The sequence below is a fragment of the Pogona vitticeps genome, chromosome 10 (genome assembly GCF_051106095.1).
Source record: "Pogona vitticeps strain Pit_001003342236 chromosome 10, PviZW2.1, whole genome shotgun sequence".
In the NCBI taxonomy this organism is placed as follows: domain Eukaryota; kingdom Metazoa; phylum Chordata; class Lepidosauria; order Squamata; family Agamidae; genus Pogona; species Pogona vitticeps.
In genome coordinates this window covers 6797894-6869982 of record NC_135792.1, presented here as the reverse complement: position 1 = coordinate 6869982, position 72089 = coordinate 6797894, and the positions used below count along the sequence as shown (strand labels likewise).

Below are 72089 nucleotides of genomic sequence, written 5' to 3'. Positions count from 1 at the left end.
AAAGAGAAATTTGATCACAATGAAGATAAGAGCCTTTTAAGTGTGCAGCTGGCCACTCCAAATTCCTCTGTCTGGAGAGATCCTAAGCCACGTGAATCTGTGCTTTCTGGTCTCAAGATGTCAGGATTTACATTGGGCTGTCATGGTGTAGGGCTAACTTTGTGACAGTGTAGTTGGGATCCGGGCTGAGGATGGTTTTGTGTATCCAGCACACCTTAGCTCCTCTCTGCTCCACTCCTTCTCTGTCCATCTTTAGGCTCTTCTGCCAGCTGATCCCAGCCAACACACCAGTTTTGCCAGTAGACTGTTCTGCTGGTGGATTTCTGAGACCAGCCAATGCAATAGGGTTGCACCTAATTTGGATTTTTTTTGCTTAAGCAATATGCAGCACAGTTTTAGGATAAAGAAGAAAAGTTGTGAGGAGTGGGGTGGGTTTCTTGACACCTGCCCTGATTTTTTTTTTTTTTTTTTTGCCAAGGACCATCTACATTCCCCTTTTTTTGCATTTGAAAACCAAGGTAAGGGGATTTGATGACCTAGATTTAGCATAGTTCAAAGACTCAGCCAGCATTTTGAGTGTAGAACTACCTATGCTGAAACCACTGAAAGATGACCTTTGAAACATGGCATGGAGAAATATTAATGTTTTTACAAAAAGCTCATGGTCCTCTGATGGGTGACAAAGAGGGGAAGGAGATGAAATGCAGGAATACATTGGGCAGGGGGAATGTTCTAAACTCCTTGTGAAGATGAAGCTATGTTGAAACCTTTCACAGAGAAGGAGAAATAGTTCTGACATTGACATATTCACAGCACATTTATACTGAAAAGGCATCTGGCTTTGAAATGTCAGGATCTCGGAGACTAACAATATTTATGTGCCTATTATTGCATCAGATTCTAGTGCATGTCAAAGACTGCATGTCGTAGCAAGAGGCTTCTCAGTTTTTTAATGCTTTCTCAGGTTGTCTGTCCATGTGAACTACTGCCAAAAAAATACCAAACCACCCCAGCTGGTTCAATAGCTCAGTGGTTTAGGTGGACAGAGGCTGGGAGTTTGACTCCCTATTGTGTCTCCTGCAAGTACAGCCAGCCTGCGTAGCCTTGGGCAAACTGCACAGTTCCAAGGCGCCCCCAGAAGAAGGGAATGGTAAACCCCTTCTGAGTATTCTCTACTTGGAAAATTGACTTGATGGCACGTTTATACATATTAAGGAACAAAAATAATTGGGACAAGACTTCGTTGGACTATTATGGCAATAAACAAATACTTTAAGAAAAAATAAAAACCCACCTCTAGCCAAACAACATTTTAGAAACCATGAATAAATAGAGGAGTGGGAACACTTACCATATTTATTTCTCATTTTGTGGCTAGAAATCTATTGGTTACACCCACTGGCATAGTTAGTAGCTAAACAAGAGTCCGAGCTAAGAAAATCCTGCCATATGTTAGAACATCAGCAATTCATTTTCCTAGAGGGTCAGGAACAGTGAGCAGTCTCCCTGCTGAAGACAGCCAATGGCTAACCTTGATTGGTGAATCTTTTTTAATATCTGGGATCCATTCATTGGAAAACGCAGGGCAGCAGTTTTCGGAGGTGAGCATTTCCAGTTCCAGATTTATCCTTGTTACCCAAACAACAGAATTTCGATTGGTGGCTAATTCAACAATGGATAACCTATGCAATGGTAAACAAATGCTAAGTTCAAATTACCATTGAAATATCTCCTTCCACAACTGACTGCTTTAAAAAGGGGGTGGTGGGGAGAAAACTTTGATGTCCAGGAGTATTTTCTCTTGAGTTCAAGAGATGGAGCTTACTAATCCTGAGTCACATCATTAGCTTGTTCAAGCAAGTTATTTCTACTCTAAGTCACAGTTATTGGTCTGAAGGGAGAGGGAAAAAAATCTTTGCACACATGCTGTCTGGTTCTTTAGCTTGGAGATGCTAGGGTTGAACCTGGGAATTCAACGTTCTGATGTTTTGCAAAGTTCATGATGCACCAGAGGCACCAACCCATTAATGCAAGGTGACTCTTCTAGAAGTGGCATGCCTGATTGATGAAACAGAAAAGGAGATCTGGGTCCCTCTGCTCTTCAAAGTGTAATTTTCAAGATGGCTTAAACAACTGCTGTGATAGTGTCCAGAGTCAATGGTGACGGTGGTGATGATGATGACTACGATTCCTTCCCCTTTTTATATATATCTATATATCTATTAATAAACCAGAAGTGAAGGCAAAGTTCAACGAGGAAGAAGAGATCCCAGGCTATTATGGAATGTTCATTAGCATGTGAATCGGAGCAAATTCATTAGCCTTGCAACGGATGCTCCAGGAAAGTGGTAAAAGTCTGCCTGAGTAAATCAGGCCGTGCTAATGAGCCCATTAATGAAGCTTTTGTAAGATATTCCCCCCCCCCTCCTCTATGGGCCAGTGTGACAAACTACCCTGTCGACATTACACCTCTTTGCACACAGCCATCCCAAGGAGAGGCCCTCCCATTTTCTTTGCTACCTCGGGTGGATTGAGAAGACGTACGAGTATGGACACGCAGAAGGAGTCAAGAGATATTGCGATGTTCCCTCATCGGCAGGAAAAAAAGACTGTGGCTTCAAAATGTGCAGGCAGCACAGCTGCGTACACATGTACTGTATTTCCTCACAAGGAAAGGAAAAACGGGATGGAGATTTAAAACAAGTAAAGGCCTGAAACCACAAAAAAGCTCTACACATTGTTTTTCACCTGATGCCTCTGTGCTGCTGCCTTTGTTTCTGTTGCGATCGGTGATGAAGCCACCACTGTAAAGGAGGAAGACCTAGAAGGAAAATAAGAATCTCTTAGGGATGTGAAGAGTATGTATGTGGAGAATGCGTGGAACATCCATTGTTCTTGGCAGTTTTCTATATCAAAACATGCTGAGACTTCTCCTCAGTATTTGCTAGTCCATTTGTGTGGGAAAAACTGTCAAACTCAATGTAGCTCAAGCCCCTTCCTGGGGAATCTTGTGTTACAGCAAAAATACCATTTTGGGAAGGAATTGTGATAATATTACAGGAAAAGATACTTCTTCTGGAGAACAATGGCCATGAAACTAGCTGAGAAATGTCACCACATCCCTCAAAACAAACTAACACATTGCTCAGACAAGAAAAGAAAGTTCCTTGTTTTTTCACTGATAGCGGAAGGCTGTGAGGTTTTCCTCTCTAAACGAAAAGATACTAGGGGAAAAAAATTGGAAATCTTGAGGAGACAAGCTGTCTTGCTAATGAACTGCTGCACCCTCTAAATTTCTCAGCACCAGCATGAGCGCAAGACAATGCGTATATTCCCCCCGACATGAAAATTCAAAAATTTGTGCAAAATGTCTGCAGGATATTAGTGTCTTTTTTTCCTTTGTGAAGCACAAATACACAGATATCATGCACAAAAGGATGGGCAGATTGAGCAAAAAAATGCAGAAATAACTTGTTTGTGCATGTGTCTACGCATCTCTGTATGTGTGTACCTGCCCAAGAGAGAAGAAAGGAGAAAACAAGGAAAGTTATCTTCATCCAGTATGTATTTTGGAGGCAGTGTAGTAATCTGGAAAAGTTAATATTCCAGGTTAGAGCTCCCACAGACAGAATAGTCCATAAGGGACTCTGGAAGCTATAGACCCAAAAAAGGAGCCTTTTCAAGCTCTAGAACTATAAAAACCATGTGTCACCAAATCAATTCTGACTTATGACGATCCTTTTCAGGGTTTTCCAGGTAGAGCGTACTCAGAAATGGTTTCCCATTCTCTTCTTCTGGGGCGTGCCCTGGGATGACTGTGCAGCTTGCCCAAGGCCACCCAGGCTGGCTGGACTTACAAGAGGCAGAGTGGAGAATCGAACCCCCAACCTCTGGCTCTGCCACTAGCCATCCAAAACACAGAGCTACCCAGCCACTTCTCGGATGAAACGCTTGTCTGTTTCTTGAGAGCCAGTCCCCCTAGGAGGCAGGAGGAAACAACTGCTTCAAGCTTCAGATGTGTGTAGGTATAAGTGGGTTTTTTAAATTTTGCTTTGTTTTGGGTTGTTGGTTTTTTGGGGGGGTTTTTTTGGGCAGTAATAGAGAAATCTTGCTGTGTCCATCCAGGCCATGCTACATCTGCCCCCTCCAAAAAAAAAAAAAAAAAAAAAAACCTTTCTTTTCTGCAGCTGCAACTGGTCCTGGGGAACTGGCCATCTTTTGCATCCAGTTGCCCTGTTTAGCAGCAGAAAGTTAATAAGTGATGAGTATGCCGTGCAGCACAGTGGGAATTGATGCTGCTTTCTTTAATTAATGAAAGAACAACGGCATGGTTATTAATGCCTGGCATCGGGAACAAGATGTAGGAGAGAACATGTCACTACTATTAAGATTGTATTACTTTCTTAGACAAGGAAAGGCTCTGGGATGAGGAGGTTCTACATTACATGCTGCCTCTATTGTGGTCTGTAATCTTGGCAAATCAGAGATGGATATGCAGGGAAACTACAAGGCTGGAACAGACAAAGCAATAGCTAGCATTTAAGTAAGCCAATAAAGATGGCCTTGAACTATTGATATTATATGTACTGTGTCGTGTCAGGTCAGAACCAACTGATAATGACTCAAACAGGGCTTTCAAGGTGAGATATTTCAGGAGTGGTTTTAGCAGTACCGTTCCCTACCCCGCTTGAGTTGACATGGCCAAGTGGGGATTTGAACTCAGGTTTCCAGAGTCCTAGTCCATTCCTCTGTCTGCTATACCACACTGGATAGCAACTGACGGCAACCCGACATTCAGCAGATGAAATAGCTTTTCCGTCATGGAGAAGCTATGATGAATGGAGGTGCTCACGACAGCCTCATCCTTGCAGGAGGGATCAAAATTGGAGGCATCTGTATTGGTCCTTATCAATAAACCAACTCTAGCAGCTGAGAACACCCCCAAGAGCTAGCCTTTTGTGGAACTAACAGATCTTAATTGTCCATTCAAGATTAAATGTCAATATACAACCCTTAGACACTGCCCTCACGCCCCCCCACCCCACCCTGGCAATGACATCCATTGGTGATGTTATCTGAGGACGTTTGGTGATTGGAGTCTAAAAAGAAGAATATTCCTACCATGGCTTGTTGTTTCTAAGAAAAGCTGGTTCAGTGGGGGTTGCAGCTAATGGGAACAAATGAAGCTGGGGGGTGGCAGATGATGTTATTACCCCTGTCAGTAAAAAAAAATCCTGTTTCTGCTATACCATTGATGATTTAAAAAAAAAAGTCTGCATATTAGCATGTGCCTGTTGAAAGTGCATACGCTTTAATGGGAGTGGAAAAGAAAATCTTCAGCCCCATGTGATGATTTTCTTCGTCCTCCAGAAGGAAGGTGGTTTTCTTTCCCACAAAAGTTCAATGGGGCTCTCTTAGAAAGTGAGCCTCCATCCTTTTGCTGAATGGGGTGCTTGACCTCCGTTAACATTCGCAGGGCAAAAGAAATACATCAAAGAGAGAACAAAGTTTATACTTTGGATTGAGGATTTAGCCGGGGATTAGTGCAAAGCTACTTCTTCGGAGCTCAGAACTCAAGAGTTGTAATAATCTTCAGATGTCAAGGGATGTAGCAGGCTACTAATGCAGCAAAGAGTTAACCTTCCCTTGCCAGACCCAGGATCATCATATATTCACTCCTGTCCACACTGTTCCATTTAAAATGAGCCAATTCCAATATGCAATTCCTACCTCTCTCCCTCTCTTAATGTCAATGAAACGTAGATTGAAAAGTCCATGGATGTTTGTGGTGGACGAACCTGTACCGTGACACAAAGACCTCAAAATATGGAATGAAAAAAAAAAAGAATTCATTCCAGAAGTTCCATGGATTTAAATGGGCCCGTTGCCACTTTTTCTGTTTTTGTTGACCCTGCTAATGCACTTTTAACAGCAGCTTGATAGCAAGCCACCGTTGGTGATAATTCACATAATATCCATGCTGTGAAAGCCTTTGGTGTCTTCCTCTCCCCATTACCATTAACTCTACTGCCGAAAGCACATGACCGGGCTGAGATCCTTTGCGGTCTTTTTCCAGTCTGTTGGCAACATAACTCATAAGTGGAGGAGTGGGAATCTACAGCCCCTAGCAACAGAGCTGATTCCCTATAGACTTAAAGCCAGATTTTAAAATCCATTCTATATATTGAGGTGGAAGGAACATATATATATATACAAGCAGTTTAAATTGGCTCAGCCAGCAAAACTAGGTAGAAACAGCCCTATATAGGACCCAGAGCATGAGAAAACATGCCGGCTGAAATCCCGTTGCGTTATGAAGTAAGATAAATGAGAGTGGACCCACTGAATCAGTGGGGATTGGGTAAGGCAGTTATTCCACAAATTGCATGGATTCAAATGGGCCTACTTGAGTGGGAACAGCAATGGAACGTACAAGAGTTGACTCACCAAAGCCCCACTGATACAAAGGGTCTACTCACTATGCCACACAACAGGATTTCAGCGAGTGTTTCTATTGCCCATCGGTCCAACACTGCCAATTCTTCCTAAAGTCTTTGTTCTTTTAAAGCAAGGAGAGAAATTAATATGTGGCCCACCAAGGCAGTTTGAGTGAACACTATAGCTCCCCCACACCTATTTCCCCCCCCCAAACAAAAAATCCCAGGAGAAATGTGGTTGTAAGAGGTGTTATGGAATGCACCTTGTTTTGGCAAAATATGCATTCAGCTACTGCTGGATAGTTTGGTGGTTTAGGTCTCTGCCTTCAGAGGCTGGGAGTTTAATAACTCACTGTACCTCCTTGACAGAGGCTGGGCTTGATGGATCCTTGTGGGGCAGTCGTTAAACTGCAGAACTGCAGTCAAGACTCTGCTTGCAACCTGAGTTCAGTCCGAACAAGTGCAGGCGGTCAAGCTCGAAGTAGACTCGGTCTTCATCCTTCTGAGGTTGGTAAATTAAGTACCCAGTTTGCTGTGGTGGAAGGGTGGCATTGTGTAGCCTGTGCAATTAAATTGCAAAGCACCAGAGGATGCTTGAAGTGCTGTGGGGTGGTATATAAGCAGCACACTTTGCTTTTTCGCCTTTGCTTTGATCCATAGCTCTGCAATTCTGCGACTACTATCATCATTATAGTTTTGATACCTTTTAAAAAGGGAAAGCAAAATGTGACTTTTCGTCCTTCGAAGGGAAAATGTCTATGGCTTTTCCTTGGAAGTAGCTTTTTTAAACAACAGGCATTACCTCCTGGTCATTTACAGCTTTATTTGGAAATGGTGGCACAGTCCTAGGGCCAGAAAATGACCCCCAAACTGAGCGATTTCCACCTCCATTCTATAGACCAATATCGGTGGAGTTACCCCAGGAGTAAATTTGACCACGAGGGAAGAAACGCAGCGCTGGACAAGAGAACATTGTATTTCCCAGGCCGGCTGAAATTAGAGCTTCCACCCAGCACTAGATTATTTTCTTCTGGCTTGCTGTGAAAATTTATAGTGCTCAATAGCCCTCCGCAGCTTCCCATTTCATCCCCGTGGAGTTCTGCACTCACAAACACATGTCAGACGCCGTGGTAGTAAACATATATACTCCACTTATTTAAGATCCTTTTAAAAGCTTTTAACTGTGCTTAGAATTTGTGCATATTTGTATGGCTGTTTTGGGAGTGTCTCCCTTTTTTCTTTTGGCTGTTCTTCTCCTTAATCTTTTTTTTTTTCTCTCTCTCTCCCTTCTGAAGGAGATGCACAGAGTCAGGTGGGCTTCAGCTGAGGGAGACCAGCAGTCTCGTAAAAACTGGTTCTTCCTGCAAAGAGGTTTAAGCAGAGGTGCTCAGGCCCGTTAATTGGTGGAAGGAGAGAAATGGTAGGAGTGCTGCCCTCATATTGTAACAGAGGATGACCCGGGTAGCATTGTGTGCTTTGCTCTGTTTTGTTTTTCCCATCTGGATAAAATAATAATAATACAGATCTTGAGAGGTATGGACCCAGTGCAATCTCTAGCTGGTGCAACCTGGAAGTGGAGAGCCATGATCAATAGAACTGACTTATCCACAATGATGTGCAAGAGTTCAGCTGGAATAACTCAAAGCAAATATTTGGATTGTTCCCAGAATTCTACATTCCGTCATTCAAATTTTAGAATTATGATTTGAAAACTGGACTGACTTTAAAGCTTTAAGTATTTTTGCCCAGATATTATACCTACACATTGATGCTTTGTGGAGTCTACTAACTACGTGACTGAAGATTTTATATTTTAAAATATTTCAATGCTCTTTTCCTTTCTTTTCCATGACAGGGGAATGAATTTATCTTCTCATGATTGCTTAGGTCATAAAGAGTCCTACGTTCTATCCGTCTTTGGATTTCGGATGGTGATAGGCATAGTATGGCATGCTTGGTTTTGAAGAGACCTTCAAGATACGACAGAGCTCAGCTCTTGCTACAGGGATCAGCATTCCCAAGCAATATTCAACATGGAATAGGGTTGGGTTGATTTTTATCATGTTAATTATGACGGCGGGGAATCAGGCCTTTGCTTTGGTTCTTTGAGAAACAATACAGAGAGCTTTCTAAGATCAGTTTAAAGTTGATAATCTTGATGGTCGTAATGTTTCAACCGAACAGTAAAGATAATGGGGCATGAAAAGAGCCCTCCATTTCTGAAACCGGGCTGAATGTCTTTAATCAAGCTTTGTTAATTTCTGTAATAACAAACGTAATGCCTCCTTCTCATTTAAGCTGTTTCCACACCGCTTCGGGTCAGTGTTGTTGAAGCTCATACCATTGCTTGTGTGTTTAGTAATCAAAAGGTGTGCAAATACTACACATCTAGCATCTCCTGGATCAACACAGGACTGTAAATAAGTATTATACTAAAACATTTAGATTAAGCCTTCTCTGAATGCCTGCCCAGGACTCGAGAATGGCGGCGATTAGGCTCAGAAAACCTCTATGGATATGCTGGTCAAGGGATAATTCAGACTGCAGTATAGTTCCGTGCAGCCCTCAGTACAATCTTTTTTCCATGACACTTCAGTACCATTCTTACTCTTTGTACAACCCTTCTGGGATTACTTAACCATGCTCCAGACGGTTGCCAGAGCTGCCTCTCAACCCCTCTGGTGTTGGGTTTACCAAAAATCCACCCTAATGTTGCCATTTGCCTTGCAGTGAGCTGTCCAAGGTACTGGCTCAATACAAACTGCTAGGAATCACACATTAAAAGACATATTTCCTCATCTTATAACATTGACCCAATCCTTGATATTTCTGGATATTCGTGTTCTTTTATATAATATCCCTGTCCTTTAAGACCTAACAAAGGGATAGCAAAAAGTTGACTTTATGGGCCTTTATGGTGGCTAAGAGGCTTATAGCCTGGAAGGACTACTGTCCACTACACAATGGCCGGAGGATCTGTTGGCACTACCAAGTATCATATAGACACCAATTTGATGAGGACATTTACCTAGACATCTGGAATGGCTGTATGGATTTATTTGCATGACACAAGATGTATGTTGTCAAACTACGTTATACATATATAATGCTGGTTTATAGTGAATATTAACAGGGTTGTATTTACTTCTTTGCTCTTTTTGTTTCATTTTTTTTCTTTGTTATTTCAAGTTAATATGGTCACTTTTATGTTAAATTTGCAAAAACACAAATATGCATGCAAACCTGTCACTGCTGCATGCCTAAGAGATGAGACAGGCACATAAAGCCATGCTATCTTCCAAATGACCAATTGCAAAATAAAAGCAGATTCATTTGCTGCATATAGACTGAGCTAAACACATGCTAGAATAATTAGACAGTACATTTCTTTCAGGAGGTCTCCTAAAAATGTTTTAACTACAGTATATTGTCTAATTCGGTAAACCCAGGTTATAGAGATAGGGATAGGGATAGGGATAGGGATAGGGATAGGGATAGAGATAGAGATAGAGATAGAGATAGAGATAGAGATAGAGATAGAGATAGAGATAGAGATAGAGATAGAGAGAATAATTGAGTTGGAAGGTGCCTATAAGGCCATCAACTCCAACCCTCTGCTCAAAGCAGTTCTGACAGATGATTCTCCAATTTTCTCTTGAATGCCTCCAGTGTTGGAAGTGCGTATCACCTCCCGAGGTTATTGGCTCCATTGTCATACTGCTTTAACAGCTAAGAAGCTTTTCCTGATATTCAACCAAAATCTGGCTCCCTGTAACTTGAGCCCATTGTTGTGTGTCCTGCACTCTGAGGTGATTGAGAACAGATCCTGCCCCTCCTCTGTAGGACTGCCTTTCAAGTCTTTGAAAAGTGATATCCTATCTCCACTCAGTCTTCTTTCCTCAAGGCTAAACATGCCCAATTCTCTCAGCCTTTTCTCATAAGGGTTGGTTTCCATGTATAGGTGTGGCTAAGTACAGGCAAAGGTGAAAATATACACACTCAAAAGGAAAATGCTTATATCCTGTTACAGCTAAGCAGTTCACGCCACAGCAACTGCATGTATCCATACATACATGTATGCTTACTTTAACCAGAATTTTCAAATATCACTAAAGACTTTTGCCTTCATGTTGTGGTATTGGTTTTCAAAATTAAAAAAAAAACTTTTTTTTAAATGGCTGGATCATTCTGGGAAAAGGAGATTAAATTAGACTGAGGCCAATCTAATCCACTTAAATTCTTGCCGAAATAGTATCCTAGAAGAAGAGAATGTTTGGGATGAAATTTTAAGAGCTTAAAAAAATGAATACATTGAAAAAGAAAGATTTTTTAAAAAACCACCCTACAATAGTCCATAATTAAATGCACCTGAGGGGAAACTACATTCAATCAACTTAATCAAGCCTTTCACAAAATTTCATTAAAAAAAAAAAGAAATCATATTATTAAAATATATTGCCCCACAGTTCTCCAGACATTTTCAGAGGGTTTCTCCTCTCACCATATTTGCTAATTAAATTAATAAATACACTTTATATTTTTATAAGTAACTGCTTCCTTCAGTTGTCTCCTGCATTGAAATCTGTCTAGTCATTTTTTCTGCTGTGACTTAACTTAACCATGAATTATTCTACAACACATCCCCCCAAAAAGCATGTAGCAAAGCCTTTGTTCTGAAATTTCAAGGGCTTTCCAATTGGAGGTTGTTCTGGTGGAAGCCATCTCCACCCTGACTTATCTCTCCTGTTGTCATTGTCACTAGGGATAGTACTGTCATATGACTGCCCTCTTATTTCCCGCTTCACTCCATTTATTTGGTGGCCCTTTGTTTAAGAATTTGGGAAATTCAATAGCAAACAGGGTCAGAGTTCGAAATCTCATCCCCATTGCTGTTTGGCAGTCATACCTTTGGAATTCACCATTAAGAACCAGATGGGGAAAGACAACTTTCAGGAATTTTTGAGATTCTCAGACATGTGCAGTGTCCATAATATTTTGGAGCACATCCTGATGAAGATGGATTCACGTTGAAAGCTAGCTGCTTGTTCAGTTTTTAAGCGGTTCAGTAAACGTATCACCTGACCTCGCCTACTGAAGAAGTTCTGCTCAATATGGGAGCAGCAGCAACATCGGCGAAAGGCATGATAGAGCTTCTGAGACAGGGTAAAACACATGAATGTCATCACATGCACTTTGTTCCTATAAATATCACTTGGTTAGAGGTTTCATTTGTACAGCATCCAAAGCAGCTCACAAAAAAAATGATCAAACCTCTGGACTGAGAAGCCATTGACGTTCAATAAAGGAATCATAAAAGGGTAGAGGAGAAAATGAAGTTAAAATCAGAACTGCAAAATAAAAGAGGCGACAGAATAAACAACAAGCTTGGTGGTCAATGTTTGTGTGAATCACTTGCTGGCAACACAACAACAACATTACATTGGATCTGGTGCCCTTTGGCAGTGTGTAAATGGAAGGCAGATGGCAGGCTGGAGAATGGGCAGAAGCGATGTTAAGACATTAAGAACTTTGGTCTAAATCCAGTCATTAGTTCCAACTGTATCAGACCTCCTTTAATCAGAGGGATCTAAGTAAGTGATAATTTAACGAGACTCATTCATTCAGTGAGTCTATTGTTGGGACAAAGACATGGATTTCGGCTTCTGGTTCTGGACACAAAAGCAACAGATAGTAAGACGCAATACCCCAGACCAGTGGTTACCAACCTTGGCTCTCCGGATGTTCTTGGACTAAAACTTCCAGAAACCTTCACCACTAGCAGCGCTGGTCAGGATTCCTGGGAATTGCAGTCCAAGAACATCTGGGGACCCAGGGTTGGGAACCACTGTCCTAGAATAAAACTGAGTGCTTTGTGGGGGGAACCAAAATGGAGATTAGGCTACCATTACTGCCATTTGCAGCAGCAGTACAAAAAATCGACACACTCTTCAAGTGAAACAGAACAAAGCTAAGAAAAAAACACTGCTTGAGTGAGCCCCGTGTCGGGCACATTGTTGGAGAAATTCTCTGTTCCCTGGAAATATGAGGTGAAATTGATCCTCAAGTGTCTCTAACCACAAATGAGGGGATGATTTCAAACAGCCACAGGTACATAGCCATAGATGCTGGACATACAGCCAGGTATACAACCTTGAATTTTTTTTGAAGATTTGTTTTAAAAAAATGTAACTTGGGTTGACCTCACAGGCCAATATAATTCCCAAAGAAAGGGGAAGGGTTTATGAGAAGTAAAGAAGGCAGATTAAATGGATAGCTGCCTTCATATAAAGGTGTTTTTTCTGGAAACTCTGCCTACACATGGACCCTAAAGCTTCCCCTGCAGCATATTTCGATTTAATGGAAACATTTTGCAGACCAGAACCCTTTTGCTATTTATTCTAAATTCCCCTGTACCATTTACGAATGATGTTTTCCTTTGTACCTTTATCTGCTGCAAACAATCAGGAAATCTCTTTCAGATCCAATAGGTAAACACTGCTCTATCTGAAGTCTGAATGTATGTTTAGTGTGCCAGAGACTTTCACAGGCAGAAGAAATTGGTGTCTTTGCCATGGATGGATAAACTGGTGTCGCAGAGGCTCGTTGAGTTAACCACACCCTGTAGGCATTGGCATCACAGTAGGTGTTCTAATCCATGGTCTTTTTCCTGATCGTTTCCTAGGGTGAGAAACAAACAAAGGGGTTATTTGAGGAATAATGAAAATAAACTGTTCAATTGTCCTAAAGGCAGGAGCACAAAACTCTGCAATACAGACAGCGATGCTTTGTACTCATAGAGATCTTTGGTAAATTTAGGCCAATATTTTCTACTTGACGGTCACTTTTCTCTTTCTGGACCAGCTTGGTTGCCTTGAAATCCTTTGAAACCAAAGATTCGAGACTAGGAACAAGAGGAGGGGATGAGAAATTATCCATATGCTGATAATCATAGCTGTCACACCTACAGAGAAACATCGAGTGCCAATGTCTTCTAATTCTCCCCAGCCAAATCTGCTGTTCTTCCTATTATTTATTTATTTATTTATTTATTTATTTATTTATTTATTTATTTATTTATTTATTTATTTATTTATTTATAACCAGAAACCATAATCAAGGTCCACATATGATGGCTTCTGGGAGTTCAGTCCAAAACATCACGAAGGTTAAAGGTTCAGAACCAGTGATCTAAACCATGGTAAACCAACCAGGGTATGAAACCATGGCATGAACTTGGTCTTTTCAGAAGGCCTTAAGTAAGCCATAAAGGCAGTAGCATTACCCTGCTGATACCTACCTCCATGCCAGCAATGAGGCTTATGACCTCTTAATTTGAAGGTTTATGTAGCTTTGAAGAGCAACAATTCTTAAAACTGCTAGATACCTCAGCCTTAGGCAGCTGGCTGTGGAGCCAAGAGAAGTTGGATTCTCCCCCCTTGTGCCTCCTTCACAGTGGTTAGAGTCAATGATCCATAAAGTCCATTTCCAGCTCTTCAGTGCTTACACAATGGTGATGATGATAATGATATGGCTGTCCTCTTCCTTGGGTTTGCCTAAGCAGTCCTCTAGAGCAGTGGTCCCCAACCTTGGGCCTTCCAGATGTTCTTGGACTTCAACTCCCAGAAAGCCTGGCCAGAAGAGGTGGTGGTGAGGGCTTCTGGGAGTTGTAGTCCAAGAACACCTGGAGGCCCAAAGTTGGGGACCACTGCTCTAGACCAGTGGCTCCCAACCTTGGGTCCCCAGATGTTCTTCGACTGTAACCCCCAGAAATCCTGGCTTGCACAGCTAGTGGCGAAGGCTTCTGGGGATTTTAGTCTCTAGATATACAGAACTACAAGACCTACTATCCTTACTCAGCATAGACATGAGCTGGGGGTGGTAAGATTTGTTACTCAATCCATCTGGAGGCTGATGGGTTGCCAAACACTGGCCCAAGCCCTTTTAAACAGTATGAGCCTCCATCAACCAGCCTAAGATTCAGGATACAGTGGTGCCCCGTATAGCGAGGTTAATCCGTTCCGGATTAACCTTCGCTATACGAAAACATCGCTGTGCGGGGCAGGAAAACCTATTGGAACGCATTAAACTTAGTTTAATGTGTTCCAATAAGTGTGTAAACTTACCCCTCCAGCGATGTTTTCGCTCCGGCGGCCATTTTGGAGCTGCCGATCAGCTGATCGGCGGCTCCAAAATGGCCGCCGCATGACCCGAAATGGCCCCTATCAGCGTTTTCGCGCCCTCCCCTTGCTTACGGAGGTCGCGAAAACGCTGCGGGGGGGCATTTCGGGCCATCCGCGGCCATAATGTTCGGCGGCTCCAAAATGGCCGCCGGAGCCCCAATCGTCGCAAAGCGAGTGCGGCGATTGGGGCTGATCCGTATAGCGATCCCCAAAAAGGGATCGCTATACGGATTTTTCGTTAAACGGTGCACTCGTTAAGCGAGGCACCGCTGTAATTGAATGTGGTAGAACTTCAGCCAAAGTAAACATGTACAAACACTGTGAAGCCAGCAGGAGTTGCTTCTCTTCATGCTCACATGCAGTGAATTCCATAAATCACCTGTGTTTTAATTGAGGTTTCAGAATCCCTTCAGAGTGGAATAACACCTTAAAATAGCATGCTGTAGCTGCCCACAATCTTCTCTTTTTATGCTTAGATTCTCACTCTGGCATCTTTTGACGTTTTGGACTTTTCTTTCAACTTTAACAAGATCCATCATTTTCCACGAAGAACTGGGCAACTCCCCTGTCTCTACCCTTCAACGTTGCTCCCAGACAACGATGTTGATGAACCCTAAATGGGCACATATGTACCAACGTCAAAAACTGTTGTGAAAGAACACAGCGATGAATGCTTTTAAGTTGTGGTGAGGAAGGGAGGGGGGGTTGCCTTTGCCTGACTTAACAGTGACATCCAGTGGTCATTGGTGTTGCTCTAAAAAGATTATTCTATCCCAAAACATTAGTGGGAGAAAAAAAAAGAAAGGTTAGTGCCATGTTGGTTTTGAGGCAATATCCATAATGCATGTCTCATTCTTATAGCTGGCATTTTTCCCTTCCTAGTTAACACTATGTTTATGGACAATGCATTTTTGCAAACGAATGCATAACTTACCTGACAAACCCTACATCCTTTTCCCTAGAAAACATCAGTCAAATGTTCTAGCATTTAGTAAAGAACCATGCATAGGATTTCAAGATAACATCCACAACCACATGGGTTTCTGTCTTGTATGCTTTATACGTGTCTCTATGTGCTGCATGATGAATATTAAAATAAACATAGAAATTCATCCAAAATGATAAATATCACCTAATGTTACAGTTTCCCCTAACTAGTCTTAATAGAGAGGGAGAAATACAGTTTGCTTTTCATGCTTAAAAACTCAGAGAAGGTGGATTGTGATGGTGGCAAACGGTGCATGTCCCCTGGGAATTTTGACCTAAGAAACCGCTACCGTCCTGGTTCATAATCTGCTCCTGCGAAGGAGCATATTTAAAGGCAATAATATTGACATCTTGGAAAACTTGATTTAAAAAACCCAATTGGCTCCAGCTGTTGTTCCCAAGGCCTGTTAGTTACCTTAATTGTATCTTGTTTTTAAAACCAACTCTTTATTTGGTTGTTAAGAAAGTTACAAGAATATGACTTTTTTTAAAAAAATATGCATGTAGCAACGTGCGGCGCAACACATGGTAGGCAGCTGATGGACTGGGCTGGGGAATCCACCGCCACCCATCCAGCTGAGGGGTTTGCCCTGCTTTGTTCATGCTGCTACATTCAGAACTTTTTGCCCCTAAAGAAAATATTCTACATAACTACTTTCTTCAGAAACAGGTAAGTAAAGAGTTGATTTTCAAAAATTACAACCTTACTTCAATGATAATTTCGCTCCCTTCAAGAGCCATCCTGAAGCAAATAACAGAGCTTGAACCATAGAATATTCCATTCTGTGATGCCACACACACTTATCATGAAAGTAACTCAAACACTGCAGTTCTGCCTTAAAAAGAGATAAAGGTAGGAATGCAATTCTTCTCTATTGGACCCTCGGCTTACAGACGGCTCGACTTACAGACTTTTCGAGTTACAGACTTCTCTGGCCGCAAAATTTAGGTTCACCTTGCAGCCTGAGAATCGATCTACAGACCAGAAAAAATCCAAAATGGAACAAAAATGAACAAAAACGGCTGGTTACGGGATTAATCGGTTTTCAATGCAATTGTAGGTCAATGGAGACTCGACCTACAGATTTTTCGACCTGTAGCCACCGTTCTAATACAGATTAATTCCGTAAGTAGAGGGTCTACTGTACAGATAGTTAGTTGTTTGTAACTGGATGCAGAGTTATGGAAGGAAAGAAATTCCTATTGGAAGCCTATTGTCTTCCTGTAAGCAACTGCCTACTACATAAGGGCACTCCACCTACAGCACTGCCTCCCCATCATCGCCTTCTTGCAATGATTGGCAGTTCTTATGAAGAGGGATGCAATTTTTCACTTACTTCATGCTTACAGGTGAAAATGAAAACTTTAAAAACTTACTTTTCTGTTGGTCAAGATTACAAGATGGGTTTGGGGTTGATGGTTTTCCCCCCCCTATTTCAGCTCTTTTTGATGAAAACTGGGAAACTATTGCACAAACCAACCCTGTCTATTGCACAAAATTTCCATTTTGTGCAAAAAGCCTTCGTATTTTGGACAATTTTTGCATGTTTTGGGTCAAAATCCAGGGTGTTGTGTCCAAAATGATGAAGGGTTTATTTCTCTCTGCAAAAGGGATTTCTTGTCTTAATGGTACTGCTGATAAGTGACCCAATCAACCAACAAAACACAAAACTTCCCTGGTCTTCTGCCCTTCTGCAGGAGTGAAAAAAATCTCATAAACAGATCGGAGTCTTTGCAATGGGATTCACCTATCTTTCAAGACAAAATTTTTCATCAAGAAAAAAAAGCAATAATTTTTCCTGACATGAGCAGCACACATCTTGGAAAAGGGACTTGTTTGGACCACAGCTCCCATACTCTCCCTGCCAGTAGCCATGCTAGCTGGTGGGTTCTGGAAGTTGTAGCCCAAAGCAGTAACTTTTCCAGACTGTGAATGAATGGCTTTAGTGCTCTGTGGCATGGTGAGAGGCAGGAATGGGGGCTCAAGTCATGTGAGTCACTGTCAAGTCAGACTTTAGTTGCGCCAGCAACTCAACTTGGATTTGACTTTTTTTTGTGTGTGTTTTTCTTTCTTTCAATAACTTCGACTCAACTGGCAACACAAAACCCACCCGTCTCTCCTTTTTTTCTGGGGGAAAAAGTTTGTTTTTAATAGGGACTCAAACTTGCGAATTGGTACTTGGTACAAAGGACTTGGACTTGGGACTTGGTACGAAGGACTTGGACTTGTGCCTTGGTACAAAGGACTTGGACTTAAGACTTGGTATGAAGGATTCAGACTTGGGACTTGGTATGAAGGACTCGGACTTGGTACAAAGGACTCGGACTTGGGCATGGGACTTGAGACTTGGATTTGGACTTGAGACTTGGATCCAAAGACTTGCCAACATCTCTGCTGAGAAGTACACCAAAGCAATGCATGTAGCTTCCTACCTTGCATTGCATGGGCAGTGTCCCACCAACCTGAGCATTATACAAACTAGAATAATCAGAGCAGAATGGAGAGGGAGGTGGGGGGGAGAGAGAGAGAGAGAGAAAGAGAGAGAGAGAGAGAGAAGAAAAGGAAAAAGAAAGAAAAAGGAAAGGAAAAAAAATGCCAGTTCTCTCTTCCAACTACTCCCAGAAACCTTCATGTTGTTCCAGCCGACTCACACTGTGACTGTAATTATTTCAAAGTCACAGCACCAGACTTCTATATATAGCCCCAAGGTTAAGGGGAGGGGGGTGACTTACAAAGCCACAGAAAAACACAAGTTTCCAAACGCCAATCCCGGAACCTCCTGCCAGACAAACAGCAGCTTCTGGAGATATTTTATTTAAAAGGGAGCGTACTTCCATTCTTTTCCCCTTGTTTTGTTTCAAGGATGCTAATTGTTCGGAACGTTGTCAGATGGCTGGGCAAATGGAAACTGACAACGTCAACCTGTTCCCTCTGTTTACAATCTCCCCAGGATTATTAGGGACCTTGTCGGGCAAGTTATGCCGGTTATATCCCCCCTGGCAGGAACACCATCTTGCCTTTTCTTAATGACAGGCTTTACATACGGACAGATTCTCTCCACACCTTCCCTTCTCTCTGATTAGCAAGTGGCATCTCAGGAGGAACAGCAGAAGATGTCGGGAAGGTTACAGAGCCAAATGGTACTTTCTTCTCAGGGCTGTTTTGGAAAGAGAATGCATGGATACAGATTAATGAGGAGCTTCTGCTAACTCTGGCTGAGCAGAAGATACGACATCGGAGTCTCGCAACCCTGCTTTTTCTGCCTGAGAACATGAAAGAGCAAATGGTTGGCATCACAGTCTTAATTAGGGCTGTCTAGGCCAGATGTTATTCTAGGATGGAGGCTGCCTTTCTCTTCCCTTCCTCCCTCCCTCGACGAAACAGCTAGAAGAGCCCAGTCGGGATGGCGAAGCTGCAAGAAAGACCACCTGCAACAGGACTTTGAGCCGGGAAGTCACTAGACCAGTGGTTCCCAAGCTTGGGTTCCCAGATGTTCTTGGACTGCAACTCGTAGTGAAGATAAAGTGCAGAGGAGAACAGCTCTGGACACGATGGCTGAGCTCAGTGGTGGAAAGGTGGGATATAAATGCAACAAACAAGCATGAAACCAGAGATTGAGGGCAAAAAAGCCTAGTGAGTATTATGGATGCTTCATGATGGTGGAGTCCTAGCTGCTTGTGAGGGTGGAAAATCAGGATAGAAGGGGAATGGGAGAGAGTGACTGGAAATGCAAATTTAATTGCAGATGCCACTCATAAACCGCATTATGTCTTCATCATACTGTAATACGCCTTGCCTTCAGATATGTTCTGGGTTCATTTCCAAGCACATTGGCTCTGGAAAGAGTTCTGTTCACTGTTAATTTATTTCCCATTAGTGTTTGAATGCTTGAATATTATGTGATCTAGCCATCAAAGCCAAGGACTCGCCTGGAAAGTAAGGCTTTATAATGCTGAGTTTGCTTTTCAGAAGTTTCCTGGAAGCTTCTCGCATTTGGTGGCTGTGGCAGCATACAGGCAAGGACCATTACTCTTCTAACTGTGTCAATGTTCAACTTTCGGCTAAATCACTAAAGTGACCGGTGCCCGATCAGGTAAAATTGGCATCCCAGATCCAAATCTTTTTGTGAATTCACTTGGTGAACTGAATCTGGCAATTCCACTTCACTCCAGACTGCGTACAAATTGGTCTGAAATCAAGCCAATTCCATTAGCAATTTGGGCTTCTGCTGAATCTGACAGATGACCCTGGTTCTGAAGACAAATTGCCCAGCTCATATCATCACCCCATCATATAACTATTCCTTCCATTGCGAATGCTAACAATTCTACATTTCTGCCCTGCCTTGGAAAGAAAGATAAGGAACAAAATCATAAACGTTGTTGTAGTCTAATTCAAACAAACAAACACAACCAAAATAACAGTGACAGATAATCTATCCTCTTTATCACAACAATACACCCACAACAAAAACACACTGATCACCATAATCACCCATTTCCTGAAAAGGACAAAAGCTGATCTCACAGCCATAAATACTCCACTCCCGAGCCAACTACGTCAGAGCACAGAGTGCTATCCTCTGAAGATGCCGGCCACAGAGACTGGTGAAACGTTAGGAAGAACAACTTTCAGAACACGGCCAAAGAGCCCGAAAAACCCACAATAACAACCAAAGTGTGCTGCTATATATTGCCCCCTAATACTGTACTTAAAACATTGTCTGGGTGAGTTACAATTTAATTATTCAGACTAACACTGCCTCGCCCCCAGACAACTCGTTTTATCAACCTTGAAAGGATGGAAGGCTGAGTCAACCTCAAGTCAGCTGCCAGAATCCAGTGGTATCGAACACTAACCATGAGCAGAGTTTTAGGTGCAATACTCCAGTTTAGCCACTGTGCCATGAGGCTCCTTAATAAGGCAGATCCACAGAAAAAATTAGTAGGTTTTTTTTTCTCCTACTGAGAAAATTTATGCACAGAGGAACAATCATGCCAAAAATTCTACTGTCCATCTCTCATGTCATTGAGACCATAACCAGCCACATTACCCACTGCAGAAAACCAAACATGCTACAGACAGCTGGCACAAGAACATGCACTGATTGTCCACAGATTCAACAGCATTTGGGCCAAATGAGAGTTAAAATCTGGATCTGGATGTTTATCCTGACGTCTCTCCCACGAAACACACTTCCCACAGGCCATGACAAAAACGGTTACACCCAAGGAGGTCAAAAGTGTTCAGGAACCATGATTTCTCAGTCATGAATAAACTCTTCCCTTTGGAACAAGATTCCTACAAATACTTGATAAGTGCCTTCCCTCTCAATTTTTAAGAAATTATTTAAAAACAGTATTATGTAAAGCTGCCTTTTATTAGTGTTTTTACTGAGATTTTACTGAGATCCTGGATTTTCGACGGGTGCCCCCAGTAGCTGGCAGAATGGTGAACATGACCAGAGAAATCAGGGACATTACACATGACAAGAAGCTATGGCGGGCATTCTACATCTCACCAGGTATGAACTAGGCTTCTGCAAGACTTATTTAACACAGTCCATTACCGCCATTAACCAAAAGAGGTGTCAGATGGTTTCAGACAATGCAGCCATTAAAATAGTAAACTGAATAAAACCTCCGGTTATTACACAACAGCACATTAAAAAAAATTATTAATTCTATATGTACGTAAGTATAGATCATAGTGGTCTTTGACAGCACCAAGATTGGCTGGATAACAAAGCAATGTAGGTATCTGGCTGCAGAGTCAGAGGCTGGGAGTTTCATTTCGCAGTCTGTATTCCAGAAGAGCCAGCCTGTGTAGCCTTGGGCAAGCTGCACAATCCCAGAGTGCCCCCTAGAGGAAGGAAATGGTAAACCATTTCTGCCTATTCTCTGTCTGGAAAACTCTGAAAAGGGTTGCCATAGGTCAGAACTGACTTGATGAAGCATGTTTACTATTATTATTGGGCAGTACACAATCAATCAATCATTCAATCCTGATTCATCCCACATTCTTCAAACACACACACTGTTATCAGAAACTCTTTCAATCCTGAGCATGAGGCAATTTGCATCTTCAGGTAGAGTTCTTTGATACATGGAGATACGGGTTGCGTTAACCGACGCTTCCCCTAATGAACAAGATACTGGTCCAAGAAATAACATGAAACCTGTAAAATACTCTATGTCATGTCGTATAATGAGAAACAAGAAGCTGCGGATTGTTACAGCTGATCATTCAAGGTAGAAGAATCTTGGCAAACTGGTTTGAATGCCAGATGACATTACTGCTTAGCACGCCCACATCCAATGCTGGTGTAGTCATGATGATGTGCGTCCTCTGCTAAGAAGGGAAAGAGCAGAAGGAGGAAAACTCGAATTTTTGAAATATACTTAAAACACAAACTCCCTTAACATAGCCCCAATGGAGAATCGTGCCCTCAGTGGCTAAATGGACTCTTCCAGCTCAAAAGTACATAGAAATAGCATTTGAAGAACATTTGGTGTGGAAGAGAAAGCATGGCAGGACTTTTGCTCCCATGCTCTCTTCTTTAGTCTTCCTGGAGGCCTTTGATGGGTCACTCTGGAAACCAAGCTGTGAGACTAAATTTAAGCTTTAGTCTGAACCAGCAGGGCCCCTCACCTTATTTTGGAAGCTAAAGAGGGTCAGATCTGGTTGGTCGTTGGACGGCATCCAGGAAAGTCGTCGTTCATCGTTGTTTAGTCGTTTAGTCGTGTCCGACTCTTCGTGAGGAAAATCAGGGATCACCAAATAAGAAAAAAATAAATCCCACCTGAAGCCCAAGAGAGGATGAATCTAACTTCCAAGATTGCTCGGTCTACTTTTCTATATTCCAAAGCAGCTGTTGTTCTGTGCCCAGTCATCCCCTTTGCAACCAGCGGACTGGTGCCATTCATAAGATTAAGAGCTGGAATGGCCTCCTTAGATGAGTGAGGAGACAGAAGAGTTCAGATCCATGCAATTAGAATGGGACGTTTCCACCAATTAGGATATCTCCTGAGGGTTAGAAAACCAGAAGTGCCAGCGCTGTTTGATGTATTGTGTGCGCGTGTGCATGTGTGTTCATGTGCATGTGTTTGCCTGTGGATGGAACATCACAATTCTTTCTTTTTGTACTCTGTCAAAAGCTCCCCGGGTCTTTATTATTTCAGTCCTTTGCAATGGCGTTCCAACAGTCAAAGGAATTTTCCTAATGATATGACCCGACCCAATGCTTTGTTCATGTATTATTTGGGGACAGGGTGTAGGTATTCCATCTCATGATGCACCAATGCCTCTTTTGAAGATGAAAAAAAATGCGAAAGACACAGATCACTATGGCTAAGAGGTTCAGCAGGCATATTTGCTACCATTACAGGGCTTCTAACAATCTTGCTGTTATGTTGCAATTAAGCGTAGAAAGGCTAGCCAAAGGCAAGCAAGAACAAGGCTTCATTCCTCTAATTAAGCCTGGGTTTTATTTGAGAGGTTGGGCATCAAACCTCATAGGTCTGTTCCTGCTTCCACAGCCTGTTCTGAATTGGGCACAGTCCAGAATTGAGGACAAAAATATATAAAGATTGGCGAAGCTTTGTAGCTGTCTCATTCTAGCCTCTCCTACTGTTACCTTTCAAAAAATAAATTTGCAAATGCAGCAGATAGCATGGCCGGCTCATGGTAATTGTAGGCATCAAGCTAATTTGTTGGTCCACATCGGCTGTGGGCGGCACAGGTAGAATCCTGCTGAGTGGAAGGAGGAAGGATCTGAACACACAACTCCTATAAGAAACAGTTGAACAAACCTGCTATGTTAAGAGAGAAGCTTGAGAGGAAACAGAGGACCTGGGTAGAACCCTATCGCTTATCTCTATTGGCATAAGTCCATCAGCCCCAAGCGAAGAAGTCAGCACAGGGATTTGCTGCCACACACCAACTGCATGACCTGGTGTGCTATGGCAAATGCTCATGGCGGCTTCTAAACTTGTGGAAATCCACTGCTGAGATCTATACTGGTGGACTCAGGCCAGCATTTCTTCCTGCTGTCTTCAAATACGGTAACAGCTGTCATGCTACAGAACTTGTTTCTATTAGTACAGAGGTCACGGCCAGAGAGAGAAGCCGATTTTGGCTATGCATTAAGAGAAACTTCCCAATGATAAAGAGCCTTTTGACAGTACAGCAAACTGCCACGAGAGGTGGAAGGATTTCCTTTGCTACAAGTATTTAAGTACACTTCAGAGGACCACCTGTCACGGAAGCTGTTTTTGAGTCCTCCATTCCAGATTTTGGAAAGCTTTCTCTGTGGGGTTCATCCTGGCTTATTTATGTTTTGCACATGGTGGGAGGAAAGAGAGAGAGAGAGAGAGAGAGAGAGGAAAAGGTGAAGTGGAATTAACGAGAGTAAATGCAGTTACATAGATGTCAACACCGGGACAGGGAATGTGCAACCTGCACATTGATTTGGCTGTGGCACATAATAAGAGGAAGGCTGGGTCAAACCATTTCTCAGAGTGATATTTTTTTTAAAAAAATTGATCTTTGCCTTAATATTGCCTGTTAGTTGATGGAAGATGCCTCCTTATTAATCGTTCATAATTTTGAAATATCGTCTTTTAACAACGTCAACCACCGTTGCATACTCATTGTTTTCATCTTTTAAGTCGCCTTGGGTCCTTTTGAAGGAGAAAAGTAGAAATGAATGAATGAATGAATGAATGAATGAATGAATGAATGAATGAATGAATGAATGAATATTGTCAGGTTCTTACACTGCCCAGTTAGACTGTTCCAATGGATGAATCTGAAAGCTTCTTTAATAATCATCCTTATCCTAATCATCACAGTGACAGGGGTCCCAGAAAAACCGCCCTGTGTAACCTTGGGCAAACTGCACAGTCCCAAGGGAATGATAAAGCACTTCTGAGTACTTTCTGCCCAGAAAATCCCAGAATGGGTCTCCATACCTTGCAATTTACTTGACTATGCAGAGATACTTATTATTATCTTAAGAAGAACTGTTTTCTAGTCTTTTGATGTAGGGAAGTGCTTCCTGTTTCATTACCTCCCATTCTATAAAGGCCAGCCTTTCATAACTTCTATATTCTACTTTCTCTTTTTTTTTCCCTTCAAGCATCCAAATCCTAGACTGGGTGACCTGCCATTTCTTTTTGTGTTTTACCACCTTGTTATCCTTAAGCTGACGGGGATGTTCTTTGTAATTAGCATGTGGACACTGGTGAGAGGCACTTTCTCCCATCAACCCCATATTGATCTGTAAAAGCTTCATCATATTTGTTCATGCTTTAATTGCAAAGCGAGCCTCAACAGTAAACATGCCACTCCACACATTGATCCTGGCTTAATACCCTGGCTCACTTTACACCCCCGATACACCCAAGATAATGAATGCTACTTTTTGTTTCTGAAGAGTAATTGGCACCATCTGTAGGATGAGTGATGCACCCACACACGCTCTCACACACCCATAGAGAGAAAGATATAAATCTGAAGCAAAGTTCAGAACTGTAACTCAGAAGAAATGAGACACTGCACAGTGGTGCCTCGCTAGACAATGACAATCTGTTCCACTGAAATCACTGTTTAGCGAAATCATTGTCTAGCGAAAAGCATTTCCCTATTGGAATGCATTGAAGCCTGTTTAATGCATTCCAATGGGGAAGAATCGTCGTTGTCTAGCGAAGATCGGCCATAGGAAAGCCACTTTGCAAATTGGCAATCAGCTGTTTAAATAGCTGTCTTGCGAAGCTTAGGTCCCAAAAACACCCATTTTGCAAGCGCGGAGGGAGCTGCCAAAATTGTCTAGCAAAAATCGGTTTGCGAAGCAGGGACCAAACATTGTCCAGCGTAATTCCCCCATAGGAATCACTTGTATAGCGATCGCAAAAAAGTCAATGTCTAGCGAAAAAACTGTAATGCGGAGGTAACTGTCTTGCGAGGCACCACTGTATATCCATTCTAAAGAGCTTATGCTGACTTCCTCTGATCACCCCCTTCCTCCTGATCCATACTTCCATATATATGCTTTGTTTGCATTACAAATATTTTCAGCAAACCCACCTCTGACCAGCAGCCTCTCCATAAGTAGGATGCAGCCACCTAATGAGGTTCTCCTCCTTCTCTTCTACATCATTATGGCTAAATGGATGGAACAGGTTGAATTTGGACATCATGACAGGCATCTTGACTGTGCTCTGTGCTCTGGTGCAGTTTGTTTGGGAGTAGAGTATTTATAGTTGTGGGATCAGCTTTTGTCCTTTTCAGGAGATGGGTGATTATGGTGATCAGTGTGTTTTTTGTTGTGGGTGTATTGTTGTGATAAGGAGGAGTGCTACTCCTGTCCTCTGAAGATGCCGGCCACAGTAACTGGCGAAACGTTAGGAAGAACAACCTTCACAACATGGCCAAAGAGCCCGAAAACCCCACAACAACCATTAGATCCCGGCCATGAAAGCCTTCGTGAATATATTTATGGTTTCTTAGTATTAGTGCTGTACTCTAATATCAAACTTTCTTTTCCAATGTACACTTTAATAATTCTTTATTGGTGTGTTCTCAATCCAGTACACTCTTGGCATGCTCAGATAAATCCACTTTTTAAGCCTTTCTCCTCTGGAGTTGCCCATGTGAAATTCCATTATTTCATGGCATGCATTAGAACTAAGAATACATTGCACAATGCAGTGTGTGTTTCCAAAGTCATTTTTGCTCCACGCTACATTCTTCACCCTCAAGAAAGTTTCCCTTGTCCACCTCTGTTTGGGCTTTTATTGAATGGATACTCTGCTACAGTTGATCCAAATAAATTCAAACATATTTCTATTTTCCAACACACTCTGGATTTCATAGCAGTGGGCTACTGGATATCTGTCCTGGTTCTCTCAGTTCGCTGTGGGCTGTTTTCCTCCTGGAACTCTAAAATGGAATCTGAGTAAATAGAAATGATAACATAATTTAAAGAATATGGGTGCCTAGGAATGATCAATGAGAAATTCCATGTGTGTTTGTATAAGGCTAAATGACTTGTGAAATGGTGCATAGAAGAATTGATTGCTGGCAAACATAAGGGTGGCCAGTCATCCTCTAGAAGCAATATTGATCTTAAAGATTAACAATATTTTCAAAGCTTGCGGATGTCAAAAAATTAAGCCAGGTGTCCACCTATCCAGCTGTACAAGTCAAATAGAGCCTCAAATTAACATCCTAGTTGAAATAAATGCTCCTTTTGTTGCGTGCTAATCCTGTTTGAAGCTCCAGGGAGTTCTGCCATGTTTAAACCAATCTGTAGTCAATAGACAAATAAAGCCCAGGCTGGATTAGTGGATTTTGTTCTTCTCTGGGGAATGAAATTGTGTTCTGTGTTCTTCCCCCTTTTGCTTTTAATACTCAGGAAAGGAGAAGTTACTGCAACAGAACTGAAAGGGATACAAAACGGATAATTAGGTGCTTGGGAAGGGAAATTATTACCACCAGCTAAATCTTTGGAAAAAAAAGTGGCAATCAAAAGAGCTATATTTATGGAAACTCATCATGCTTTCCAAGCCTTAACTGATTGATTCCAGGAAAGAAAGATCACACAGCTCCCCCAATATACAGAAAAGGGCAACCCAACTGATATGGCTACAGTTTCTTTGGGCTGGAGAGAAGGAGGTGGGTTCTAGCTTGTCATATCCTTGCATAGGGTGGTCTTAAAATAATTCGCAACATAAATTATTTTCAAAAATTCCAAGCTCTTGTTGGAAGAAAGCAAAGTAGTTGGACCTACGTCTGGCCTAGTTGAGTGAGATAATTTGTTTCACTAATGCTTTTCTTAAATTTAAAATATAATTTATTTAATTCTTTTGTTAATATTTGAATTTTTCTTTTTATATTGTGTTTTTAATGATGTAAGGTGCCCTGTGGTTTTTTTTCCCCAAAAGAAAGAAGGGGAAGCATATTTTAAACCAAACCAAACCAAACCAAACTAAAATAAAATACATTTTAGGTGCTCAAAAGGGGTTCTTTGTTTGTTTAGAATGAATGTAACTATTTGAGGAATAAAGCCTCAGTGCTGGCTATCAGTCAAAATCAGCTTCATGCTGCTGGCTTTCCTTACCCCCATTTTCCCCTCCAGCTTTTGTGTCTTGCTCTGTTAACACACACACCTCAGAAGGGCTATGACCAATAATGTCATTTAGGAAGTAAATGGCCATTTTGCTAAATTCATTATTTCTTTTGCTGGTATTATCTCTGAATTATCGTAGCTTATTCAGACGGAGAGCTTTTAGCTGTCTAAGTGTCTGAGATCATTTTTCAGCTCATCCTCCCATTACCCATAATGAGAAAGTACTTCTCAACACAGTGATTACTCTTACAGAAAGATCCCTGGTGAATGATCCTACAGACTCTAATGACATTTATTAACTGCTACCGGGATGCAGAGCAGGGAATCAAAGAGATGAACAGCTCCCTAAATTCCCGAGTGGAGACGGATCCGAAAAAGAAGGAGGTGTGTGACATACCTTGATATATGCAAACTTTTCATTTTTTTATTTTATCTTTTCATGGCACTAGAGCTACTTTATGTAAGTTCTCCAGCCTCCAAAACAGACATTTCTTTTGCCTCCATCTCCATAGTTACGAGCATACAGGATGTAAATTTCATTCCCGGCAATAAAACTTTCCTCTTCTAATAACTTTGTGCAAGCTTCTCAGAGCTGTAGACATCTGCCCTTCCAGCTGCTTGGCCTCCAACCTTTCCAAACTCAACGTCTATCCCAATGTCAATCAACAGAACCTAGAGTTTTATTTAATGTATCAAAGTGATAGACTTGCATAAAATTTTGCTGCGTGGGGAATGTTCCTGTTCAGGATTTCAGCCAGCCAGCCATGCTCTGTTCCAGCATACTCCATTCCATTCTTCAGTCTCACTGTATAGATTCCCCCCACCACCAAAAAAAAAGAAAGAAAAAAAAAAGGGAATGAGTGATGTTCACTTGGGGGGGGGAACGGGCATTTTCTAAATTTACAGGTGGACAAAATGCTGCTATAGGTCCCACAATCATCCCTCTCCACTTAAATCTCCATGTACATGCTCAGACCACAAAAATCTGCAGAGGGTAATTGTGCTTCTGTTTTTATAGAAGCACAAATGAGTTTCCACGCGTGTGTTCTGTAAAAATGGAATTATCACAAAGGCTAGGATGCAAGGTAGATGTTTTCCTGGATGCTTGCCATGTTGCTAACAACTTGGAATTGCTTTTTCCCCCCTTCTTAAAGAATGAGAATAGCAAAATGATAAGCGCCGTATCACATGCAGCAGAAGGAAACGAGCTTCTGATGTTGGAACAAGAACTTGAATAAAAGACGATGGTAAAATGAGGAGGCTAGGGAAGGAATGCGCTGAAAGGAGGGGAGTGATAAGGTGAAGAAAGGAAAGTGACATTTACAAATAATTTTATCAGATTTTCAAAATTATACATGCTACAACGTAAATGGTACCTGTGTGCCTATGTCTTGTGCTTGCTGAAAATCAATTCAGATTTGCAACTGGGCAAACAGAGAGGAAAATGAATCTGAATATGTCTACAGCTATTTATTTCCCTCTTTTTTAAAAAAGGGGGGGGGAAACAACCCATGTTTCAGTTTCTTTCTGTTTGCATCTCGCCTTGTTCTGCCTTTGAAAGGTCTTGCAAGTAAAACTGTATTTTTGGTAAAGCTTCATGGAAAGTGAGTTCCAGGCTGGAAGCCAAGGTTCCTTTGACAATATTTGTCTAAGAAAGAAGCAATCATCGTCACACTCTCTATTTTCTCTTTCCAGTGTGAGAAGGAAAAGGAATATGAGGAGTCATTAATTTAACAATCTGAGAACAAAGTGACGTCTTATAAATGTTTCTACTTGAGAATGTGTGCGTGAGCGCCCCCTGTGCCCACCTCTATAATGACACGAGTCCTAGGCAAGACAAGCAACAGAACTCCTTCAAGGACCAACAGGGCCAAACAACAAAACTTAAGAACTTTAGGGTGCCAGAGAGTTGACTTCACTCCCAAAGTCTTTCAGGCATGACACACCCCTTACAGGTCCTTTGGGATCCAATGGATCATCAAGTCCAACTCCTGTCAAGGAGGCCCAGTGGGGAACTGAACTGCCAACCTCTGATTCCGAAGCCACTAAACCACCACAGGTCAAATGAACCCCATGTTTTGTTTCATGGCAAGTTCTGCTTCAGAAGGCTCAAATCAGAGCTACATTTTTGGACAACAACGTCTGAAGTTCCTTCACCAGCCCAGCCTATTGGACTCCCCATTTTGAGCACCCCTGCTTGTTATCTCCCACGGTACCGAGATTATTCTTGTTCCGTGGGAGGGGACCACTTTATGCCTGAGCTTTCAGTGACCAGGGAAATCCAATGAGAGAAGCTACAAAAGCATCAGCCTTCAATCATTTGATCAAGGCCTTAATATATGTTCTGTTAAGCTGTGTTATTGCAATCGTTTTATGATGTGGAATAGACACCAATATGCTTTCTTTTCCATTTTACACATAATACACTGTACTGAATAAGATCCGATTTAATATTTCATCAACTCTTTACTGTTTGATAATAGTTGACAGACAGAAGCAAAAACATTAATCAGAAAGAGGCACTAACATAAATCCTGGGCTGTCATTCTCAACAAAAACGTCTTTCAAATTATTCAGTCTAAGAATACTCAGTCTGCCCTTCCTTCCTTCCTTCCTTCCTTCCTTCCTTCCTTCCTTCCTTCCTTCCTTCCTTCCTTCCTTCCTTCCTTCCTTCCTTCCTTCCTTCCTTCCTTCCTTCCTTCCTTCCTTCCTTCCTTCCTTCCTTCCTTCCCTCCCTCTTTCTGGCACTTAGAAATGCCAGATAAATAAAGCAACCTGGAGCTGAATTTAAGTAATGCTACCGTTTTGCTCTTCGTCTTGGTTCCGTAGAATTATACAGAATACTCCAAATGAGCAGCAGCAAAGAGAAAACAATAAAGACTTGTTATTTTCTAAGGAATGAAATTTAATAACTTTAGAAAGCCATTTCCTTGGCAGGCTGTGTCTTCTGGTCATTATCTAATAATTTACCATAAAGTGTTCCCGCAAAGACATCTTCATTGAAGGATGATTTTAAATTGATTCCTCTCCTCCCCCTTTTTTTAATCATTTAAAATTCAGTAAAAGAATAATTTTTAAAGGATAGTTTTTCACTTCAGATCAGCTCCTAACTTGTAATACCACAGTCAGTAATTGTCATTCTTCCACTGCAGATATGAGTTCTGGAAATGTTTATATATTATCAGAATGAGGTTTCAAAATGAGCAATGGTGCCTATAAAAAAGAGGGATAATATTGTTTCACAGAAACTAATTGGAAACTTGTTTTTGACTAAAGTAGTTATTATTTCCATTAAGGCAAGCTGGAAGAACATGAAATTCACCTTTTATCTTTCTTCCAGCCCACTGTCGTAGGTTATTTATTCAAGCTGAAATTAAAACCTGCCAAAAATCCCAGGGAGGTATTTCATACCAGTAAAAGATTATTCTTCTGGAGAGAAACTTTTATATGAAATTTCATTATGTTGTTAGAGATGCATTTATTATATAAAATGGAATGCATAATTCAAAGATATGGTTTTCACTTTATACAGAGGAAGTGCTATCATGTGGCATGAACTTAATATAGTAACACTGGGATCACAAAGGTGCGTAGATATCTCCCCTTTCTGTTTGCATCAATCATTCTTCAGGCCAAGATAGAAGCTGACCAATTAACCTAATCCTACATTGACATGTTGGCTGATTTCTCTATTCATTTCTTGTTCTCCAGCCACTGGCTCACCCAACGATAATAATAACTGTGTGCAGTCAGGTTTTGGCAACTCTTTCCAGGATTTTCCTGGTGGAAAATACACAGAAGTGGTTGACCATTCTTTTTTTCTGGGGGCGTTCTGAGACTGTGCAGCTTGCCCATGACTCTATAGATTGCCTTTTTCCCCCCTCTGGAGGCACAGTGGAGGAATCAAATTCCCAATCTTTGGATCCACAGCCAGATACCTAAATGACTGAACTCTCCACCCAGATGAATCACCCTATAGAAATCCTGATTTTGCACATCCTGCAAGAAGGAAGAGTGATCCTAGGACAGCATAATTTCAGAGACATTCTTGGGACTTGTTAAGCAAGAGTGCTACCTGCCAGCATATTTTGCCTTGAAGCTCTTACTGCTAGTACATAGGAGTAGAAGAGGAATTTCATCCTTATAGAATTGGAAGAAGCCATACAGAAGTTTGATGGTGTTGTGTGCCATCAGCTTGGAGCAGATCCATGCTGACCCTAATAGGGATTTGAAGATAGGTGAGATATTTAAGGAATGGCTTTACCAGTTCCACATACCTCAGTGAGCTTCCATGACTGAGCAGGGATTCAAACCCAGGGCTCCTGAGTTCTAGTCCATCACTCTATCCACTACACCACACACTGGGTATCTATAAAAAAAGATTAGAAGCCTTCAAATGACCACATTGTGGGGGACATCATGGGGCCACACTGGGACTCTAGAAAGTCTGGATTGAGTCCCATGACCTGAGTTTCCCTCTCTCCTTTTACATGAGGAGCTATAGCTATATCAAAGGAGAAATTGTGCTGGATGGCAGATGTAAGCAGAGTAGGAGAGGAACATGAGCACAAGGCATTCAGGACCAAGGACAGCTCTAGCATGTTATAGCAGGATGCAGAACTGAAGGGAGCCATATCTTCAATGGAAGCCTCAGCTACTCACCTCCACCTTAGTGGAGGAGAATGCTCTTCGAAAGTTGATACTCCTCTGGAGTATGCCAGCGATGGCTAGAAGTCTAATACCATATGTTTTGGCATCCTAAATGTAGGTTCAAAGAGAAGACCCCCCCTTAACAATTGCACGTGGTGGCTTCCTGGGTTTCAAGAACTTGGGACTAACCTCCTGGACTAGTCCAAAAGTCAATCTCATCCAGCCCCACAATCCCTATAGGGACTCATTAGTTTTCTCCATTTAGTCGGAATGCCATCACTATCTTCAGGTGGGGTGAATCTAGTAGAGACTCAGCCTACATAGAACCTTGAACATTAAGGTTACCATGGAATCTTCAAAGAACTTCAGCTGAAACAGCTTTATGGGTAAGTGGGGAGTCTTTGTTGAGCCATCAGAGTAAACCATGTTGGTTCTGATTAGGCTTTCCTCCACTTGAGATCTCCCAGAAGTGTTAGACTGCAACTCCCATTATCCTTTGCTTATTGTTGTAAGCCGCCCAGAGACCTCTGGGTAGAGTGGGCGGCATATAAATTAAATAAATAAATAAAAAATAAATGGCTGCATACTCTTCTTCCTTAGCCAATGATCTCAGCATCTGTACAAAGCAGAGCAGCCTAAGTTGGTGGTCAGCCATGTTCAGTAATTTATTCCCATACCTTTGGCATCAGATTCAGACTAACTTTAGCTCTCCTGAGACCCAGTCCCTACTACACCATACCAGTTTCCAGTGCGAATAGTTGGCTAGAGATTTCTATGGCCAAGGTCTGCTTATCTTTGGGAAGTCAACTCTCATGTTTTTTGTGCATAATGTCTCTAGTTCACATCCAAAGTCCTGTGCAGACTAATAGAGGTTGTGAGACAGTTTGCTTTCCCACCTATAGATTTCATCTGGCTGGGGAATCCAATGTATTTCCGCCATCATTTTTGGCCAAAGCAGCTGTGAAAAACCAAGCAACCTCATAGGCTAGCATGAAACCAGTCTCTCATTTTTAACAATTGGGAATTATAATTATTTTGTCTTCCGAGTATGAAATGAGAATTACACGGAGGGTGCTGTTAATTAGTTTCCTTCTCCTTAATTGGAAGGAGCAAAAAGTTCATTGCTGTTCGCCCGCATCCAAGTCTTGTGAATTAACCATGTTTCGATGTGCTAATCCCCCGTTTGAGATGCAGAGTGGGGAATGCAAGCGTGATCCTATGACAAAAAAGGACAACTGCGACCTCCATCGAAGTGCTGGGAATTTTGCCACCGGCTTAATTGATTCTGTCCCAATTACCTTCATTATGTATGAGTGACGGAGAGAGCTAGTTTGAGTACATTGAGACATAGCATCAACCTTCCTGTAAAAAAAAACAAAAACAAAAAAAAGAGGGCCAACGGTTTTTGCTGACATTCTGAAAAGACCACTAAAATCTCCCTCCCATCTCTCTTCCTCATTCTCTACCCTCTACGCCTACCCCCCAAAACTGCATAACTCTGCAGTTCTTGGACAGGAACTGCAAAACAGAGTGACAGCAGTAGATAGCAGCCAGAGTAAAATTAATGTTTTGCCATTACCCGTGGCGAAAAATCCACCCAAACTCAATTGATTTACACATATTTCAAGACAATGAATAATGCAACTTTGATCGTGTCAATTATTTTTAAGTGATGTATAGTATAGATTTTAACATGGTAGATCATTCACAGGAAGTTCCCCTGTGACCCCCCAGCCCCCCCCCCAAGCACTTGGCTTTTCTCATCCTAGGCAATAATTACAAACTTATATGCTGGGTGTGGATCACTAGGGGACCAAGTGCATATATGTAATAGGGAGGCACTGTCAGCAAGCTTTGAGGAATTAGGAGATGGATCATGGGATGGAAAACAGGGAAGATTCCAGAATATAAGAATAAGAATTGAGGATGATGAGTGGCTATGGAGTAGTGGCTGACTGTCAGAGAAGGATGGAATGGGACAGAATGAACTATTGTGGATGTGGTTGTTGAGACACTGAATCGTGGCATTTGACTACAAACTTCCCTTGCCCATCCGGTCAAGACGAAACCAGGAAACCAGAGATTGGGAGAGGCTCTTATATTGGAAGCAATGCCCCAGAATCCCCTAAACAGCATGCACTGGTTGTGGTAGCTGGTATTTGTAGTCCAATCTTATCGTTTCCATGGTCTGAGGTTAATGAAGAGAGGTTGGGTGGGAAGAGGTTGCGTAGGGGGTCACCCAGTGAGAACAAGGGACAGAATCAAGAATTAGAGAACATAATTGGCCACAATCCAGTCAAGACAAAGGTTTATTCTAATCCAGTAAGTAGTACCAAATAGAACAGACCCATTGAATCAACTTTGGACTGGTAAACTAGCACAAACATCAGTCTCACTGAGTTAACATGTCTTCTCTGATTAAGAATCCCAGTCAACTTCAGACCTACAGCACTTATTCATATGTTGCAGTTACTCTGCAAAACAAATGGTAGCACCTGTTATGTTACTTAAGCTGAAACTCTATTGACTCAGTAAGTCAAGTCTAGTTAAGACTAGCAGTTGGGTTTAAGTCAATAATTGTCTCAGCAAGATTCCAACCTGATGAGTTTGCATTGCCTTTTCCTGTTGCGAGGGAAAGGAAATGGCCAGGATGAGGAGGAAGAGTCACACCAGAGATTATTTCGTGCCCAAAGAGTTGTACCTTATACCATCCCTGGTGGGTTACCAAATAGGGATGCTTTGCAAAGAAATAGTAGGCTCCCAGTTGTAGCTTTGTTATCTCCCGGTGGCGAGACAATTAGAAGATGTGTTCAGCACAGTTGGAGCAGAGGAATTTCACTGACTCCCTCCCATGCAATACTAGTCCCCCCCACCAAGAAGCTGCTTTGGAGACTCCAGAACAGGATGAGATGTGGTACAGAGGGTGGACATGGTTGGCGAGAAATGTTTGAGGGATTTTTTTGGGGACTACAACACCCAGAATCCCGACACCAGCATGGCTCATGACCACAGTGATTTTGCCTTCATGGGCTGTTCAGGACCAAGAGCCAGATGACTATCTGGACTCCTTTTGCAACAAACCCTCCAGCCAAGTTCCCAGGCTCCACGCTTACTACCTTTGGTAGCAATTCCCAGAGAAGCCCCCATGCTCACCTGTTGACAAAGAAAAGCAAGGGGAAAAAAGGGGGGAAATATTGTAGCATTTCAACGCCTAAACATTTTATTTCGCCAGAAGGCTTTGTGCATCAAGGTCCACTTCCTCAGACACTGGACCGTAAATATAGAACCCGTATACATCACTGGGTTTCCAGTGTAGTATAGTGGATACAGTGATGGGCGAGAACTCTGAAGACCAGGGTTCAAATCTTCACTTAGCCTTGGGAACTCACTGGGGACTGGTAAAACTACTCCTTAAACATCTCACACTTACCTTGAAAGTCCTATTAGCATCACTATAAAGTCAGTTCTGACTGACTTGACAGCATGGAACACACACACCTCTCTATGGCCACATAACAGGCAAAGTTGCAATGGTTCATTAACACAGGAATTGAACTACCAAACTGCAAATTAATTCAATTAGCAAGTTGTGGGTAGGCCCAGTGGGTTTGACTGTCACAGGAATACTAAGAGATGTTTCTGGGACCAATGTCGAAATCTGTTTTACTCCCCCTAAGATATTATACCGATGTGAGTTATTAACATACGGAGTGCAATAAGAATCTTCTTGTCTCTGGTGGCAATGCATTTATTATCAAAGCCGTCCAGCATGAAAACACCCAAGTTCTAACAGACCTGCATATTACATGGACATAACCAAGGCAGCACTGTTTCTAAAATAATCTTATTTTAAGTAATCCTAAAATAACAACAATAGCATATATTTTTAGGCAAGAACGAAGACCTTGTAAACCACATGACAATCATTTTAATTGTATTTTGTGTTCTAAGTTGGAGCGGAGTAATCCAATTAAGCATTAATCAGCCTGCTTTCGTCAAAGCTCTCCATAGGGCAAAATATTCTCTCCCCCCCCACCCCCATTATCCTACGTTTTGTCTTACAGAGCCATTTTTCTCCGGGACTAGGCTGGGATTCATAAGCTGATATGACAGCCAAAACAATGACTTGAAATGCCCCTGAAGATTTCATATCTTTAAAATTGTTGCTGTCTTTGTTGTTATTGTTGTTGTTGTTAATCATAAGGGATTTGAGTACAATTTTTAGGGATTTTGGAAGCCCTCTCTCCACCTTCTACATTACGCAGGAACAAACAATATTTTTCAGTTTTACGTAATGCTGTGCTAGGTAGAAGGCTTCACCCTCTAACCCGTAGCTATATTTCTTTTCTTGTTGAAGTCAAGGGAATTGGGTGTATTGGAGCTTGGAAGTACAGTATGTAACTAGTTACAAGTGACAGCTACTTCTTGGGTAACTGTGATGAGAACCAATGAGTTTGGAGGAAAGGATACCAAGGAAGTGCAATCAAGCTACATTTGTAATGTCATTAGCAGTTTCAACTTACTAATTACTTTTTAGTTGCTACAGGCAACACTTTGTTACTGAGGTATAACAGCTTCTGGTAAAACAAGTACAGTAATATAGAGAGTACTTTTAAAACTTCCTGTTCATAGGCATTTTAAGGCACTTTCACAGAATTTCCCCCCAGATTTTATCCCCTCTGTTTTAAGCCCTTTGGATTTGTTGTTTACATTTTTATATTTTCCCTGGGCAGTGTCAGAATTGGTCATTAGAAGGAACTAGAGCACATCAATTCTGAAGGAAATCAACCCTGAGTGCTCCCTGGAAGGACAGATCCTGAAGCAGAGGCTCCAATACTTTGGCCATCTCATGAAGAGAAGATTCCCTGGAAAAGACCCTGATGTTGGGAAAGTGTGAAGGCAAGAGGAGAAGGGGACGACAGAGGATGAGATGGTTGGACAGTGTCATCGAAGTGACCAACATGAATTTGAGCCAACTCCAGGAGGCAGTGGAAGACAGGAGGGCCTGGCGTGCTCTGGTCCATGGGGTCACAAAGAGTCGGATACGACTAAACGAATAAATGACGATAAATGATGAATGACGATCTTCCTCCCTGCTTATCTTCAAGCTATCTAAGCTGGTTAGAACCACCATATCTTATAGTGAAATGTTTCTTCATCTTCTCTTTCCTGAATCAAATGCCAGATACTTTCATGGAGCAGAGGGATTCTGAAAGAAGGATATAAGTGTTCTCTGTCTAGTTTCTCCACATGATGACCATCATCACACTGTCTCCAGTGATGGACACGTCAAAGGGATACTGGCTGGAGGAATGCTATGCTTCGAAAGGACTGTCCCTTGAAGACTGCCCACATGTGAAAATGGCCCATTGAGAAGGTGAGACAAAGGAGACTGTATTTTCTACTGCCCATGACTGGTTTATAGCATTCCAACTTTTTAAGCAAATCAGTATCATCTGTTTTAATTATTTGCTCAAACCAAAAAAGTAAAAGGTTATTTTATAAAAAACCAAACATAATAACCAACCCCAATATCTAAAGTTTTAATGGCTATTTGAGCCTATTATTCAAACTCTAGGTGTAACACGTCTACATTTTAAAAGGAACTTTTCCAAACTCCGAGGTGCATTAATAGACAAACTGATAGAGTAGATGTGTCAATTTAAATAAAAATACTTTTTTAAAAAAAAGAGAGAGAAAATGCACGCAAGGCGAACATTTCTTTTTGGCCATCCATTTAAATTGTGAAAAAAAAAATTTCATCAGGTTACCTCAACGCATCTCTCCCCCTTCTTTTTCCTAAAGATCTGCTAATGAGAGGTCAATTGCTTATGGAAATGAGGAAAGCAGCCACTTAAGTATTGCTGCGTGGCGAACGAAGGCTTGTTACCTGTAATGCTTTAATATCAATCATTTTGAGTCTTAATAATGAATGTTTTTACTTTGGGAAGGAGGGAATATATGTATATAGCTGCAGCGTATTTGAAAAGTCTCAGAGAAAGAACTGTTGAATATTCCTGCATGGCTTGATAATGGCTAATTTTGACTCAGTTTTATTCTCCGGGGCAACAGGAAGCCTCACATGTACTGGAAAATGCTTTCCTATCCATTTTAGTCATTAAAAGTTGCTGGTTTTTTTATTAGAATCCCACAGCTGCCTCACCGTGCAGGTGTTCATTGCTACAGGATTCACTGCAGTGGATCACAGCAGTAATCCATCATACAGACCTAAATTCTGGTTGTTCAGCAGTTTTATTTTTACATTTAATCAAGTTTTGGACGGGATAAGTTCTCAGCACAAGAACTTAAAATATGCATGAAACACCACAGGGAAATGAACCCATATACCACTATGCGCCTTTGCTAAAACTGCTAACATTTTCTGGGACCTGCAAATGTAGGGACACAAAACTTAGTACATCACTTGAATATTGTAACAAGTGGTAAGAGTAAGGAAACCCAGAAAGGTTTCCAGGCCTCCATAATTTAAGATTTGTTGAGATCAACAATTAGGTTTACTGAGGACCTTATTAGATGAGATGCTAGTTCTGTTTCCGGAGGTAGGGTAACCTTAAGAAGAAAAGACTGCTGGCTTCCTTGGGCAGATTAATTTGTTTGCTTTTGTTTCATAATTAGGATATTGACAGCTAGCATGACTGTCTTGTTTGCATGTCTCAGACATGAAGCACTGAAAGGTTTGTATGTCCAGAGGAACAACGCTGTAAGAAGAGAACATCACATACAGTGGTGGCTCACCTTACGAACGTCCCTACTTAACGACCATTTCGAGTTACGACCACTTCCGGCCGCAAAATTTTGCTTCTACTTGTGACCAGAGCTTCCACTTAGGAACAGAAAAAGGCAGGCGGGAAATTCAAATTTTTTACTATAGATGGTGACGAGGCTGCTTTTTTGTAGCTCTTTCGGCCCAGCAGTTAGAGAGTGTGTGATGGGAGGAGGCTGCCTGGTAAGGTAAGGTGCTGTTTCCTGCTTTTAAAAACTGTTCTGGGTGTTTTTGCAGCATGGTTTTGGGCTGGGGGGGGCTTATGTTTCTGCGCTGTGATGGGTCTTGGGGGGTTTGTTTGTTTGTTGGTGTTTTTTCCCCATTTCCAATGGGTCTTGAGGGGTTTGGTTGCTTTTTTGGTTTTTTTCCCCATTTCTGACGGTCTTGCATGCTTCCCTTGCTTTTTCCTTGTTCTCTTTGCATTTCTGACCTGGTCCCTTTGTTCTCTGTGCATTTCCGATCTGCTCTGTTTGTTTTCTGTGCGTTTCTGATGGGTCTTGCACACTTCATTGCTTTTCTCTCCCCCCCCCCCTTCAGCCGTAAGGGATTGATCACGTTTCCAATGAGTCTTGCAGTGATTTTTTTTTGGTGATTTTTTTTCTTCGGCCCGAACAGATTAATTGCATTTCAATGCAATGTCATTGTGTCATCAGTATTAACTTCTTCTGCCCCCATGCAACAAAAATAAAAATAAGCAGTACCGCAATGCGTAACATAGTAAGCTGCTTTTCTATATATATAGTGACAAGATAATGACACTGTTTGCTTAAAAGTGGTGCCCTGTATAACAAGAACAAATTACTACTTTTTTAAAGTAACTTTCCACATTCTGCTTTTGCAGTTAAATTCCTTCCCGCCCCCTGCTACTTCTACTTAAACATTCTCCCCTGGCTTGCTTGATGAAACAGCTGCCTCTTTAAACAAATGGCTTGGTGGAAAATATCAGGTTATACTTCAGCAGCTAAGCTTTAAAATAAATATGGAACTGACAATTTAATCAATCTCCACCTATCCCCCCTGAGAGCGGGAAACTGCCTAAAATAACCCATAAACTTTGCAAGGTTCCATTACTTTGAAACAAGCCCACAGCATCAATGTTTATTAAAGGCACGGGGCAGCACACTGACCTCCGAAATGTGTGTGTGTGTGTTTATCTCCCTCCCTCTTTCCATTTATTCAGTTACATAAGCTGTCAGTCAATGGGTAAACGACCTGCTTTGCCAAGTGGCTTAAGGAAAGCAGAAAGGTTTCTCACCCTCAAGATAGTTTACAAACTACGGTACATTTGCAAAAAGGGAGGTGGTGTGCGCTGCGGGTTAAACCGCAGAAGCCTCTGTGCTGCAAGGTCAGAAGACCGGCAGTTGTAAGATCGAATCCACGCGACGGAGTGAGCTCCTGTTGCTTGTCCCAGCTCCTGCCAACCTAGCGGTTCGAAAGCATGTAAAAAATGTGAGCAGATAAATAAGTTACTTGCAATCTCTGCACAAAAACAACCAGAAAGCCTTATATTCCATCCCTAAGACATTTTGGAAAAAGTTATAATTTTGGTTCTCTGAGTTCCCCAGGCAATATGGAAGCAAGGGCTTTCTGGGAGTTAATCTAGATACCACTCTTTGTATATAAAGCACTTGCAGCTGCAACTCTGTGTTGTGTCCAGGTTTAATTCCCAGCATCTCAAGGTAGTGCTAACACAGAAGAATTATGGCACGTGTAGTCCAAAAACAAATTTGCACATCTCTGCTCACAGATTCCCAGGGAAAAGCCACTGCTGATTAGTGCAGAGACTAATGAGATGGCTCAATGGTCTGACCCAATGTGAGACAGCTCCTGTGTTCCATTCCTGTTTTTTTTTTTAATCTCATATCTCACTGTATTTGAATACAGTCATCATGTCCCTCTGTCCCTACTCTGCAAATCCTATTCAGGTTTACTCAGAAGCATTTTCTGCTGTGATCAGCGATGGGTGTGTGCAACCTCACATGGTAAGAGAAAATCTTCTTTTTCTCTCGATGCAGACAAGAAAATATCCCATTATCAGCTAAACACTCCAGCAGGATAGAAACCACATAGGGTGCAGCTGTGCCACTTTTACAGACAACAAGAAAAAGATGGATGAGTAGGTTTCTCAGCAGTCCAGGAGGAAAACTGAAAAACAGAATGAACATGATGCATTTTTTAAAAAAAGAACATAGAGAGAGATGGTCCCCAGTGCAGATAATGATGTAAAGGAAAGGAAACACGCACAGCTTTGAGAAAGCTAGCTGTTATATTTCCATGTCTTTGGTCTGGAGCCGTAAATAAGTGTATAGTACCCAGGTGTAAGATCTAGACCTGGCAGCGTTTTCTACCTATCTAGGGCTGGAGTAAGCACACAGCTCATTATTATTTTTCAGAAAAATGTGTCAAGCATAAGATGACAGCTAGAGAAGGGATCCTGTCATATACATCAGCTATTCTGCAGGATGTATTTCATACACACTCACCTTTGAGAAATATATACCTGGTTTGCATTCCGACTTGCTTCAAATTAGAGTGTGGCACGTGCCAATTGTTCAAGTTTTAATACTTAACATGTAAATAGCTTGATTGTTTCTGGGTATACATTTCTTTCCACCTTACTTCTATCTTGAAAGGAGGAAATCTGCAAATGTTCCACAATATCTTTCCAGAGATACGAGACAGGTGCGGAAATGCTTTTTGGACGGCTCAGGTGGTGCAATTATATTTATTTATGACATGGCTAAATTCCACCCTATATCCAAGAATCTTGGATCTTAATACAAGCAACAAAATCAATACTAAACATATTTAAACTATATTATAGCATTCAAAGAAGTTAAAACTAGAGTGGTCAGCCACCTAGAGTGGTCATATCAACCAGATAGGCGGGATATAAATAGAATGAATGAATGAATGAATAAATAAATAAAATACAGGTTAAAGTTTCTATTGAGCTACCTAAAAGTGCCCGAGCAACCTGTCTCTCCCTGTCTCTCTAAGCCTCACTTATCTTACAGGACTGTCATAACAAGAGAGAGGGAGAGCCTTGAGTTCCCTGGAGGAAATGGGAAATGTATTAAATTTTTAAACAACAGCAACACAAGTATTTCCGCTCCAGAACAAACCTAATGTGTGTTTATTCAGATGCAAAACCTCCACATGTGAATATGTCTGGGGCATATAAATTGCTATAAGCTCTAAAACCTGAGTAGAACCTCCATTCACATGAACAGTCTACCTTGGGATACCAAATGCACCATACCCACAAGAACTTGGTGCACAGCCTGAGGAAGATGAATCATCAATGAAAGCTAGCTGTTCTTTCCTTGGTTTTTTTTTTCTGTAGTCTACTAAAGGTATCACCTGCTTCTGCATTTGTATGATTTTGGAGACCACACAGCCCTTTTCTGATTTTTTTTCTTCTTTAAATCATGGGGGTATAATAAATGGAGCGAGATTATTGCTTGAATGCCCTGCTATTAAGGCTTCCTGGGGGCAACTTGCTTGCCAGTGGGGAAAGCAAGGTAGATTTCCCACCTAACCAGGAAAACCTCTTCATATCCTCTATGCAGGCAAGAAGTAAGGGCACCTTTTGACTACATAAGGAGGTACTGCGCATGCTCCATTTTGCCAGCCCTGATCCTAAAAGCATGCTTTATTCTTCTCTTAAAATACGGTTTTTTAAAGCATGTAATATTTTCAACGCGGCATAAACCCATCCCCCCTTGACATATACGTGTCTGAAGTATCCATAACTCAGAATAAATAGGAAAACCTGGTTCCAATTGAGAGCACGAGGTGTGGGCGGAGTGCCTTCACCAGGTACTCCCGAGCATGCGCACGATGGAGGGAGGCACGCATGCGCACAAGCAGAGGGGGGAAAACCATTGCGAGAGCGAGGCTGCGGCCCGGTGGGTTAAGAGCCCCGGCGCGTCAGAGGCCGAGAAAGGTGCGGCCGCGGTTCCCGGCCACCGGCCAGCCCCTCTTCCGCCGTCGCCATGGCTCGGGACGTGAAGAGCAAACTCTCGAAGAACCTGCTCCGGATGAAGGTAGGAAGCCGCCCGAGAGGAGGCGGGGCGAGACCGGGCGGCAACATGGCGGCCGCCGCGGCGAAGCCGGAGCCGAAACGCTGAGGGAAGGGGCGGGGCCGGGACGACTCCTCCCGAGGGGCTTCGGAGGGAGGGAGGGAAGGAGGCGGAGGGAACCGAGCGGCTTCTCACGGGGGGAGCGGGAGGTGGCGATTGGAGCCGAAGGACTTCGGGCCTTCGTAGGCACATTAAACGGGACTGGGCTTTTAAAAAGAAAGAGGTGCCCGGGCGGGGCCTCACGGCGGGTTACTGTGGCAGCGCTTTTGAGCCCGTATCTTTCCTGGTAGAATCCTTCCTGCCTATGAGGACAAGCCGCTGTTCCTTTGAAGGTGCACTCTGCATATGCCCAGAGGCTAAATTTGGAGGGCCTCTCCACACATGCCGAGAGGGTAATTTTTTTTGGGGGGGTGGGGCACTCTGCACATGCCCAGAGGCTAAATTCGTAGGTGCACACTGCACATACCCAAAGGCTAAATTTGGAGGTGCACTCTGCACATGCCCAGAGGCTAAATTTGGAGGTGCACTCTGCACATACCCAAAGGCTAAATTCGGAGGTGCACACTGCACATACCCAGAGGCTAAATTTGGAGGTGCACTCTGCACATACCCAGAGACTACATTTAGAGGTGCACTCTGCACATGCCCAGAGGATAACAGGAAATTAATGGATTCTGGGAACGAATTAAATAGATCCCGGTATAAAATCAGTTAAGCTGTACTGAATTGAGGCTGCCTAGAAGGCATGTATCCTAACACCCTCCTCTTTGCCCAGAGCAGGAGGTGATGATGATGATGATTTTGCAAGCCCTTCCCGATAAATCTAGTACTTGGGTAAACCCTGGATGGGAGGGAGAGAAGCAAAATTTGGTTTAGATGTTTCTGCACATGTAGAGATTATTATCCTATCATATAGGCTGAATTTGTGACAGGCTGACCCAGATTTTAACATTTTATGGGCTGGTTTGCAGCAGACACCACGAGACCAAGAGGGATGGTCTACCAGAGATTTGGAAGTTAAACCAAACCTAAAAAGATGCTCCGGGTCATGGAAGATTGCGCTAAATAAGACTTGCTGCTCTCCAAGGTCCAACAAAATGGGTTTTTTATAGCTTTGCTTCAAGAAATAACGTTTCAAACTGCTAGATTTTAGGGTTCTAGGAAGCTGCCTTTCTACCATCTGTCCCTCTGTTTCTCTCCGCAGTTGTCATCCAAGTGCTTATTGTAAACATGTTCATTTATACACGCATTTGTACATATACTTCCCCTCCCCTCTCCCCTTTATATCAGTGTGTGTTTTAGAATTAAGATTTCAACAGAGGTTAGTCTGATACTTTTCTTAAAAAGTTTGGTTTTAGGTTTAGCAGGCATATTTATTTATTTAAAACCTTTTTAACCCGCCTTTCTCCTTAAAACGGACCCGATGCAGCTTACAACAGTTAAAAGGCAGTATTTAAGTTTGTAACAATATAAAGCCCTTGTGAAGGAAGTGAATGGAATTATTATTAATTTTTTTAAGCGCTGGGTTTTTTTCAATGCTTTTAAAAAAATCTTCTGTTTTATATTTTGAATTTGGGAGCCCTGATGGGCAGAGAAAAGGTGAACAAACACTTTAAATAAATGAGACGTTCAGATACTGCTTTATCTCCTTGTCAGCTCTTCAGAGTCTTGCTTATTGCTTACTAAAAGACCCATTTTATTTCTTTGTTTCATTTCCAGGCTGCCGTTGTGCAGGGAGGGGACTCTGAAGAACGAACCCAAGGTTAACTAAATATAGTGGTGCCTCGCTAGACGATGATAATTCGTTCCACTGAAATTGCTGCTTAGCGAAATCATTGTCTACTGAAAAGCTTTTCCCTTTTGGAATGTATTGAAACCTGTTTAATGCGTTCCGATGGGGAAGAATTGTCGTTGTCTAGCGAAGATTGCCCATAGGAACGCCGCTTTGCGAACTGCCGATCAGCTGTTTAAATCGCTGTCTTGCGAAGCTTAGGTCCCGAAAACACCTGTTTTGCGAGCGCGGAGGGAGCTGTCAAAATTGTCGTCTAGTGAAAATCGGTTTGCGAAGCAGGGACCCAACATTGTCCAGCGAAATTCCCCCATAGGAATCACTATTTTGCGAATCGCTATAGCGATTGCAAAAAGCCAGTGTCTAGCGAAAAAACTGTAATGCGGGGTAACTGTCTAGCGAGGCACCACTGTAACTAGCAAACTAACCCAGGATTGAATCTGGAGCTCTCTGCAGCAAAGCTGCAGTTTTCACCATTGAGCTGCGATTCAGTAGCTGAGCCACATTCAGTAATTCAACAAATTTTCCACTTTGCTTCCTACATGGGGGCTGAACTCTGTGATCCATAGGATCCCTTCCAGCTCTGCAGTTTTACGATCATTGTAAAATCGGGGTAGGAAGAAGAACTTTATACAGTATACTGTTGACAGCTTACAAGAGTAAAAGTGGAGTGTTGCTAATACCTACATTCATAATAGTGAGTTATAGCTGTTTTCCTTTCTTAGAGCATTTTTAGAGAAATGTGTGCAAATGAAAGGTCATTCTTTTGCTGCCTATGGAGTTTGCATGTGCTGATGACAAGACCTTGCAGCCATGCTAATATTACCCCTCATTTCCCTTGCTCATTTAACTTTCCCCCCCATCCTCTCTTCCTCAACTCATCAATATAGCCATGTGGCAATTCGGGGAGGGGGGGAAATAATATTAATAAAGCGCTGACCTAGCCGTTGGCCTTGGATTTGCGAAGCCGGTGCTGAGTCCAAAGTGGAATTAGTCTCGGCTCAGCAGTTAATGGACTCCGTTCCTGTCCTATAATGTAACACATAATTCAGTGGAGGAACGCAGTGGCGTGATTGATGATTGCTCCGTTTCAGAGGACAACATCTGAGTTGAATTGCCATTAATTTTTAAAAAATATAAATATTCATTAAACATTTATAACTCAATCTAGCTGGGCCTTCATGGTTTGTTTGCTTCGCTTTTACATTAGCGCCGTTCCATTTTATCTCTTTTAGGATGTGGTTGAAAAGGGCTTTCAACCCAAATACCAAACAAGATGATTCTCTCTCTTCCCCCCCCCCCAATTCTCTCTCTCTCACTCACTCTTTTTCTTAACAATTTCCATTTTAATTTTCAGCAGGGACATTGTATAGAAAGTGTTCTACATCTTATAACAATTAAAAGTGGTTGCTTAGGAAATTAGTACAGGTGGACCAAAGGCTGCCATCCCGTGGAATTACGTTCCAGTATTGAAGGGACTTCCTCGGGATTGCGGTCCTTACACCTGTTAATTTGGAAGTGCATTTTGCTATCTAGATATTAACAGGACTTTTGAGTTATTGCGGTTCAGCTTAATCTATAATGTTTCCTCAATCCTCACCAGTTTTGCTGTGAATGTTAAAAATTCATCTGCAAGGTCATTTTATAGCCACATGAGAGTGCAGCAATGATACTGTGTGGCAGAGCACAGTGTTTTACAAGGCAATTCTAAAAATGAGGCATCGCAAATGGAAAAGTATAACTTTTAAACCGGACTTCTGATCAGGGCCATTTTTGGCACAGTTGTAGCAGACTGTCACCTCTTGCTCTTTGCCAAATTTGCGAACAAAGTATTTTCAAGTTATGATTTTTTTTAAAAAAAGTAAAATTGCTCCCTGCCGCCTTCCCCGCGCGCCCCTTGATTGTTTCACCAAACAAAGGCTCAAGCTGCAAGCTGTTCAGCGGCCACCAGTTGTTCACAACAACTTTCACGATTGATGACAGAGGTCCAGACAACGTGTCATTTTATATAAAGCAGAAATAGTGTATTGTAGCAAAGAATAAAGGTTAAGCCAACTTCATTTGTTTTGAACTAAACAGTCCTAAATGATCTTCATTGGTTCCCTACACATCAGCTGTGGTTTAGCAATCTGTCTTCCCCAAAAAGCCAAATCCACCATCCTCCTGTCTCCTCCTCATGCCGAGACTCTTATATCTCGTGACTCCGCTTCTCCAACACTCTCATTGGTACCTGCAGATAGCACATTGATACTGATGACCTGGGCGGATGCCACACTCCGATTCAGAAACAGGTGACCCTAAAAATTAACCTTGGTTTAAAATAGCTCACCCAAATTGAAAAGGCCCATCTTGCTTATCATGAACGGCAATTATTGGCCCCACATGCTTTTCATTATTTGGAAAGAATCCAGACTGCATGTCCTTTGGTGGTTTGTGCTGGTTCAGGGGATAGCCCAACAGGTATTTCGGGGTTTGGTGCCTCCGGTGGCTGCCCAGTGATAAGCAGGGTCCCCCTGCCCTGCCCTGCCTCCTGCGACCGGGCGCCAGAGGGAGCAGGGCACCAAACAAGAGAACACCTGACTGTCGCACGAACCAGCACGACCTGCCAAACCAGTAGCTTGTGCCCATCTCTAATAGTGAATGCTCAGAATGGGTTTGCTCTTCCCTTCTTCTGTAGGGGGTGTCCTGGGACTGCACAGCTTGCCCAAGGACACCTAGGCTGGCTCTTCTTCCAAGGGTCACAGTGGGGAATTGAACCCTTACTTTGGACTAGCTCAGTGGTTTAGGCGTCCAGCTACAGAGCCAGGGGCTGAGAGTCCAATTTCCCACTGTCCCACAGGAGCTAGACTCAGTGATCTATAGGGTCCCGTCCAGCTCTGCGGTTCTAAGATGATGATGACAACGACTCTGCAGTTACTGAGCTCTCCAGCCCGACATCTGATCCTTTAGTTGCCTTCATTCTGTTTCCTAGGAATGCACTCCAAAAACAAAGCGGCTTTTTTTTTTTGCATCCTTAAATCAGTTTCTTCAAAGGCATAAGAGGTGCTGCCAGATTGCAAAAGCCTTTGTTTTCTGACCTTGCTGCTGCATGAAGAGGAAAAGCCTTCCTGTGTTTGCATATTTTATTTATTTATAAAACGTATATGGTGTCTTCCTGTGCCAAGTACCGTGTTTCCCTGAAAATAAGACAGGGTCTTATATTAATTTTTGCTCCAAAATAAAATAATTAAAAAAAAAAACAAAACACGCATTCGGGCTTATTTTAGGGGATTTTAATTTTTTTTTCATGTACAGTACAACAATTTACATTTATTTAAATACAGTCATGTCGTCTTCCGGTTGCTGCACAGTGGTGGAGGACGGGGTTTCACTTAACTGGGGCTTATTTTGGGCTTATATTACAAGCATCCTGAAAAACCATACTAGGGCTTATTTTCAGGTTAGGTCTTATTTTTGGGAAAACAGGGTATCTGCTTGACTACTGGTGCTGAGTAGCAGCAAAAATAAAACATAGCTTAAAAATACTTTTGGCTCGCCAACTAGAACGGAAGCGGGGTGGAAATAACCTTTAAAACCTACTTTGCAGGATTCTGGTGAGGATAATGGAGGAGAGACCTGAGCCTATGCTGAGTTCCCTAGAAGAAGCATGGGGCGTATTTGTGACAAGCGGTTAGAACTAGACCACAGCTGATTGCATTTCAGAGATGCCGCATTGTGGATAAACAATGTATATTTTCGCTTCTGATATATCTTTTCTGTGACTTGCATTTCAGTTCATGCAAAGGGGTTTGGATTCAGAGACGAAAAAGCAGCTCGAAGAGGAGGAGAAGAAAATAATCAGCGATGAGCATTGGTTTCTGGATTTGCCAGAATTGAAGGAAAAAGAGTAAGTTGTTTGTGTCCTTTTCTTGGCTCGCGTGCAGGCTGGAACCTCTGTTGTTTAGTTTTATTTCCCATGAAGCCACGAAGGAAGCTAAACATGCCTGTTTAAGACTATTCAATCCTCTCCGTTTCGTTACTTCTTCATAGGAGCTTTATAATAGAAGAAAGAAGTTTTGCTCCGTGTGAAGACCTCCTGTATGGCAGAATGTCCTTTAAGGGCTTCAATCCTGAAGTCGAGGTAAATTTGTCGGTTGTGCACCGTTGTTTGGCCGAATGACCAAACACTAAATGAATGGGGGCAACGTGCACCTTTTGGCGGTGATTCCACACCCACCCACATCGCTTGTCTCAGATGCTGATCTGGTGCCAGGAGACGAGGAACTCCATTCGTCCCAGTGAAACCCAAGATTTCTCTTGCTCCCCAAGAGGAGGGGTGCCGAGGAGGGTCACTAAGTGAGATCTCTAGTCAATACATGTCTCCTTGACGCCGCAGTGTGAACCACAGGGTATGTCAGTATAGCACACTGGCCTTGTTTTTTTCTGAATGTTCATTTTCTTCTAATTATTCCACTATTCGAATGAAGGACTGTTGGGTTCAGGCAATGAGCAGGCTTATGGGCTTTGTGGTGATCACCAGATAATGGGATAGCAAAGAGTCTCTTAGCAATAGATTAAGGAAGTCAGCCACACACAGAGATGGATGTCTGCCAGCAGTACTCCTGGTGGGCGACTCAGCAAGGAAGCAGAATGAGAGGTCTTCTTCTTCCCTGCCCCCAGGAGACTGTCCTTTTATTAACATTACAAGGTCACAGGTAGTGACAGCATTACAGATAGTAGACAGGGTTCAGATAGGACAATGGTTACATCATGTTATTAGGGTTGGTCTGGAGAAAGGCAATTAATCAAGCCCTCTGATTGGCCTAAGGAAAGGCCTCTATGGCAAGCTCTCTATGATAATGAGAAAGAGGAATAAGGGTGGCAATTCCTCCCCCCAGAAGCAGCGACATGATGCTAGGAGAGTTTTCTCTACACTACAACACCCATGTGGCTTAGCAACCTTGGGAATGGCACCCCCGCAAAGGACCATTGTGTGTGTGGGCAAAAGAATGACTAATAGGTTATTCTTAAATGGGAAATCCACCGCAGGATGTACTGCAGCCAAACCGTTTGTGGCCTGCAGGCCACTATGGGACTCTGGAACATTAAAAACCGGTGTCATGATCAACTACTGTATTTAATTACGATGTAACGTGAGACCCAGAACTGGTTTGGTGGGTCATGTGCATCTTTATCCCTCAGCCAGGTAAAAGGCAGATGCCTACACTCTTGTACATGACTGTCTTTCTCTCTCTTTTAACAGTGATTTTTCTCTTTGAGCCAAATCTATCTCCTTGACTTTCTTCAAGGAGTGCAATACGCAACTCAAGATTCCACTTTTTCATTTTCAGAAGTTAATGATCCAGATGAACTCGCGGTACAAGACGGAAGAAACCGAGGAAGACGGTTGTGCAATGGAGGCTGATGTATCGGATGAAGAAATGGCCAGAAGGTAACTCTTAGCGTTTGTGACATAAAAAACATTAACGGGAAGATGGGTTGCTTCCTTTATCTCTTTACAAAATGAAAAACCTGGCCCACAATCGGTAAACTCTTGCCGTACATAGCATTTATTCCTCAAAAAGAATCTTTCACGGCGGAATGAAGCTGTTGATCGGATGAGTTAGTACTGTTGTTTTAAAACCCTTTGTTTCCCCCACGTATCTTAGCTGGAAGTCATCTATAGGCTATAATCATTACTTATTTCAATTCATATCTCTCGCTTTCCTGAACAAAAAGGCTCTGAGGGAGTAAAGCGTAACCATTCCTGGTAAAATGATTTCAAAAGCAAAGTGATAACTTTTGCTGTGGGCCAAATGGAACACCACAGCTGCGATTGCATTTTTTTTGTTAAAACTGAAAAGTCTGTTTCTGTAGTGAAAGATACTTTGGAGGAACGGCGAAGAGTTACTGCTTTCGGGTGGCAGGTCCTAGACTCCCTTTGCAAACATTTCTAGTGGCTGGTGAATTTTGAAAATGGTTGTCTAAAGGTGGTAGTGGTGGGGGGAGAGGCTACTTTTCATGGCTGTTGATACACACTCAAGTGAATCACTGATGGGAAATTTTGTTCTGCCTTGATTACATATCTACTTGATGAACCTCTGTAATGTCTGGTAGGATGCTGACGTGCTGTATCAGACCCTTGATCCATCCATCATTTACACCAGTGCTGAGCAACCTGTGATCCTCCAGATGTTTTTTTTAGACCCCAGCTGCTCTCAGACTAAACCAACATGGCTCGCCGCGAGGCTGGAGTCTAGCAATGTCTGAAGGACTCTATGGTCCCTAATCATCACCATCACCTTAGATCTGCAGAGCTGGAAGGGACCTTATGGATCATTGAGTCCAGCCTGTGTCAAGGAGGGCAAGTGGGGAATGCAACTCTGAAGTTGCAGCCAGAGTTCTAAACCACTGAGCTATGAATCTTCACTGATTAGCACTAATTTGTTGGAAAGGCATTTTTCCCAGTTGTCTCTCTAAAAAAGCCAAGAACTGAATAACACCTATGCTGTGACACTAAGCTGTAGTCCAGGAGTGGGCAGCTTTTCCAGAATTTCTGCCCATTCCTTTTGGCTTTGAAAAAAAAAGTCTGCCTAGGCTGGAGAAGTTGGCAGAGGGACGTTCCCCCTGCACCCGACACAGAACAGGTATATTGGTGGGTTCTTGGAGCCTGTATGCAGGCTGCAGGCCAAACTTTGCCCTCCTCCATTTGCGTCTTGCCCTAGGCAATCCATGTGACCTGATGGTAGTTTAAAGCAGCAGAAGCCACATGGATGTCTCTGCTGCATTGCAAAAATGCAGTGGGGGAAACACAGGAAGGGGGGGGTGCCATCCTGAATGCCGGATTGGCCCAACAGTCTTTGTAGTCCAGCCTCCTGGATCCTGGAGTTGCTATCCAGATACCTCTGTGAAGTGGATACTGAAGCACAATAACAGCTTCTCCTGTTGCCGTTTACAAACTGATGTTCAGAACCTTTAGCAAGGAATTCTCCTTTAGCAGCCTTTGCTGTAGGTGCATTCTCCTCCGTTTTAAAGCTGTCTCAGCTCTTGACCACCTTGTAGCTCTCTGTTCTGTCAGTGAATTCTGGACAGTGCAAGGAAATACAGACTCCAGATTTGAAGCCCACCTTACATGGTTATGGCCTACATCTTTATTCCGGCTTCTTAAAAGGACTGCATGTTCTTCTGGCTATGCTATGATCAAAGGATAGCCTTTCCCCTCTGCTTGTTTTTTTTTTTCTTTCTTTAAAAGCTATTGTTTTCTTTACAGATATGAAACTTTAGTGGGAACCATTGGGAGGAAGTTCCTGAAGAAGAGAGAACGCCACATGGTACAAGATGCAGAGGAGGAGGAGGAGGAAAACAGTAGCAGGAGACCCAGCAAAATGAAGAAAACCTTTTTAAAACCCCAAGATTGAAATGATGGCGGGGATGTGCCTTCGTTAGCCTGGAGAGATCTTTTATTTTTTTAAACTGTTGTAATAGCAAGGTGGTTTTTTTGTACATATATAAATTGGTAGATCCCTTTATGTCTCTAGGACAGATATTTTTTTCAGAGTAGATGGGTACATAATGGATGTTGCCCGTCTCCTGTTCCCCAGACGCATGTTTAATGTTGGACTGCAAACGGTGCGAGGAGGAAGCGCTGCCTCGAAGAAAGGTTGAAAAACAGCATTAGATTATGATTCTAACTGCAAGCAATATTTTTCAAAGGCAGGTAAACTCTAAGAGAATCTTACTTTCTCTTGGCTTTCTCAAAAAATACAAGCAAAAGTGTTTTGCTTGAGAAAGGATAGGAAGTCCTGGGAAATTAATTTTCTTTTCCTTTTAGTAAAAAAAAAAAGAGAGAGAGAGAGAGAATGTGTTCCTTCCACAATTTTTAAGCATGTCCTTGACAAAATATTTTTTTATTGCAAAGGGCATTTCTCCCCCCCCCAACAGTTTTATGATGATGAGCCTGTGCCTTTCATTAAAATGCGTGACACTGTAACCATTCTTGAATAAATTAATTAACCTACTCTTTAAAACACGACTCTGTACAAAAGAAAAATAGGGTTTTTGTTGGCTCTTCAAGTACATCGGGGATACCAATTTGATACTAGTATTACTATTAACAGTAAACGTCCATTGGTAGTGATTTTAAAAATAATCAGATCTGACTGTCAGTTTTCAAAGTTGAAATCTGTTGTCAAGGTCAGTTTAGATTTTTATACCCAATTCTCAGCAAGTATGTGGTGTGTGTGTCTTTTAAAAGAAGCAGCAGGCCCCCCACTCGCTTTCAAGGCTGGTCTGCCCAAAGCAACTGGAGATTCAGCAGGTGATTTGTCAATTTCAAATAAGAAACTGACAACCCCATCAAGACAAGGCATGTGTAAGCTAAATATCGTCTGTCTTCCTTCCTTCCTTCCTTCCTTCCCCTGTTCCTGTGTGCTGCTGGCTTTCATTTGCAAAAACTATCCCCTAAATATCCTCTTCCTCCATCCCTCCCTTCCTTTCCCTCCCCCCTTCAGGATGGCTCACACATAGAAAGATACAGCCTCTCTTTCCCAAGGAGGAGGTCTTATTAATGTCAGAAAAATTCTGAAACATTGTCTCTTTCACTTTTCTGGAGCTAATTAAACGCTGCTGGGTTAATTACTCAAAACCCGGTCACAGAATATGGCCAGCCAACATTAATGATTTAGTTCTTGTCTCCCTCCTACATGTCATCCTCTGGAGGGTGGGGAAGGAAGGAAAGTGCCTTCTGCATATATACTGTATAGCAAAAAAGACAAAGTAAATATATATAATATACTACTTACTAGTGAGGATGGAGGTATATGCATCTGAATCACTTTGTTTCTTCCCCTTTAATGTCAGCATCAGTGTCAAAATTTTGTTGCCAAAAAAACCCAAAAAAGCTTATTCAATCTAACCCTGATCTTGGTTGCTGGTGGTGGTGGGGAATTAGGTCCAAATACTGATCAGTCTTTGACTGTTCAGCAGCCTTATTTCTATGAAGGATTTCCCCCACGTTCAGTTTAAGAATTGTATCCTGTTGTGGAAACATTACTGTTGCCCTTCCCTCCCCGCAACCTCCTGAATGCCTGCTTCCACCTCCCATGTAGTTCTGAAATTTGGGGGGGAAAAAAAACACCAAACCTGAACCCAATGCAATTTCTGCTGATTCTCGCAGAATACCGCCTCCCTCTCTTCACTGGTCTGTGATGTAATTAGACTTTGATCTCTTTTGCTATAGTCAGAGCGTGAAAACATGACCTCCTTTGGCCTATAACTTCCAGAATCTCTTCACTAGCTATGCTAACTCAGAATTCTGGAGGTTGTGATATGAAACAGCAACATTTTAGGGCTTGATAGCTTAGTGGTTTTAGGTCTCTGGCTGCAGAGCTAGAGGTTGGGAGTCTGATTCCCCTACTGTGCCTCCTGTGAGTCGAGCCAGCCTGTGTAGCCTTGGGCGTGCTGCACAGTCTCAAGGTTGCCCCTAGAGGAAGGGAATGGTAAAGCAATTCTGAGGATTCTCTACCTAGAAAACCCTGGAAAGGGTTGCCCTAAGTCAGAATTGACTTAACACTACCTGATGGTTATTATATATTTTGGAGCTGGCTGGATAGCTCAGTGGTTTAGGTATTGGTTAAGAGTTTGATTCCCCGTTAGGCATCCCGGGAATAGAGCCAGCCTGTGTGGCCTTGGCTAAGCTGCACAATCCCAGAGGAAGGTAGTAGTAAACTATTTCCGAGTAATCGTTACCTAGAAAACCCTGAAAGTGGTCACCGTAAGTCAGAACTGACTTGATGGTTATGGGATTATTGTATTATATTTAGAGCTCTGGTCATCTTGTGTGAGAAAACCTTGGACTGGATTTCCCCCTTTTATTAAGGGATCATTTTATTCTCCTTCTACATGCAGACAAGGAAGAGAGACACCACCTAATTTGGCACAAGGGAAAACACACACTTGCTAGCATCTGGGACTTGGAACAGTTACTTAGTACAGAAAATATGGTAGAGGTCTACAGTATGGTCAGGATTCAGGAGTTATAGTCCTCCCCCCAAAAAACAATATCTCCATGTTCTGCTACTGTCTACTTATATACAGCTCAGGCTACAGATACAGTGGTGCCTCGCTTAATGAGGAAATCGCTGTACGATTAGGTTTTTGCAATTGCTTTTGCGATCGCAAAACAATGGTTTAAATGGGGCTTTTTCCTTTAATGATAATCGGTTCCCTGCTTCAGGAACCGATTTTCGCTTTACGATGATCAGCAAACAGCTGATTGTTGGGTTTCAAAATGGCCGCCGGCTGAAGAAAATCCCCCCCTCCCCCGCTGTTTTCTAGGACAGATTCCTCGCTTTACAGGCACTGAAAATGGCCGCCGTATGGAGGATCTTCGCTGGACGAGCAGGTATTCAGCCCATTGGAATGCATTGAATGGTTTTCAATGCGTTTCAATGGGTTTTTTATTTCGTTTGACAATGTTTTCGCTCTACAGCGATTTCGTTGGAATGAAAAAGCACCACTTAGCTGCTTTTTTTTCTCTACCACAAGCATAAGTGCAGGGCAGCTCCTCCAGCTGTTGTGCCACAACTCCCATCAGCCTTAGCCAGCATAGGCCAGTGGTGAGGAATGCTGGGAGTTGTAGTGCAGCAATATCTAGAGGGGGTGGCACCATACCCACCCATACCCTCAAAGAAGTACCTGACTAGCGTATGGCCCTAGGTGGTTCGTGTTAGTAAGCTGAACCAAGGGATAGAAAATAAAGCATTTAATGAGGTGGCTGTACGTGGCTATGCACTGTCCTAAGAGGAGCAGGAAAAGAGATCCTTGTCTCTTTTATGAACTCTCCAGACACTCTTGCACAAGGAAAAGGGAGACCGGGCACAGGGGCCAGTGGTGAAAGTGGAATAGAGTGCTTTGACTCTGCGTGGCAACATTTTATTGTGGTTGATGCTGCTTGTGTATGCAGATCATCACTACCACCGTTGTTGTCCTCATCATCAGTATCGGCCATTGGCTCCCTACCAAATCACAGCCTTATCACCAGCCAAGATGCTCGCCCGCCTTTCAGACTTACCTAATGAGATTTTACTGAGCCCATGGCGTACTCTTTTGTGAAGTTGCTTTTCCCCTTCTTTTCAAGGTAGATACTGAAAATATGTGCCTGAAGCAGCCTCAACGCTCTGGGCTATCAATTGTTTTCTGTTTTCAGTTGAGCGGTAAAATGAGAATTACCTGGGGTTTTTTTGAAAAAAAAAACATTTAAAAACATTTGCATATATAAATGAAACAATCTTTCTGTTTGTCAGCTGTAGGCTTTAATTTTTTTGTCTTTATAAAAGATAGATTTTTTTAGGCTCCGGATTCTTAGTTCAGTGCCTTCCTCAAAATAAGCAATTCATGAGGACTAGAAACTTTTGCAAGAAAAGCTTGCTGTGCAGGAAACAGCATATATACATAGATCTGAAAGAAGATTAAGGAAATATCTTTGCATGCTTGGGAATTTTAAGCAATACTCTTAATAACAGCTCTTTAAACATAATAACAGCTCTTTAAACATACACAGTGTGTGACCGGGGGGGGGGGGCAGGAGCAAACTGTTCTAATCCATTATAGCTGCTGGCTCAAGCGTAGCTTTCACAAGTGTTCCCAGTGCATATATGAACAGAAGTAAATGCAGATGGGAATGGATCCTCTGTAAATATTGATGCAGGTAATTAAAATTATATCTATGTCCATTTTTACAGATTAAGGTTTCAAGTATTTTTGTTCCCTGCTCACTTCATTAAACGGGGCGCTTGTCAAAAGCATGCTCCTTCACAAATTGGAGACGAGCATGAAGCGTCGTTCTTTAATTATCACCTTTGCAATAGTTGTACGGAGTTTTTTAAAAAGTCGTTTGAATCTGATTTAGAGGGACAAAGCAGTTCAATTGGCCTTCATAGATCATTTCCAAAAAAACCCCCAAAGCGCCAAAGCTTTTCATAGGAACTAGACTGCATTAATTCTATGCTTTCAGTTTTCCTTAAAACCTTTGCAGGGGAGTTCAATCCAGTAATTTCTTACATCTACAACACATGATGCATTTGTAACATTTACACTAAAGAAATGAGACCGACATAGAAATATTTCATTCAGATGTGTGGATTCTGTTCCTCTGCTGGAACAAATGGAACATCAAATGCATAGATATGTTTGGGGTGTACATCAGAACACAACCTGTTTTGAATTCAGATAAGTGTGATTTAACACAATATGCAGCACAGATCCCATTTTTAAGTGTCTTTGGAAATCTGTTACCCAGGACAGTTTAACTACCTTGCACGCAGCCATTATTTTTCAGTGCTCATGAAAAATATACAGTATCCCATTCTGTCCATTAAGTATGCTTGGGTACAGCTGTTAATTTTATTGCAATGTATTTAATGCCGTGAAATCATGGTGCAGTTATACAGCACTTTGCAATTTTTGCCCTCTGTATTAAATTGTAAAAAATTCTGGGAGGTTGACGGGAACGAGTTTGTTCTCCAGAGTTATTCCGAACTTCTCTTCCAGTGTTTTCTCCACCTCGTCGTTTTTCAGCGTTGTGAATTCTACCAGATCCACATCCTCTTTGTATCTGTATGTCATCTCTGAGAGTGTCCACCCAACCAAAGCCCGAAACCCATTTATAGTTTGAAGGCTGCAAATTGATTTCTTTGTACACAGAGAATCCGGGGATGTTTGGAGATAAGAACATGGGGATCGAAAATCTTCAACCATCCGTGGCTCAATGCTGAACAGATAAACGTTCCTGCGCTCCTTCTTTTCGATGAGATCCAAGCTGGAGGAGGTTTCTGTAGGGATGTGTTGCTTCCTTCTTATTTTTTCAAAGTACCAAATCCCATTTTCTTCTGTGAAGCGGAAAACTCCAGGGATCTGAGGCTGATCTTTGCCAGAAACCAGTTCCATGGGTTGCCACATTTGGTAGGAGACACCGAAGCCAGCATCAACGATGTAAGATTTGCCATCAATCACTACTTGGAGGATTAAATGGGACATTATGGTGTCATATGCCTTTTGCTGTGGGAAGTACACATAGGCCCCCAGAATAGTCGTGTCGTAGCCCATAGTTTTCAGAACCCAAGACAACAGCAGGTTGTTCTCCATGCACCAACCTCCACGCCTTTTCTTTACAATTTTTGTATAGATGTCCTCTAAGTCGAGTGTTATGGTTTCCCCGCAGTGGATGCTGAGGTTTTCGAAGGGCACGGCGCAGATGTGGTGCTGGAAAACGGCCGTCAGCGTTTCTAAATCGAGAGTGTCGAGGGAGCCTTTGTAGCCCGTTCGTGCAAAATATTCGGCAATGTTCATGTTTCCTGGAAGACAAGTGTTAAAAGAAACCAATGAAAAATTGATGGCCGCTTGGATGGCTTTCCTGCTGGCGCACTGGCCGTTCCCCTGAGTGTTTAAAAGAGAGGCTTCAAGGAAATTGTGTTGTGGAGAAGAATGCAAAGAAGATCGTCTTGGGGTCTATGGCAGTTTGGGAGCAGCCTCCCTCCGTGGTGTATATGCATTCACTGGCAACCTGCTAAGCAAGCCTTAACTACTGTGGATCATTTTATTTGAGAGATCTATCTCCTCCTCCAATGATTATGGTTATATATTTTCTCCCATATTAGCCATCTCTGTATGCCCCTATGAGTTGCTTCAGTGCAGGGGAAGAGTACCGTAGCTTTCATGTCGTGTCTGTGAGCTGCTTATAGACATCTCGTCAGCCACTCTATGAACAGAGTCTTAAGCCTTGATCTGATCTGCTTCCTGGCTCTTAGGATTTTAGGGCGATAGCCGAGACCGAGAGCGCATCATTTGATTGCAAGTTCAGTCCCCGGCAGCTCCATGTGGACCTTGGAGGGAAATGCCCTCTTCAAAAGCGACTGTCTTGTCAGTGTGAACAGTATGGAGCTGTATGAACCTGTGGCGTGATCCTTTGGGCGTTCAGAATGGCTGTAGGGAAAAGAGGCTAAAGAAAGAGGGAGAAATACTCTTTCTCCTACATATGTTTCAGAGTGAGTTGTTGAGATTTTGAAGTGCCAGTTAATAAGAAAGGGGGTGGACTCTCCGGGGGACCTGAAGCTTTACTCCTTGGTGAATCTTTGCACTTCTGCTACCTAGGGGGGGGAAAGGAATTTTCACTAGAAATTCAAAACTCTGCAACAGTTCTCATACTAAATAGAATTAACTCTGTGACTTGGACACACACAAGTATGTGATTGCAGTAGGGACTAAATGGTTTCCAAAAGGAGAATGGGAGAAATGTATATCACCAGATTCAAATTCATATCAACAGTCCGCTGACGGTGAATTCCAACCTCCAAGCTTAAAATGTCAGTAAAAATACTTAACCCTTTCACATTATGTGTCTAGTGTTTGAAAACCTTTGCTAATTTAATTATTGCATTTAATAAATGAAAAAAGCTGGCTGACAGCCACACAGCCCCTATAACAACCTTTCTCCCTTTTTCCTCCATGCCCATTCCTTTTGCTTCTGACCCAAGAATGACTCACTGTATCTCTGTGTGCGTTTCCCTCTTCCTCCCATTGTCCACGCCAATCACATTTTGCACTCCCTCCTACTGTTTGCTAAATCTCTGTCATCTTCTCCATCCTTGGCGTTTAGTTTACTCTTGTTCCTTGATGTGCCATACTTGCTGCCTCGGCAGTAGCTCACGAACCCATCTCAAACCATCTGATCAGCCTCTTCATTGCCTTCCTCCTCTTCCAGAGCCGGAGATGCAGGCAGGATGGTCAACCCGTTAAGCCTCATCAACTTGATCACTGTTCTCCCAGCAGGTTTAGTCCTCTTTGCATCAAAATGGCTGTGATTTATTTGTTTGTTTGTTTAGGAAAACAAGCATAAGACTGGTGCACCCATTAGCTTAAAACTTGAAGGGATCCAAGTTGAACGTAAATTGCTTTTTTCCCCAAAGCCTGGATCGATCCTCAACAGATTATAGCTGTTGCCCTTATGCCCGGCCGAATTGATTCCCTGGCAGCAGTTTTGTTTATTCACGGTGGGAAGGAATGCGTTGAGCTAAGTACATTTTTTAAAAAAAAATCTAGCTGAGTTTTCTTTTATATTCTTTGTATGCAAGAGAAAAACTAGGAGAAAGGGAAGCACAGCACAAAATTTAAGAGTGGTCTCGTGGAACAAGTTGGATATGTGTCGCTTAAACATTTGACAGCCCGTTTTGTCTGTTTTCATAATCGGCAACGATTCATTTGTGTCTAAAATTCATATAGTAAAATCCTAATCTTTTGCCCTGGCCTTTGAGATAGCAACTGCTGGATAGCTCAGTGGTTTCTGCAAAGCTCAGTGGTTTCTGCAAAGCCAGAGGTTGGGAGTTCAATTCCCCACTGGGCCTCCCTTGCAGGGCTTGATTTGACGAGATATTGCATGGGGAAGATCGTCCGTGAGGAATCCTATAAGATCGACAGTAGCTTTCCAGGTATAACATTCTTATTGTACACTGTGCTCACAATTAAGGAACATTTTTGCTTGTTATTATGGGGAAAAACTAACTCATTTCTTAATTTACTGTTTGAAATGTTCTGGTGACCAGTTTCAACAAAACTTCCTCCCAAATCCAAATGGCTCCCTCCATTAAAGATGTCCCCCCTCCACAAGAGCTTTTAAATAGAATGACAAAAGTGAAACTTACCAGTTAAACTGTTTGATTCTTCAGTGAGATTTCTCAGTGTTTCTGCTGCAAAGCAACACACCTCTTATGTCCGTAAAGAAGTGTCAATGGATTTGACAGCTCGAGTTCTGGAGACCGTTGACTTGGAACCGGATCTGTTGGAAAGGAACAAAGTCTTTCTAGAAGGTCTCTGTGTAATTAGTTGCCACTAATCCACAAACTGCCTGAACTTTGATTCTCTTTTTTTAGTTTGGAGGCTGTACTTCCGCTTTCTCTTTCACCTGTCTGGTTTCCTGCATTATGGAGAAAGAAAAAAAAAAGAACTTAGTTCTTTCGGTTGATAGGAGGAAGAGGCATTAATATCCAATGTAGATTAAATAGCAAAGCCAAGATCTAACCAATCTCTTACATCTAGTCAGCTCCTTGAAAGTGTGGGGCGGGCAGTCCTAAACAATGTTGATACCTGAAGCGAAGAATGAGATGAAACACCTTCAGCCTCATGAAGAGAGGACGAAAGCATCCTCAATTCAATAGCATCCTCCACCACCTCTAAGGGCAACAGAAAAGTATGGGAGATGCAGGACAGGCTCAACTTTGAAGGGAAAAATGGTCTGAAAGCCCAGGAGAAATGGTTAAGAAGCTGCTCCCAACATCTGCCTGGAACAGCTGCTTCATCATGGAAAAGCCCACTCTGGAAGGAGAAGGAGCATAGGAGGTAATTACGCTCCTCAACCTAGTTAAGTCTGGCAACTGATTCAAAATCCTGACTTGTGAGTGACCATGAAGCTGCCAAGAGGCAAATGCAGATTCATGAGATTGGAGCAATCTCTGCACATCTGTGCAAGTCACTACGGGTCTTGTTCGCCAATCCTTAAGGGTTGGTTGTCAACCTCAGACCATGTTGCACAATACGCCTTTCTTGGTTCATTGAAGGCTATGTCTGGAATGCAGATGAAAGCATTGGTTCATAAGTAATTAAAGTGCCCTTGACTCAGGGAGAACTTTAGCACAAATGTCTCTGGCTCAGACCTTGAAGAAGTTAATCATCCTCATGTGCCATCAAGTCAGTTCTGGGTTACAGTGACCTTTCTGGGGTTTTACAGGTAGAGAACACTCAGAAGTGGTTTAACATTCCTTCTTCTGGGGGTGTCCTGGGACTAGCTTGCCAAAGCCTGCACAGGCTGGCTCTTCTCCCTGGAGGAACACTGGGGGAATCGAACTCCCAACCTCTGACTCCACAGCCAGATACCTAACTCAAGGCACTATCCAGAAGAAGTTACAACTCTCAATAATTTCCTCAAGCAATCCTGGAAGGAGAAAGTTTTATTTAACTACTTCTTGTGACTTTAATGCCTAGACACTCGTTGCGTTCTCACTCCCAGCTGGCGCCAGCTCTCGTTGCTTCAGGATAGAAGTATTTATATCTATTTTATATAGAGATTTGTTTCAGATAGTGTTTCAGCACTAATGGGGTACATGGATGCATACATACATGGCAATGCAGGAAATCCCCTTTGTCCACCTTCACACACAGAGAGGCACACGGACACATATGCAATAATCATATTTTGCAGTTTTTTACACAAGGACCCACCTTGTGTGATATCATAATGACCCACCTCCTATGAAATTATAGTAGCATAGGGCAGGCTGTTCTAATCTTTTTCATCAACCGTCCAATCGTTCCGTACTTTGCTTCACAAAGGAAAAAAGACACTAGTTTGGCCAGAGATGTGCAAAAATGTGCAAACTGCAAAGACATAAATGGGGGTGGTGGTGGTGGAAGAGACCTCCTAGTCTCACTCTCGAGCTGGAGCTGAGGGATCACACAAGCCTGGAAGTTCCTTGCTAAGATGTCTCGTCATTTTGCTACAGCCTAAATGGACAAAAATGAGGAACTCCAATGACTGTTCTTCACATCCCCACTGTACGTCAAGACTATGATTTGTTCCCGATAGGACAGTAAAACATTAATGACCACCAGATGTCACCACAATTTCACTTGCTGCTTTTGTCTCTGCTGTAATGCCTGAAGACATTCATCGAACAGAGAGATATCTGGAGAGTGCAGACTTTCTGACGGTAACAGATGGAAGGCAGTCAAAAGGCTGAATATTGAACTTTTGTCCTAGAGTAAAACCTGTACTCCGAACCTTTCCAACAGTATGACCTGGAGTTAAAATGTGTATTATTTGCACAACCTCCCAATTCATATACTAGGAGTAAGATCTGTCACTCGCTGTGCTCCAATCATAATGGATGGTGCTGTGCTATATTTAGAAAAGGATTCTATGTTTTGTTTTGTTTTTTAATTGACTGAGATATCTATTATTTTTTAATTGATGGATTTTTGGGTAGGGTAAGAAGGGTTAAGGGACATGGTGGTGCTGCGGGTTAAACCCCAGAAGCCTCTGTGCTGCAAGGTCAAAGACCAGCAGTTGTAAAATTGAATCCATGCAACAGATAGAGCTCCCGTCACTTGTCCAGCTCCTGCCAATCTAGCAGCTTGAAAGCAAGTAAAAATATGAGTAGTTAAATAGATACCACCTTGGTGGGAAGGTAATGGTGTTCTGTGACTAGTTGTGCTGGCCACGTGACCACAGAAACTGTCTATGGACAAACGCTGGCTCTATGGCTTGGAGACGGGGATGAGCACTGCACCCTAGAGTCGGACACGACAGGACTGGTCAAGGTGAATCTTTACCTTTACCTAGGAAGAGTTAGACTTCTTGCTGTGCACTGGGTAACAACCCCCCTTGCATACTATTACTAACCCGGTCATTAATTAAGCATAAAATTTTAAATCTTATTAATCCTTCAAGTAATCCAGCTAATAATAGAATTACTAGGAACATATTAGGAACAGAACTAAGAGTAACACCTTTACAAAAGGATTACTACTAGCACTATTAATAAAAAGGTCACCAGGCATACTATTAATAATATGATTGCTAGTCATTGTTTTAATGGCAGGATTATTGGCAATACCTTATTAATATAATTAATTAATACTATGGTTAATGAAACTGTGTAGAGGCTGTTATCAAGATCCTTTCCCCCACTGCTGGGAAGATTTACATTCTCCCCACCTTTAGCCTTGGGAAATTAATATTATCATATTAATTATTAGTAATGCCATTACTGATGAGGTGACACCAAAGGAGCCATCCTGAAGAGTGAAGAAGCATTCTGAGTACACTTGGGTCTCCCCAAGGGCAACCTTGTGCAACCCAACAATCTTTCACTTCCGGAAGCATTGCAATGTGAACTTGCTGATCTGTGGTGCAATGCTTTGATGTGAATAAAGAAACACCCATTATTAATTTGATGATTAGTTAATGCCAGTAATACTCACCTGCTAGCTCAATGAATATCACTCATAAAACTGTATACCCAAAGTAACACAAAATCAGTCAGGCTGGCAGTTCCAGAACCACAGAGGATGGTGTTCTATCAAAGAATGTAGGAACTTTATAGACACTCAGCCCTTCAGTTTGGCTGATCCAGTCTTTCCAGCTCTGACTGGGTTTTAGGTGGAATTGCTCCCTAGCCCTGCCTAGAGATCCCTATTTCTCAATACCTGTTGGAATGTCTCTCCCAGAAATCAGCTACCTGTATGACTCGCTCTTCTCAATCCATAATGCTCAATGCGGCCACACCGAGGGAAGCTAGAAAAGTGGAGAACTTTTCTCAGTGGTGGCCCCTGTTCTCTGGAGCCGGTTTCCATTGGAGACACAGCAGGATCTTTCCCTCCTTATGTTGGGAAACTGGTAAAAACAAAACAATTCAAAAGTGACAACTTTCTAAAGGTAAAGGTTCTCCTTGACATTTAGTCCAGTCGTGTCCGACTCTAGGGCGCGGTGCTCATCCCCCTTTCCAAGCCGTAGAGCCAGCGTTTGTCCATAGACAGTTTCTGTGGTCACGTGGCCAGCGCGACTAGATACAGAACGGCATTATCTTCCCACCGAGGTGGTCCCTATTTATGTACTTATATTTTTACTTGCTTTCAAACTGCTAGGTTGGCAGGAGCTGGGACAAGCGACGGGAGCTCACTCCATCACATGGATTCGATCTTATGACGGCTGGTCTTCTGACCTTGCAGCACAGAGGCTTCTATGGTTTAACTCACAGTGCCACCACATCCCATTCTAGATGCTGTTAATATTACTATTTTATTTTTTCTTGTTTTCCCTTTATTTAAATGATTTTTCTTCTTCTTTCACTGCCATGTTGTTATATGTAAATGTGAGGTGTTTGGGATTCGTAAGTTTTAACTCTGAAAACACTCAGAGCAGTGTGTGCACAAATAGAGTTGTATATAAATCAAATCAAATCAATTAATCCCTGGTATTCCTTAGTGAGTCTCCCATCCAAAGATTTACCAGACCTGGCCCTGCTTAACTTCCAAAATTAGACAAGATCCAGTGTGTTCAGGGTTAGCATGAGTGTGCTATCTTACAATTTGGGGTGCTTATATTTTTGGAGTAACTTTCCTAAATCCTAGCTACAATGCCCACTGTGGCATAAATTAAATTGAGATACGTGCACACTCCAAGTTAGAGGAGACCCATCAAGTCAGTGAGGTCCGTGTTTCATATAGATTCACCATTCATGAATTGATTCAATCCCACTGGACTACCCATTGGATTTAGCCTTGTATCTTTAGATGAGAGTTGGGGTGGAGGAGACGGCTCCCAATAATCACCTTTCATGCTTGTGTATCCATTGTATGTTTCCACACAGAGCATAAACGATGGATGCTTCTTCACACAGAAGGCAGAATTGGCTACCTCAAAATATAGTGCTGGTGAGCAGCTTCCACAAAATTAAAAAAATGGAAGCTTTCCAAATGAGTTAGCACCTGTCCACACTAACATATGGCACGGGGTGAGGGGGGGGGGGGAGAGACCTGAACCACTTGTGTATCTATTTAAAACAATCCATCCTTCCTCTTTAAGAGCTGTCCTGTATCTTTTTGACATAAAGCTAGGGCAGGCAGTCTTTCTTGGGATGATTCATTGAGATGCAAAATAGCTCATCATTCTGCCTTCATGGACAGGTATCAAAGAGGTAAAATAGATTGCACCAGAGATACAGATCTTTGAAGCAAGGTCCAAATTGCGCCAAACTTCACAGTGTGGACAGGCCCTTAGACCACCAGTGGCTGCTACTCATGCTGACTGTGAACTCCCCTCCAGTATGAGCAAGATATGGAAGCCGAGAGGCAGGTGTGTGAGAGAAGATCCTGTTCCCTTCACCGTTGGCTTTCTCCACAGGCACCAGCTTAGCTGCCGTGGGAACCTGAGGTATCCTGGTCTCACCCAGTACAGTCATTCTCATGTAGGCATTGTGAACCGGGTGTGTGATGACAGCATGCGGCTGATTTCTATGTGTACGCGTTCACATATGTGTGTGCTTTGGCTTCTTCAAATATTTACACAACCCATTTGCCACCCTTATTTCGGCTTATTTGTGGGAGTATCTTAACCTGAGCAAATGACTTCATTTGTTTCTTCAGCTTCATAGTGGGATTGGGCTGAACAGATTCTTCAGATCACATCTTCTTCTTTACTACAGAGGACTAGCCACTTCACTGACAGCATGTTCTCTTCAGTGAACATCCCATACACACAGTCGTAGAAGGAACAGATTGTATTTGACACATTTCTCTTCTTTCTTTCTTTCTTTCTTTCTTTCTTTCTTTCTTTCTTTCTTTCTTTCTTTCTTTCTTTCTTTCTTTCTTTCTTTCTTTCTTTCTTTCTTTCTTTCTTTCTTTCTTCTTCTTCTTCCTCTTCCTCCTTTCATTTTTTAAAATGACCGTATCTTTCTTTTAACCTTTGCTCTTCCTTTAAAAACGTTTGGCTGAAATGCAGTGTGACAGGTAAGGAAGCACTGGGATTTTTGGTCACCTGTCCACCTGAAACCCTCTGTGGTGTCAAAAACATGCTCCAGAGTGGGGCTTCAGCCTGATGGAGCAAGACACGGGAGACTCAGTTGAAAATTCAGCTCACAGGTTTAATAGAATGCAATTTGAAAGAGAAGCCAGAAGCATCCTATTTTTTTTTTTTTTTACTGCACATGGATTCAAAACCATGAAAGCCGCTATAACTAATTTACGAGGTGCTAGGTCCATGTTGAAAGGGACATGGTGGCACTGCGGGTTAAACTGCAGAAGCCTCTGTGCTGCAAGGTCAGAAGACCAGCCATCGTAAGATCGAATCCACGCAATGGAGGGAGCTCCTGTCGCTTGTCCCAGCTCCTGACAACCTAGCAGTTTGAAAATATGTAAAAATATGAGTAGATAAATAGGTCCCACCTCAGTGGGAAGGTAAATGGCATTCCGTGTCTAGTTGTGCTGGCTATGTGACCACGGAAACGGTCTTCGGACAAACACTGGCTCTATGGCTTGGAGATGGGGATGAGCACCGTGTACAAGAGTCGGACACGACTGGACTAAATGTCAAGGGGAACCATTTTACCTTTTCCTTGGTCCATGTTGGTGGTGTTTGAGCCATATGCTCCACCATATTCCCATGATGCAACTACCATCTTGTCAGTTAGCCTTGAGGACTCCTACAATTCCATATCCTAGTGCAGTCCAAAGCTGACTGTTTTTTTGGGGGGTGTTCCAGTTAAAACAAACAAAAACAGGAACACATGGACTTCAGTTGAGAGAAAGTCCCCAGATGTGTTGCCACCACTGACAAGGCCCTGCTGAATGGTAGAACCTTGTTCGTGGATACCACCGCCCGCAAGAGCCCCTAGTGATTTCATGGCAACACAGAAGGATCCGTTCTTTCACCACAAGCAGAATGGTGGCTTGGGAACATTTGAAAGCAAAGGCAGGGCCGGATATATAAATATTCATTTTGCGCTGGAAATGTGCTGCAGTTTCTCCCTCACCATGAAAGAACAGCTTCCAAGGGATGTCCAGAAGGAGAGGCAGGAAGGTTGTGAAGGTTTTGTTCATCTGTGAGGGACTGGACCATTGACCTGTTCAGATGGGTTTCCATCTGCCGCTTTCTGGATTGCACTGTTTATTGTCTGCCATCATGAGCCATAACACATTGGCCTTATTTTGCACCCTCTTCCTTTTCTGTCTGTCTTAATTCCTTAACGCTTCTCCATCTCCTCCTTGGAAAACATGACTATAGAAATCCCAAAGTCATGGGTCATGCTGTTAATTGGCTTACATCATTAAAAGACAAAAGCTAAAAAACAGTACGTATACAAACACTTAAAAAGAATTAAACAAAGGCCACACTAGAAAGGTTAAAGATCAGACACAGTTCCCTTATTTGAACAGAAGTGGGTTTTCTTATGCCGGCATGAACAACCTTCTGCCAGCAGAATCGTCTTCTGACGGGTGATCTCGGAAATCTGCCAACAGAATGACTTGCGAGTAAAACTGCTAGCTACAATCTGCCAGTAAAAGAAGCCCCAAAGTGTTGGAGAGAAGACATGGTGGGAGAAAAATTGAGTCAACACCAATTCCTCATGCCCATCTGATGCTAAGGATGGATCTAAAGGATAGACCTAGCTCTGAGCTCATGTCCTGAGTTCAGGTGCTGCCAGCAAAGTTCCCTCCCTTGTGACCCTGCCAAAAAGACCTCTTTTGATGGTGGAATATACAGAAGTCTTCTGAAGAAGAACTTAACTATAGGTAACTTCATACTAAGTGATGCTGACTTTCAAATATTGTTTTCCTACACTATGTATGGCAGTATAGCAAAAACCCACAATTTGAGCTGGGCCTTCAAATAAAAGAGAACTGCATGGAACTGATATAGAACTGGTGCAGATTCTTCTGTAAAAACACACTAAGAAATCCAGCTGCCACGTTTTTCCACCCAGCTGCAAGTTTCTGGACAGTCTTCAAGGGCAGACCCATGTACAACCTGTTCCAGCAATCTAGACTATAAAGGATTACAGTTTGGATCGCTATAGCTGGATTTGCCTTCTGATCCTTCAGAAGAAGTGCAATTCCATCCAGAACAGGTGAGAAGGCAAGATAAAGAAACAAACACGACTATTTAAAATTGGGATGTGAAGACATCTTGTAAATGACTTGAGAGTGACATATTTGACTGAGGATTCTCCAAAAAGAATTCTCTCCTCCAATAAAGGAGTGGGGGGGAAATTACAGGTTTTGTTGTCATTACCATGCAAAACGGGTGCCTTTTTCCTAAGCCTGTGTCCAGAAAGAGAAAGGGAGAGCGAGAGAACAAAAATACACACACACACACATCCGATGCTACTATATCTGTTTGCTTTCGCAAGAATTCAGCCATGGTCACAGTTTCCAAACTTTTACAGAAATGCACCAAGGTCAGCCTCCCGGATGTACAGCATCTCTCGCCTGAAGTTCTCAAGATCTTACCTTAAGGAGAAAAACTTTATGTGGTTCCTCAGTTCCTGAATGAGGACAAGCCAGGTCAGAATTTGCATCCTTACATAAAAGACCAAAACAGCCGCAGATCCAAATCGTTCCTTTCCAAACAAGCACCAGAGGGACAAACCACCTGTGCTAGAACAGGGAAGGAGGAAATAATAGAGATCACAGATAATGCTGAAATAATAGCACAGAATAATAAAAAGTTCCAAACTTCTGGGAAAGTAAGAAAAGATTTATTATTTTAGCAGGTGCAAGAAAGATGTCAAACACGCTCGATGATGCCACACAGTCGGCCAAAACAAGGTGTTACATTTGGCAAGGCAGAAAAGAACTTAGGTCTTTTCAAGGGAGATTAAGATTTCAGGATGGGTTTGTTTGTTGATTTTTCTCCCCTTGATACGAAAAGCAAAGTATGCAGACTCATTAAATGTTCTGAACGTCAATCAGTCTTATTTTAATAGTTTAGTTTCTTTTTCTTTTTAAAATCTTCTCAAAAGCAAGTCTAGGAGGACTTGAGTGACAAGGAGGGCAATTAAATATCCATGTTATATAGTTAAAAACAGCCAAGAGTCTGCTAGCACTAATGGGGCAGTATATAAATCAAATAAGTCAGCCAGCCAGCCAGCGTCTTGTGGCTTCTTAATGAGAAGCAAGCTTCCATGAACTTGGAGCCTCAGATGTATTTGGGTCTACTCTAGAGCGTGCAAAAGCTGTACTATAGCTCACAGCTTATGACACCTTCAGGGTCTAGTTCCTTATTCACTGCGGGTGATTAGTGCTTCCCATGGGAAGTTTGGATGATCCGCTCCCTTTACTGCCATGTTGGCACTGTGCTTCCACTGCCCAAGCTGTCGGATCTTTGGGAATGCTTCGTTCCGAGAGGTCCTGGAAGATGCATAGGCATAATGGAAGTGGCAATGAGGGCAATTGAATTAAACATCCTGTCCCTTGTGCTTTTGCTCTGAGAACTTCTCAGAGCAAAGCACTTCCAAGGATAAACTGCAGGAGGCTGGTGCCTTCTGCTAGGACCCCCCCTCCCCGGTTGCTTGTACATGCTCACAGTGGTAGCTACGGCAGGAGAGCTTCAACTGGCCCTGTCCAGGGCACTTCCGTTGTTTCAAGTGGGGCTGACATACGTGCCGAGAGACACTGGTCATCTCTGAAGGTACAAGCTCTGGAAAAAAAAACTCACTGGACACAGGGAGTGCAGTGATGATGTTTTGCTGGCACAACAAAGCAAGATTCCACAAGGCAATTCTAAAAATGGGAGCACTGCCCCAAAAGTAACTTTTAAATAGGGAAAATCCCAGAAGCTGCCTCCTTTTTTCATCAGTAGCCACTTCTCACCTCAACATGAGGCTGTTTTTTGACAAGTGAGAATGGGAGTGAGCAGAAGAAGGGATCCTGTAGACCATCTTCACTGCTGCCATTGGTGTTGTCAACATGCAGGCTGCCCTCTGCTATGTAAAGCTTGGCATCCTTTTTCCTGTTGACAACAGGGGCCAATATTGTGCAGCTGTATCAGGCCATTTCCTGGCATATTGAATAATGAATAGAGAAGCACCTTGTTCCACATTCATAAGCCAGAGGTGTTTTGAAGAATTGAATAAATAGACAGATGGATAGATATTTCTGGAGATATGAAATTGCAAGTCACTTCTCATACACACTCATTACAAGGTAAACAACTGTTGATTATAGTCGTTGATTAAGAGATTATAATTCAGAAGTGTGGTTAGGCAAGGTTATTGCATAAAGTTATTGCACATCTGTAACAGCTGTGTTGCACGTTTGCATCCCAGCTCAGCCACAGAAATTTAATTTACTTAAATCTCTCAATTAGCAATGTCAAGTAAGCCAAAGTCACAATGCCAATGTCAACTAAGGAAGTGGTTCTTGGATGGCCTAACACCATGTCCAGAATTCTATGGCCAGGATCCCATTGCTTATAGGATCACACCAGGGCAACCACACAAGCAATGCAAATTGTTTCCCATGCTGTCATCTGCCATATGACCACCACCTCATTACACCCGACCAAATAGCTATTTGCATGACCAGTTATGCAATGAGCTGCCTGGAAATGCAACGACGGTGGTCTTGATGGTTGGCACTGGAATTATTTTGAGGAAAATGCTATACAATGAATCAGTGCCTTTGTGATGCTTCACCAGCTAGTAAGCTTGGAGTTGGGTGTTTTAGTAGCAAGGTGGCCACTTTATCCTGGACCAGTAGAATTTCTCTGTCCAAAAGGCTGTGGGAGCAAGAAACAAAGATTTGGACCATAATTATTGTATACCGTTAGAGAGAAACAAGCCAATCGGAGAACTTGCATTTTGATGCTCAGAAAGTTAAGGCTCATGGCCATTGGAAACTTCATTTCTGACCCCCAAGCTGAGGTCATTCCAAGCCTCTCCTCAGAACGTGGCCTTACATCCATGGATGGGACAAGAGAGTAGCATCTCCAACCAGCCCTCCATAGGGCTTTGTATCATTGATTGTGTATTAGCAGCTTGATGAGTAACTTCAAGTGTGTCCTAAAAGCTGCAACAGATTGGACTCTGATCGTGGCAACAGGTTCTACGCAGCCATCCTTCCCCATGAGACCATGGCAGTGGCGAACTGATGGATGTGGTGACCATTATCAGAGAGGCCTGCCTTTGTGTTTCATCCCCGAGCACATTAGCAAGCTAAGGCTAAACATACCCTGGTGCAGCCTTAATAAATTGCATCCGTTTGAACCTTTAGCTCAATTCACACACTGAGTTAAAGTTTAATCACTTGCCATTTATCAAGGGAGGCTATTAATGCCATCTTTTATCAGCTTCTTGGCACTCAAGGAGCAGCGAGAGCCCTAATGGCAAGATGATTAGCAGGGAAGTTGCCTTATTTGGGTCTAGTCCAGGAAAAAACAAAAGTTTTTAAAATCACACAAAATGCAAGAGTAGGCCCACTGTTTGTTGGGTTTTTTTCTTGGGCTCGCTACCATTCACAAAGA

At 42.4% G+C, this 72089-nt stretch overlaps 2 protein-coding genes across 4 annotated transcripts; one reads left to right on the top strand and one right to left on the bottom strand.

Moving 5' to 3' along the window:
- The first annotated feature begins 43022 nt into the window (after positions 1-43022).
- MPHOSPH6 (M-phase phosphoprotein 6) lies at positions 43023-53049 on the top strand. Its single transcript, XM_020813589.3, has 5 exons — positions 43023-43218; positions 48817-48929; positions 49073-49163; positions 50374-50474; positions 52293-53049. Exons 1-5 carry the CDS (start codon positions 43168-43170, stop codon positions 52438-52440), a joined length of 504 nt encoding a protein of 167 aa, XP_020669248.3. The 5' UTR covers positions 43023-43167; the 3' UTR covers positions 52441-53049.
- Positions 44073-60961, bottom strand: LOC110090098 (arylamine N-acetyltransferase, pineal gland isozyme NAT-10). Of its 3 annotated transcripts, XR_013538637.1 has the most exons (4): positions 60718-60961; positions 59053-59166; positions 56094-58374; positions 44073-47273 (listed from the first exon to the last, which is right to left on the bottom strand). XR_013538637.1 is itself a non-coding variant. In XM_072980400.2 (3 exons), the coding sequence occupies exon 3, from the start codon at positions 58367-58369 to the stop codon at positions 57497-57499; it is 873 nt and encodes a 290-aa protein (XP_072836501.2). In that variant the 5' UTR covers positions 58370-58374; positions 59053-59166; positions 60718-60961; the 3' UTR covers positions 52923-57496. The 3 variants fall into 3 exon arrangements, 1 of the variants encoding a protein (XP_072836501.2); XM_072980400.2 differs by lacking the exon at positions 44073-47273 and having other exon boundaries at positions 52923-58374; XR_013538638.1 differs by lacking the exons at positions 59053-59166; positions 60718-60961 and having other exon boundaries at positions 56094-59042.
- Between the last annotated feature and the right edge of the window lie 11128 nt (positions 60962-72089).

Excerpts from the sequence above, each read along its gene's own strand:
- MPHOSPH6 (XM_020813589.3), top strand. The coding sequence starts at position 43,168 with ATGGCTCGGGACGTGAAGAGCAAACTCTCGAAGAACCTGCTCCGGATG. Across the intron at positions 48,930-49,072 it reads CCAGAATTGAAGGAAAAAGA|GAGCTTTATAATAGAAGAAA; the intron begins GTAAGTTGTTTG and ends ACTTCTTCATAG. Across the intron at positions 49,164-50,373 it reads GCTTCAATCCTGAAGTCGAG|AAGTTAATGATCCAGATGAA; the intron begins GTAAATTTGTCG and ends TTTCATTTTCAG.
- LOC110090098 (XM_072980400.2), bottom strand. The coding sequence starts at position 58,369 with ATGAACATTGCCGAATATTTTGCACGAACGGGCTACAAAGGCTCCCTC.